The sequence below is a fragment of the Protopterus annectens genome, chromosome 17.part0, assembly GCF_019279795.1.
Source record: "Protopterus annectens isolate FY-2018-M chromosome 17.part0, PAN1.0, whole genome shotgun sequence".
NCBI classification, from domain to species: Eukaryota; Metazoa; Chordata; order Ceratodontiformes; family Protopteridae; genus Protopterus; species Protopterus annectens.
In genome coordinates, this window is record NC_056751.1 from 444,682,077 (window position 1) to 444,754,165 (window position 72,089).

Consider the following 72,089-nt stretch of genomic DNA (forward strand, 5'->3'; position numbering starts at 1 on the left):
TTTTCCAGTAATACATCCAAATAAGCTATTCTATTTCTACTTATTTCACGAGGAAAGGTCAAAAACTAGGTTGTATTATTCATATATTCCAGAAAACCATATAATTCCACTAGGCTCCCTTTCCATAAAATACATACATCGTCTAGGAAATGTGTACAGAATCGTATACTTTGAAAATAATGGGAAGGTTCTAGATATTCTTTTTCCCATTATGCCATCACCATATTTGCCACTGCACCACCACATGGGGACCCCGTGGCTACTCCTTTTTTCTGAAGATAATACTTTCTCCCAACCATTAAATAATTGTTTCTCAAAACCATTTCCAATAGTTCTTCTACTAAATTTATATCATCTCGCGGGGCTCCTTTCCATAATAAAAAAAAATCACAAACCCATTCTGTCCCTAAATGCTGGGGTATTACAATATATACATTTTTTAACATCTATAGTAACTAACAAATCACGTGGCTCAAATACCACTTCTTGGATCTTTGTCAAAAAATCCCAGGAGTCTTTAAAAATTCTTTCTTCCTCTTTCATAAACCTTTTCTGCTTAGAGTCCAAAAATGTAGCTATTGCATATCTAACTGATCTCCTACCATCAACTATCAGCCATAGTGATGGATTTTTGAATGACTTATGAATTTTAGGTACGCCAAACATTATTGGTGTTATGACCGGGTGGTTTACATTAAGGTAGTTAAAAATCTCAATACTCACATTTGTCATACCCCAACACCCCTTTATCCAGTTTTATTACATGGACCTGACTACTTTTTAAAAATTTCATTACCTGCCTCTCATAGTCATCCCAGTTTGCGGATACATATGCCTTCCTATTATTTTTATTCCTATTCATATTGTGTCGATTATACTCTTGTTTCATATCTATTTTGACAGAGTCTCTCATATTTTGCTAAGAATGGGTACAATGGTGGATTAAATGAACTAGAAACATAATGTTCCTTCATGGTATTACTGTTATTTTCAAACATGATATTAAAATTTACTTTCCTTAAAAATAATTTTTAATCCAAGTACAGATTAGCTAGGTTTAGCCCCCTATTGGGCACATAAGTCATACCTCTTGGTAAGGTGTTTGCCATTTTTAAATACACATTCAGCATTGAATAATTGTATACATGAAAATCTCTTTGTTCGTTATCAATTATAAACACACACCCCCGCTAGATTGTCCAATTCATTTATATTATGTATAGTCCTCATTTCCTCCATGCTCAATATCCCCCTCTCCTCTGGCACATGGGTGTGGGCCTGGACCCATATGATGACCTGCTCTGATACGGCCCCTAAGGTATCTGAAAATTTTGGTGCTGCTCCTCAGGCAAATGTCCCACTTGGTTCATATTTGCCTATTACGTATTCTCTCCGAATGCCTTGGTAGGGGGGTGGTAGTTAGGATGATCAGACTGTTGTAGTGGTAATGGGGGGGTGGAATTCCTCCCTCTCATTGTTGAGTTCCCCTTCTGTAGTTACACCAACCACCACCTCATCACATATACTTTTATGCAATTATTTTTTCCATTGGGTTTATGTTTATTGTTTGAACTTTAAAAGTTAGACTGTTTAAACATTTATTGATTGTGATACCCATTTACATTTTATATTGTTATACTTTGATTTTTATAAGGGTATAAAATATTAATTTAAGTAGTAAAGTTTTATTGAAGTAACCTGCTAAAAATGTGTTTTTAATACATGTATTTTAGTATTGTTATAGATTCTATTTATTTTGTGAGCAGATAAAGGTAAAAAAGGTGTTGGGCCACTTTAAATGCTGGTAGAAGGGGTGGGTGTGTACGAAAATATTGATGGGTGTTATTTATTTAAATTCATTAATTTGATTTTATCCATTTGTATCTGATAAAGTCTGCAGAGGCAGATGAAAGAGCTTATATTACAGTTTTATTAATCTTTGCACTTAATAAAGATTTGGATTTGTGACAATCTGTTGCTGTGGAACTGCTTTACCTTGCTTTTGAACAAGTTAAAGTTCTAAATTCTGAAATTAACGTTATGTAGAAAAAAAGGTTATAAAGGTGTGCTTCCAGAGAAATACAAATTTCAGTAGTATGCAAATATTTTTTTGCAGCCATTGATGGCTGAGCCTGAAATTTAAAATATGATTTTTTTCAGTTTCTGTGTGGAATCAATTTTAGACTGTTGAGTCCTCACTTGTTTTTTGTCTTCTGTTACTTTATTTAGTGATTGGGAGCCATTTGAACACCAAGAGATTTTGCTTGTTTGCTGCAAAAATGAATGAACACAAGTAGTTTGTTTGCAAAGTTTTTCCATTTGTTAAGCACTGTCTACTACAGTATGCTGAGGATGTTTTAGGTGACTTCATTCTCACAATGAGCTCCTTCTCTGTGAAATACTGTGCCACAGAACAGGGAGGGATAGTGTAGCATTGAGGGAAGCAAAGCCTATGGTGTCAGTAATAATGCTATGCGACTGAGGAGCAGGCACGTGTAGAAAGACACTTTAGTCCCATGGGATAACAGAAGGGTTCCAGGAAAGTCATGTCCCATCAGGACATGGACCATCATTCAAAGCAGAAGTCCACTCCAAAGTGACTGAGTTGAGACACAGCCCCTGAGTAAGATTGTACACCTTAGGAAGCTGTAAGAGTTTGAGACCGGTAATAGATTAGCACTATGATAAAAGTTATGAACTGAGAATATATCTAAATATTTAAAGGAATTAAAAGCGGTATGAAATAAGATAACTGGATAGAAACTGATGGTAGAACTATGAAAGGAATAGGACAAACCAATTATTTTGAGAGGTTTTTAAGATAAAGTGTCAAGTGAAAACATTTAGGTTGAAATTTATTTGTACAATGTGGCATGATGGGTGTTTTATGTATAAATGCAACATTGTCATGTATGAAAAAGAGTACTGTGTGTATACTTGAGGTTTGGGAACAAACCGATTTGTCCAGGGACATATTCAGGGGAGGGACAGGTAGGAATGTGAGTTAAGATGGCAGTGGAAGAAAGTTAGTGTGGTGGAGTTGGAAGGGTTAAACTAGGAGGTTTGGGAAAAATGAGGTAAGTGAAAGGAGGGGCTTAACTGGTTTTGTGTTTGTGTAACTGGATAAGGGATCAGATGCATGGAGAAGTGTAACAGCTGTGGGGTGACATGGTGGACCGTTAAGATGGAGATTAGTACAGCTTATGTACTTACAGGACTGTTTGAGTACCAACATCATAGTAATCATATCAGATGGTATATTCACTGGTTTTGCATCAGTGGTAGACAGATATTGCATGTTTGTTTGTCATGGAGACTGTTCTTGCTTGAAGGGCAGTGAATGTTTGCCTTTGTGGTGTTTCATGGGTCACAAAGTTGTTTCAGCTGGAGCAAGCTTGTGGATGGTGTGGTTATGCATCTTCAGTAGAAGATGTTGGACTTGCAGTTATTTTGGATGTGGAAGGAAGCTTGTTGTGGGGTCAGTTGCTTGGGTGGAGGGGTATCAATGCACTGAGTTTTTTGGTTGTACAGAGCATTTTCTCTGGAGGAATGAGAGGTGTGTACAGATGAGTGGAGTCACTCGGTGATAGCAGGCATTTGGGTTCAAGCTTCAAGGCCATTGGTGAATCCAGGTTGACACAACTGCCATTGTTCATAGGTGTTTACTAGGCTAATGACCACAAGAGCCTTTTTAAGCCTAGCCATGCATCCCAAATCTCTGACAAGTTCTGATACCCTTGATAAGTGTAAGCATGGGCCTGGGAGATGAACCATTTCCAGGTTACTTGTTTGCATCAGAGACATAGGTTCCAAACCAGGGATGAATTTCTGGTTTACCATCCAGTTGTCCAAGTTGCAGTTGAATTGGATTAGGGAGGAACTCTGCTTCACATGGATGGGGAGCCTGTTCCATAGACGGGGTAGTCTCTTGGATACATACCTATCTCTCCAGCAGGTCCTATTTATATCACAGGCAAGGCTCAAGTCTTTACAATGGGTAAGTCTGGTACTGTTTGTTTTGTTGATATGCAGGAAGCCCATCAGGGCTCTGAGAATGCCCTGTATGCACGGCATAGATCTCCCCTCAAAAGCCTGTAGGAGACAGAATGCAGGGATAGAGCCATGAGGAGGTCTGCATAGGACATTTTATTTACATACTGTATTCTCTTAATGAGGAACCTCTGGACATTCCAACTATTGGATATGCCTGCTTAGATACATGCCAAAGGGGGCATTGTACTCAATGATAGGTCTGATGAATATAGTAGAACAATGACTTCATTGGAATTAGATGCCATATCTTTGTTTATAAGTTGTGCAACATAGAATGATTTCTTCACCACTGTAGACATGTGATGGTCAAAGGCTAGATTATTATCTGTGTGTGCCCTTACGTCCCTGGCTACTGGGTCAACTCTAAGAGGTATGTTGTCAATATGCACCTACCAGGGATGGACGACTTCCCAAAGGATACTATTATGCATTTCTTGGCATTTATTTTTAGTCCATGACTCTGACACCAGTTGTTTGTCTGTGTTAGCCCCTCCAGGAGAAAATTTGTGTCAGTGTGAGATTCAATGACAGCTCCTAATTTGCAATCATCTGCAAATTTAGTCAGCCAGAGACCACTGACATTGGCCTTGACTTCTGAGAAGTAGATGCCAAAAAGGAGCATTCCAAGGACTGATCCCTGAAGGACTCCACTTGTATCTGGCCTCTCTGTAGAGGTGGACTCCCCAATTCTTACTTTCTGGGTCCTGTCTGTGAGCCAGTTGGCTATCCACCAGGTGACATATGGGTTCGTACCTAATCTCTTGAGTTTGTCAACAATGCCCGAGTGGGCTATTGTGTCAAATGCCTTGGCGAGGTCAAGGTAGCCAGTGTAAACTATTTTATCCTCATCCATTGCTTTGATGACCTTTTCAAAAAAGTCCACCAGGTTGAATAGGCATGATCTGCCCTTGATGAAACCAAACAGGGTTGAGCCCAGTGTCTGGAGGTTTAATATAGCTCTGTCGATCATCTCCATGATAATTCTTTCAATGCCTTTACATATAAGACTAGTGAGACTTATAGGTCTGTAGATGGCCCACCTTTGTGTGGAGGGAAGACTGTTGTCTTTCTCCATTCTTGAGGCATGAAACCTGTTTGTAGGCTAAAGTTAAATAGTAATTCCAAAGGCCGTGATAGGTCAAGTTTCATCCTATTTAGAAGGCATCCTGGGATATTGTCTGGGCTAATTGATGCAGTGTTCTTGTTCTTAGGATGTGTTCCCTAGTGATAGTAGCAGGAGCTATATTTAATGATATTTCCTGAAGGAAGTTTGAGGGGGAGAGGGGAGTAAAGTTGGAGATGAATTTATCAGCCAGGATATTTGCCAAATCTGCTGGCTCGGTATAGGTGCCTCCATTTACAATGAACTCTGCACACAATTGCATATTGCCTTAGAGGTTGTGAACATAGCTAAAGTATGTTTTGTGGTTGTTTTTGGCCTGGGTGACCAAACTTACCTCAAATTTGGCTTTTGTAGACTTTATTTGTCCTCTGAGTTGTCTGTTTAGTTTAATGAGAGTGCATTTATCCTGCTGTGTGCTGCACCTCCTAATTTTTACCATGATTTTCTTTCTCCTGTTATACAGCCAATTGATTTTTTTTTTTTTGTTTTTTGTTTTTTTTACTCAAATTATTTTTATTTTGATGAAATAACACAATAATTTAATACATTCATAACATTCAGTAACTATTTACAGTATTTACATTCAGCCTGACACAAAGTTTTCAGATAAAAACATTTGTAGTTAAATAATAAGTTAATATATAAACTATGATAGTTAGGAAGAGTTTGGTTCCATCTGTAGGGTATCAATCAAATTAAAAACTTTCCTCCACGGACTATTAACCAGTGGCTTAAGAAAAGTTCTTAACTCTTTAGTTCTTTTCTCCATTAGTATGCATTTCTTCGTGATGATAGGAATTCCTCCACTGTGGGTGCTACATTAGAGTTCCATCTTCTAGTTATACATTTTCTGGCTATTTCAGCCAAGGCATGGACTGTTTATTAATTGTAAGCGCTTTCGGCCAAGAAATTACCCAGCCTTCTTCAGACAAAAACTACACAGCACACAACAGCCTATTTATATAGGCTGCACCACAAGGCAATTATAAAGCAATTAATTAATCACAAGTTTAAAGGAAAAGTAAAATGGTATAAAAATGCATTTTAAGAGTAACAATATCAATGTAATACAGATTAAAAACAAAACCTACCCAATAAACTCCCAAGTTCTCATAGAAATACTAATATTTTTAAGAAATTTACAACAAGTCTAAACCTTATGAATTTTAAATATTCACAAAAAATAAATAACAAATATATAAATCATGTAAAACTTGTTGAAAAAACATACATATAACATCCTAAAAGCTATTGCTGTATAAAACATTCTTAAAACATTCATCTTTCAACTATTAATGGCTTTGGTGATATAAAAATATCCCAATAAAATACAATTTATCATTTTTATCTAAGCAGTACTTTTAACTTAAGAATGCATTTGATAGAGGCATAATCATTCAAACCTGGGGGCAAATGTGCAGATGTTCTAATTTGCCAAAACACCTCTTGTTCTTCCAAATATAACCGCCATGGTCCATCCCTAATATAATTTTTGACCTGGTGGACAACCATGAGTAAAAAAGAGTGTTCTGGATATTCTACAATGTGCCTAGCAAGTGCATTAGTTAAGTCCTTCCTACCTCTGGCATACAAATGTTCATAAATTATTTTCCTCAATTTCCTCTCAGTTTTACCTATATAGAAGGAAGGACATTTCTCACATAAAGCAATATATACAACCCCCCTGGAGCTGAATTTATCAGTACTATGAATGCATGCACCTTTATAGAGTCTGGGTCATTCCATTCAAACATCAGGGCAGATAGTTGCTAAATCCTTTTCTCTTGGAATGCAGAAGCATGATTCAGAGGAAGAGAACGTTATGGACCATATGACAAGATGAAAGGAACTGACATTTGAACTGTATCTGTGATAGATGCTTTGTTTCTTAATTTCACTTACCTCAATAAACGCTATCTCTACAAACCGTTAAACAAATAATATGATGTAGTGTCATTGATAATCTTTTAAATGTCATTCTGAACCTGCTTACATTTTTTTTATATTTTATATTTTATGACCATTGTAAATTCAACTGCTTAGGCCTTTTCTTAGAATAAAAAATGACACCTTATATCCCTAATTGGTGGCACTGGCATGCAGTTCAGACTTGGCACTCTGCAGAGCATTCATGCTATTGAGAAACCAGTTAGACTGTTGGGGTTGTCAACTGTGCCTGGATGCCTGGAATCATCATTGATCTCAGCCTTCACCCCCATTGTTTCTGGCTTGGCCAGGAGCAGGTGGTTTACAGGTATGCTGACATCATAAAGGGAAGGGAGGAAGACATGAACCAGAGAATACTGTTTTGGCTTGTGGTCCCTTGGGAGGTGCATTTGTGGTGCGGTGCCTTGTGGCTTTTGGCAGTAGGTTGCTTCCAGCACACAGCAGATGACTGGTGGGATGTTTCACGCTCAGCGACGCATCTGTAATTATCAGTTGTTGCTGTGCATACATGTTGTGGTGTTAACCATTAATGGGGAGGGACGAGGATTAATCCTGGTGTGCAGACATTCTGCCAAACCATTCAGTTGTTTATATTTTTGCAGAAATTCTAGATTTTTTGCAAATCAGTGATAAGAAAGTTCTGTAAATAATGACTGGTTTTTGAGTCTCAGGTTTGATATCCTTTACATAAGGAATGACACACAAGGCCATTGTGCAGGCAACCTTTTAGTTTATCAGTAAATTTGTCCCTGTTCTGCAGATCTTGCTCCCCCATTATTTTGACCGTATCCAGTTAGTTTATTGGATTGTGCTTTTTTTTTTTTTTCATGTGTGCATGGTTTTAATGTTTTCTTTCTCTTCACAGATGGTTGGTATGCATTGTATTGCAGGCAGAAGAACCTTTTTGGGAGTTACCAATGAGTGGGTCTTCTGCTGGTATGAGGTTTGGTGGAGGAATACTCTGTGCCCAGATGGAAGAGATGAAAAGACGCACCAAAGAACAGGTCAGTGGCCCAGGGGAAGCAGGCATGACAAGCAGAGGATCGTGCCACAGTGGAGGTTTTGGTTGGTGGAGCATTGCACGTTGAAGTCACAGGTGGTGATACTCTGTTGGGGGTTTAGGTGGACTTGTCTGGTTTGGGGCAGTTGGGATTAGCCCGTAGGGTAGGTGGAGGTTTGGAAAGATTTGAAAGAAGTACCGTTTTGATCCTTTGATTTGAACTTTGAGGTGTATAAGAGGTGGGTTCAAATTGTTCTATCATGGTGTGAATGGGAGGAGAAATGGGATAGGGGTTATCCTGAAGGAACAGCATGCCAAGCGTGTTTTGGAGGTGAAAAAAGTGTCAGACAGAGTAATGTTTATGAAGCTGGAAATTGATGGTGTAATGATGGATGTTGTTAGTGTATTGTTAGGTTGGGTGTGCGATAGATGAGAGAGAAAAATTTTAGAGTGAGTTGGATGAAGTGGTGGTTGTGTACCCAAGGGTGAAAGACTGGTGATTGGAGTGGATTTCAATGGGCATGTTGGTGAAGGGAACAGAGGAAATGAGGAAGTGATTGGCAGGTATGATGTTAAGGAAAGAAATGCAGAAGGTCAGATGGCAGTGGATTTTGCAAAAAGGATGGACATGGCTGTGGTGAATACATATTTTAAGAAGAGGGAGAAGCATAGGGTGACGTACAAGACTGGAGGAAGATGCACACAGGTGGATTATATCCTCTGCAGGAGGGCCAGTCTGAAGGAGATTGGTGACTGTAAAGTGGTGACAGGGGAAAGTGTAGTTAGGCAGCATAGAATGGTGGTCTGTAGGATGATGGTGATCAAGAAGAGGAGGACAAGTGTGAGAAAAGTGCCAAGGATCAAATGGTGGAAGTTGAAAAAGGGCGACTGTGATGTGGAGTTCAGGGAAGAGTTAAAACAGGCACTGGGGGCAGTGAAGAGTTACCAAATAGCTGAGTAACTACAGCAGAGATGGTAAGGGAGACAGCTAGATAGGTGCTTGGTGTGACATTTGGACAGAGGAAGGAGGACAAGGAGACCTGGTGGTGGAATGAGGAAGTACAGGAGAGCGTACAGAGGAGGAGGCTGGTGAAGAAAAAGTGGGATTGTCAAAGAGATGAAAGTAAACAGGAGTATAATGAGATGAGGAGCATGACAAAGAAAGAGGTGGCGAAGGCTAAGGATACCGATTGGCTAGACAGAGGGACCGAGCTGGGAAAGATGTGCAGCATGTAAGGGTGATAAAGGATAGTGAGGGAAACATACAGACAAGTGAGGAGAGTCTTTTGAGCAGATGGAAAGAGTACTTTGAGGGGCTGATAAATGAAGAGAATGAGAGAGAGAGAAGGTTGGATGATGTGGGGATAGTGGATCAGGAAGTGAAACAGATTAGCATGGAGGAAGTAAGGACAGCTATGAAGAGGATGAAGAATGGAAAGTCAGTTGGTCCAGATGACATACCGGTGGAAGCATGGAGGTGCTTAGGAGAAATGGCAGTGGAGTTTTAAACCAGATTGTTTAATGAAATCTTGGAAAGTCACAGGATGCCTGAGGAGTAGAGAAAAAGTGTTTTGGTACCTATTTTTAAAAATAAGAGTGATGTGCAGAGCTGTAGTAACTACAGAGGGATAAAACTGATCAGTCACAGCTTGAAGTTATGGGAAAGAGTGGTAGAAGCTAGGATAAGAAGGGAGGTGATGATTAGTGATCAGCAGTATGGTTTCATGCCAGGAAGGAGCACTACAGATGTGATGTTTGCTCTGAGTGTGTTGATGGAGAAATATAGAGAGGGTCAGAAGGAGTTGCATTGTGTCTTTGTGGACTTGGAGAAAGCATATGATAGGGTGCCTAGAGAGGACTTGTGGTATTGTATGAGGAAGTCAGGATTGGCAGAGAAGTATGTAAGAGTGGTACAGGATATGTACGAGGGTAGTGTGACAGTGGTGAAGTCTGCAGTGGGAGTGACAGTTGCGTTTAAGGTGGAGCTGGGATGACATCAAGGATCAGCTCTGAGCCCTTTCTTATTTGCAATGGTGATGGACAGATTGACAGACAAGATCATTCAGGAGGCCCCATGGACTATGATGTTTGCAGATGACATTGGAGAGGAGGAGGTATGCTCTAGAGAGGAGAGGAATGAAGGTCAGCAGGACTAAGACAGAATATGTGTGTGTGTGAATGAGAGGGAGACTAGAGGAATAGTGAGGATGCAAGGAGTAGAGTTGGAGAAGGTGGATGTGTTTAAGTACTTGGGATCAACAGTTCAGAGTAATGGTGAGTGTGGAAGAGAGGTGAAGAAAAGAGTACATGCAGGGTGGAATGTGTGGAAAAGAGTGTCAGGAGTGATTTGTGAGAGACGGGTACCAGTAAGAGTGAAAGGGAAGGTCTACAAGAAGGTAGTGAGACCAGCTATGTTCTATATGTTGGAGATGGTGGCATTGACAAAAAGGTAGGAGTCAGAGCTGGAAGTGGCAGAGTTAAAGATGTTAAGATTTGCACTGGGTGTGACAAGGATGGGCAGGATTAGGAATCAGTATATTAGATGGTCAGCTCAGGTTGGATGGTTTGGAGACAAAGTCAGAGAGGCAAGATTGCATTGGTTTGAACAAGAGCTGAGGAGGGATGCTGGGTATATTGGGAAAAGGATGCTAAGGATGGAGCTGCCAGATAAGGGGAAAAGAGGAAGGTCTAAGATAAGGTTTATGAATGTGGTGAGAGAGGACATGCAGGTGGTTGGTGTGCAACAGCATTATGCAGAGGACGGGAAGAAATGGAAACAGATGATCCGCTGTGGCAACCCCTAATGGGAACAGCCGAAAGAGAAGAAGACTTGCTGGCTTTGAAGAAAGCAAAGATCGGGAAAGATGAGTGTGGAGATATCATTGACTTTATTGATATTGAAGGGGTGAAATGCTTGTTGGACTTGGAGAAAGTAAATAGGAAGTTCTTCTAGCAGCTTTTGCAGCACTGGGGCAGAAGAGAGTGGGCAAGCTGCAAGCAAGAACATGGGCAGTTTGAGGTTAGGTTGTGGGTACTACAGAGTCATTTGGTTGAAGATGAATGATAGATCCATGGCTTTCTTACATTTGGCTTACATTCTCACAATATGTGGAGCACAATGACTATGGGTGGAGAATGCATGGTTATGATGTGATCAGTGGTTCCATAAGCAAAAGGTGATGGAGCATGCACTGCATTGGGAAGTTAGGCTCCCAGACACTATGATGGATAACATTGGGATAGTTAGCAGATGGAATAAGCTTGGAGGGGAATGGTTTGATATGTGGGGGGCCTTAAATGCGGGACATTGTTTGTGGGTGGTGTGCAAGTTTTCACAAGCTTGTGCAATGTGTGCGGGCATACATCTGGTGTTTCAGTGTGGTCATCAAGAAGGGAATTTGGACAATCTGGGCTATTTTCTGACTGAAAGGGAAGCACTAACTCCTTCGCTCCAGGGATTTTAAGGCTTTTGGGGTGAGTTCTATTTTGAGGGGAGGGGTGTCTTTGAGAGGTCACGGGGAAGAACGAGTGCTGAATTTAGCCATTGAGTTTTGTGCATTACAGCATCTGTTCAAGCAATTTCCAGAGGTGGCAGAAGAATTTAAGGGTTTTCTTTAGATTTACTTTTCACTCGGGTATTAAAAGTATGGATCAGTTATTGAGAATTTATGTTTGGGGTGGGGGAAGGAGGGAATTTTGAGGATTTGGAGAGAAGTGAGTTTCAAGCTTGTACAGTGACCATTTGGTTGTTCTCCTTTTGAAAGTTTTAGGGTGCCCCATTGGGCTTGGTCCCTAAGAGTTTGCCAGGTGAATTCCAGTTGATTCAACATTTATCCTATTTGATAGGGAACTCAGTTAATGATTCTATTTCTGTAGAAAATGCAAAAGTTAGGTATGAGTCATTGGACAACATGGTGTAAATCTTTTGGGGATTTACAGATATGTGGTTAGGATGAGTGGATATTGAGTTTGCTTTTGGTTATTACCGATGGAGGAGGAAGAGCAATCATGGTTGTGCATTAGGTTGAAAACAAGTTTACTTTGACAGCGCCATGCCAGTGGGGTTTTTAGTGGCCTGTGCCATTTGACAAGTTTGGCACCATGCTGTATTGGATTGTGTAATAATGGTTGGAAACTCAAAAGGTGGTGCATAATGTGGATGATTTCATGTTGGTAGGTGGAGGGTTTGAAGGAGTGATGTAGTGTGTGTGGGTGTTTTTGACGATGTGCAAATAGGTGGATGTTCCATTTGGCTATGCAGAAATTACAGGGCCCTGCCAAGGCATTTTGCTTTTTGGGTTACTGGATGCAGGATGAGGCTTGCTTTGATTACTGATTACACAGCTAGAGTACTTGACAGGACAATTATTTGGGTGGTGGGCAGGGAAAAGGTGTGGATTAGGGATGTTATGAAGTTCTTTGGGCTAATGAGTTTTGCTTGCCAGGCAAATCATCCTTTTTATGCATTTTGTAGGTTTGTGATTTTCCTGCTGAAATGAAGGAGTAGTATACTTCAGTGGTGCAAGATAATGCTGTCTAGTTTGTTAAGGTGATTTGACTATTAGTATATTTCCATGGGTATCGTGGTTGCAGGATTTGATGACATAACTCTCAACCTGGAAATATCAAAAATCTAGGCAAAGGCCCATGAAAAGTAGGTACAACTGGACAAAAATAGGGGCACTGATTAGCATAACATTTACATAAACAATCATGTAAGCCCTCACACTTCAGAGGAATTGCGGGATACCAACATGAAGACTGAAGTCACTAAATAATAAATAATGTCTGACATATAAATTTCAGACTTCATATCCCTCAGAAAATAAATGATAATGCAAAACCTGTTATTCTAGCAACTCTCTGAGTTTACAGGAGCAATATTTAAAACATATCCCTAATGTTGAGCCTTTGTCCCACCATTACTTTTGGCTCTGTCCAGATTTCTTGCTCTGAGAGATTGAGAAGTATGACCAAGACATCTGCAAACAAAATAAGTATTTGGAGAGCGAGGACAAAAAAGGGCACTCTCGCCATACACACACATGTAAACAAAGCAAATAAATCATTGTGTTGTGTTTCCTAATGTCATTCACAACTACTGTAATATAGCAGACCAACCTCAATTATAACCAGTGTTTCTGTCAGTCCTGTGACTTATATGGAAGAGATTCTGATAACTGGTAACTACAGTTTAATCCAGTCTTTGAACTCCCGCAGACATTTAAAGTAAAACCTTCTCAAAAGGCACAAAAGATATGTCATTCAACTCCAAAGTAAAAGGAAAACCAAGCTGGGTAACTATACTTTAAAAAGATAATATACAAACTGTGTGCAAATGTAATGCCTACTAACTGTTTGAGACAATTTAATGCAGTTAAGTGCCACTGTACCAAAAGAATGCTTAACAGCAATTCCCACACAACCCTCCCCTGTAAACAAAAATGTCAAAGTACTGTAGCTACCCCGGTTCTGACCAGACTCCAGATAATTTAATCTCTGGCATAGCTTTACCTGATTCCCTCTGCCAGCTACCCTCTTTCCTGTCACCTGGTGTCGGCTGGTTTATTTCTGTTGACCAACCCTCAAGTGCCACCTCCTCTGACTTAGAGTTTGACATCATTAATAGGCATGGGAGTCCTAATAGTAAAGAAACGCTGATACACACATGGCCCAGTAGCTGAAGGGATGATGATGGCTACATCATGGACTGTGCTGAGAACAATTGCTATGGCAACAGACAGCCCCCATGTAAATGGATGAGTTTGGACACCTGCAGCAAATGAGAAACATACTTTATGTATCTTGTTTGTTTGGCTATCAACAGGCATTTGGGCATGTACTCTTGTCAGCAAATAAGTAAAAGTTATTTTCTTTTTGTTAGAGAAAGATTATTAAAAATGATTGTTAGCCATTTAGAAATAACTAACAAAAAGTTTATCAGTCTTTCTCTGGCTCTGAGAAGTGTGTGTGTGTGTGTGTGTGTGTGTGTGTGTGTGTGTGTGTGTGTGTGTGTGTGTGTGTGTGTGTGTGTGTATGTGTGTGTGTGTGTGTGTGTGTGTGTGTGTGTGTGTGTGTTGGAGTCCATATTTATTGTATCTATACAAAATAATGAAGAGTTTTTTTCTTTTCTTTTTAAAAAAATGTACAGTATCTAGCACATTGTTAGGAATGGAGTGCAGATGCTCATGCAACTTTATAAACACACTTGCTAGCAGTGTAATAAACAAACCTACCACATAAACTGTTGACTGAACAATTATTTTACAGTGGAAGAAACACTGAGATGCTTCTTCTGTAAGGATAAAATGAAAAACAGTTGTTACTCAAAGTGGTAAATTGGGAATTGTAGGGACCACTCTGAATTTTTTGGCTCCCCATTATTTTGCCCCCCAAAAACAGTAAATACTGAGGAATTCGGTACATTTGAGAGGTATGTTTGAAGTTTTTGGATAATAGGCATATATTGTAGGGCTGAGGTAGGGTGGCCAGTGGTAGGGTGTATAAGTTCTAGCAGATGGCAAGACAGGCTCTTAATATTTTGTTAGGGTTTATAGTTATTGAATGGTAATTCCATGGATTATAATTTATGGGTGACATCGCTATGGATGTATTATGGACTGTTTAGGATGTCAGGCTGGTTGGGGTCGCTGGTATGGCAGGATGTGAATGTATTTTCTGAATCAGTAAAGCTATGGATGCATAGATATAAAACAGATCAGATGGGTAAGAGTTGGCAGATTCTTCTAGGGACAGAGAGACACGAATTATTGTATCTAGTGAGGTGAGCTAAGATGTTTTGGCAGCTGGGGATAAAGTGATGATAGGAAATCAGTTTGGGAGTGTGATGAGAAGGGTTTTTAGTGTCTTGGCTTTACAGCAGAGAGGTTTTTCAGCTCATTTATTTTGCCTTGGAAGGGTTTCTGGTTTGGTATGAGAAGGGAGGTCAGTAGAGATCATTAAGAGAAGAGGTTGTTGGTCTCAAATGTCTTTTATCTTACAGTAGATAACTGGCTGATTTAGTCTTTCTATAATTTTGAAAAAGTGCTCATCATCTTGAGTCATTCATGAATTCATTTTGGTCATTCTTGTATCCATTGGCCAGCAAATGGGGCTGCAGTTAGGTCAGATGGCATGCAGTTGAGTTTGCATTGTTTTGGGTGACGTAGGACTCATTAGTTTCCTGGTGGTACATTTGGCAGGTAACGATCTGGGAATAATTCCAAAGCTACAGCTGGTAGTTAGGATAAGTAAGGATCTGTTTTTTTAAAGAGGTTATACCCAGGTACGTGTATTGTGCAGTCAGAGGTAGTACCATGGTTATTTGGTTTTGGAGAGGGCTTATCTATTGATTAATTTTAGGCTAGATATGCAACTGGCTGCTTTAGGTATTTATATGATAGGGCATTGGGATGTTGATGACAGGGATCCAGTTTGGTTCAGACAGGATGGAGTACACCTGAATGTTTTTGGTTTGGACCTCTTTAATACACAATTGGGTTTGTTTTGGAGGGTTTGGTAAAGGTTTTGGAATGAATGAGGGGAACGCCCTGTGCCAGGCTGGTTGGCAGAGAAGAGGGGTAGGCATGTCCCTCTTCTGTTCCCCCTCTGTTGTTGGATGTTTAATTCAATGAACTCTGGAATGAAAGTGAGTGATAGGACACTGCTTGAAAAGTAAGTGAGTGGAGGTGAGGACACTGATTACTTTGCTAGGGTGAGCAAGATTACGCAACCCTAGTAAATGGTTATATGGCTGATCATGCTGTGATCAATAAATTGAAATATTGCTCAATAAAGTTATGTTTATAGGAGTCTAATAAAGGTTGTCAAATGTCATTTGGTATGGTATATTTATTGAAGGGACCATGACAAATATGGTTTGGGAACAAACCAACTTGTCCAGGGGTATCCTCGGGGGAGGATTAGTTAGGAATAATAATGGTCATTAAGATGGTGGTGGGGGTTGAATGGTTAAATTGGGAAAGTAGGTGGGTTGGGAGAAAATGAGGTAAGTGAAAGTGGGGCCTAACTGGATTGGAATGAGTATAACTGGGTATGGGATCAGGTTTTTCCTACCTGCCCTCTCTCTTTTAGGAACATTGAGGATTGTGTGGTTATTTTATAGGTTTGGTGTGTAGGCAGAGAAGAGGGGCAGGGCAACACATAATCTTGTGTGTTTACATATTTACACTTATAGTTGTGTTTTTTATATATATATATATATATATATATATATATATATATATATATATATATATATATGAATACTTTATATGTATATGCCTGTATAGAGTTTTATAGTGAGACTAGATTTTTAGTTTTATTTTATCATGTGCTATCCGCGGTAGTGATGCTGCAGTAACGTTGTCACCTCACAGCAAGACGTCTCGTTCGATTCTCAGCTAGAGCATCTTCTGTGTGGAGGCATGCGTGAATGGGTGTGCCTTCGTTGAAGGTTGTGCATCAGAGCTGGTAACTAGGCATGTAAAAATCCACTACCAAACATTAGCGGACCGGAGTTCCGCTGTGGCGAACCCTAACCAGGATAAGCCGAAAGACACAACAACATTTTATCATGTGCTAGGCATTTAATTATATTTAATAGTGAGTTTTAAAGTATTTTCACTTGTTTCCTATATGTACATGCTTTTATATACAATTTCTGTTACTTTGCATATATGTTTTAATTGTCCTATAATAGGATCTGTGATGGGTTTAAACAAACATGTGATTTTTAAATGTCAGCTGACTATTAGTTAGACTATAAATGCTGTTTTTAGTTTCATTCATGTGTCTAATGAAGCGACGAGTTTAGTTGTGAAAGCGCTCACCACTATTTGTATGTATATTTTTATTTTTCATTAAATTCCTGGTGTCAGCTTGGTGCAGTTTTCTTATTCGTTTGGCTTTTAACTGTTATATGCACCTGCTTTGCTTCAAGTCATCTTGTTTTCTGAGTTAGCAATAGAAACATGCCTCTTTTTATGAATTTGAGGACTATATCGCTCATAACTCGCTGCAGGCAGTGATTGTGGATTCCACTACAGGCATTGATGCCATTCATTCTGCAGATGATGTTACCTGTGGCATAAACAGATGGCATTTACTGATTTTGTAAGTTAACCTGGAGTACATGTTGAAGAAACACTGGCCACCACAGTATGTGCACACTTAGTGTCTATCAGTGCTATATCATGCATTGTCCTTTAAGAGAGGCACTATCAACAAATGTGCTCCTCTCAAATGTCCAGATTTTTTCAGAATATCCATATTTTTTCCCATATTTTTGGTCTGTTCCTCATAAAATAATGCTTTTCTGGAAAGTCAATGAGAATTTAAATCTCTAAGCATTGACATACATTTGAGTTTCAGACATCACATCCTTCAGAAGATGCATTTTAATGCAATGCCTGTTATTCTACCAACTTTCTAAGCATATAAGAACAATATTAAAATCTATCTTTTATTTGGGCTATGGTCCCCTCCACCATTATTTTTGGCTTTCTCTAGCTTTCTTGTGCTAACCAGTTGAGATGAATAAACAGATATCACTGCCTTATTCACTGAAACTAATGCTAGGCAAAATAAGGAGCACGCACAACCTCTAATTTGCCTTAGCCAGTGACCCTTAATACAGAAGACCTTCCACTCCTTGTGATCGCTGGTACTGCTGCAGCTGCTGCTAGAGGTACACCTAATGATCATGTGGCCCTTTTGAGGAAGCGTGTGCATGACCAGTAATCTGCAAACCAACTAATGGAATGTTTAGAATGTACTTTGGAAAGATCTGTGTCAATAGAACATAGCTGACAAGCTGATTTGTTTTTCCAGATATGCAGAGAAACTTGCACAGCTCAGTGCATAAATCAGGAATTACATAGTGTCAATTTTCCGTAGTCCCGTTTGCTATTTTTCTACCACAGATACTAAGGATATGGCCACACTGTGCACATGGCAACATGGTACAACCTTGCTGTGTCTGAACCTAAGATTCCAGAAAGCACTTGGTAGAGAAAAAATAACATCTCCTTGTAACATGGATGTTTATTAGGTGATCTGTGTGGCTGTGAGATGTTCACCGATAGAAGCACAGCTATCAGTGATGAAAGGACATTGTGCATAATATCTGTTGTGACAACTTTCAGGTTGGTACTGACCCACTGACAGGTGATTCAACAGAATTGTATCTTATCTCAGTAAATTACACTACATCACACATGTTTCATCAGGGATACAGTTTTTGTATTGAATAACACCAAACTCACGTTTTGACTTCTGATTCCAAGACAGAAAAACCGAAAGATACACTAAACAAGTCAAAGAAGCTTCATTTAAACATAACTTTTATTTCCACATATGAATGAACTATCACCTTGGTTAGAACTCTTCAAGTTTGCTAAATTGTTGTAAGAAACATCACACTTAGAAAACCTAAGGAGAAAAATCCAACAAATCAAAGAAAAGCACACAATTAAAGAGACAACAGTAAACACTGGAAGCTGTTACTAGATGGAATTAAAATAAATATAAAAAAATAAATCAGTGCATTCATATAGACAATATTATAGGATCATAGGGGGTCACTAGGCTTACAGCCCTAAAGTCTTTTTAAGCCTAACTATTCCTACCCGAATTTTCCCAATAATCAATGCCATAGGACTTAAATGGCTTTGGTACATACCTGTGCCTTTGGGATAGTGGCAGCTTATAGATATGTAGTTTATTATTCAGTCCCTCTTAATGTAGTGTTTCATACAACAAATTGTCTAAATATAGTTTAACATCTGGTAGGTAAAACATGAAAATGAATAGAAGGAATGATAGGTCAGAGCAGTATGAGTGCATAAAATGTTGTGCCACTGGACTTACTTGCAGATTTGCTGTTAATGAGTTGTGGGTCTTATAAGATCCTTACTTACCATCAGTTGCCTGGAGGTCTGTCTAGTGTAATACAAAGAACAGGGATGCCCAAGTCCATAAATAACTTACAAAGTGGAAAATGCCTGTTGTTTAATAACCTGTTTGTTACCACTCCTTAGTAAGGGCAGAGTGAGCACCATCTGCATTGCCAAGTGGAGTGGTTCAGGGCTGAGCAGGGGAATATCCTAGAATGAATAAGATGACCCATGAGAGAAGGGGAGTAGCAGTAAGGAACCTGGGGAGAGCTTCTGAATGCATGCATAACAGTGCCAGTGTTTTTTAATAATTCTTGCAGCTCCCTCAATGAAAGGAAGCAAATCTAGTGACAAAGAAGCTGTCTTCTTTGTTATCACTCCAGTTACTAGCATAGGGCTTTACGTCTCTGTTCTCTTGGGCTATAGCACCTATTAAGTGAGTCTTTAAGGTATTCAGAACTATACCTCCTCAACAGTGATCTCTAGGTAAATGTCAGCTGCCTCTGTCTAGGAATCTTTATCCTTAGTACCGATTCTTCAGACTCTTAAAATCTCCTCATAAGGTAAGAAAACCGATAAGGTGAGATGGATGAGCACTGGCTGCTAACACACAGTTGTTGACAGATGTGGGTTTTCTGTACAAGGAAATTACTATCCTAGTATTTTTCTCATAATGTTCATATCTAAATATGCAATGGAATAACACTGTATGCTAAAAGTAAATTTAATTCTAAATCTGTTCAAATTCAGCTTGTGAAAAAAAAATTACAAATGCTCCTATGGGCTTTCTAGTGTACAAATAAATCATACATATTTATACCGTTTATAAGTAGTGTTCTTCTGTGTGCAGAAAGTCTTGAAGCAATCAAAGATCGGGTTAGTATAAGCATTTATTAAATCACATTCCATTGCTTTGCTTTTCAATTGCATAAAATAGCTATCATCAAAGCAGAAAAAATGTGTTGCACCCAAAAGCTAATCAGGTCTTATAAAAATTCTTCCATCACTACATCTTCCAAAAAAAAAAAAAGAAAAAGAGAAGACAGGTTTTAGACCTTAGATATGTTTAGTGGATATTTTCAAGCCGATACAGTTTTAAAATTTTCTGCACAGGAGCCCGCAATAAAGCACACCATCGTCTGTCACTTTACAGGGCAACAGTTTTATAGTTTGATCTCTGTGGGAACAATGGCCATGTCTTCCGCGCATATATGGTGGATAGCAATGATGCGTTCCCTGCTATCCTTGTTTTTTGTCAATGCCTGGGTGAAAATATCTTTACTGCATGTACTACATCCCTGAGGATTCTCAGTTTCATTTACTTTCCTAGGGAGGAAGACAATCATGCACTGTTGTTTAGAATTAATTAATGAATTTCAAATTAATACACATAACACAATACATGCATTAAATAAATAGTGAATACCATGTGATAAGATTTCAAGTTATCATACCAGTTCAAGCTGAAGATTTGCATTAATATGGTTTTAGTATGACAAGTACTACCTGATTTGTTCTGATTATATTCCTATTCTATGTCCATATCTGGTGGATATTCCAATACTACTAAATGCCCTCAGACTTGTTTTTCAGCAAACAACATGCCACAGCTATGCAGAATGCTTCACTTGGTGTATACTGCATTGCATGACAACAGACATCCAGGCAGCAAACTGTGTCAGAGGATGGGCATACACACATAGTATGATGTTCCATGTCTGATGGTGTGCACCCCATGCCTCATCTCAATGTTTTGCTGTCACCTGCACAGAAATAACCAGCAAATTTCACATCTATCACCAGGCATCTGCCATTATTGTTACTAGGACACTGAAATTTGTGCAGTAAAGTAAATCCATAGCACACACATGTTCTGCATGGATGCTGGACATACGTGTTCATGGTATAGCCATGATAATCTTATAATAACTGTATATAGCGAGAATGTTATGCCACATGCTATAGGCTCTAGCATTATCCGAGATGAGTGCCCATATTATATACAGTTGCCATGGGGATAGGCTTCCATGGCAACTGTTACATAATGGAAGCCTATCCCCAGTTCCCCAGTGACCCTTTTAAGTATGTGGACAGGACAAATTCCCCTACATGGAAAACCAGGTATTACAGGATATGATCCAGGATTCCTCTTGCAGAACAGTTGTCTTGCAGACACATGTAATTTGAATGTACTGTCCTCACTATCTGCTGAAAAGTGTCTAAAGCTAGAATATAGACTTCTGTCATGGTGATAGTTTCAGTGCCACTAAAAAAACATACATAGAATGCACATCAGTACCATGGCACCCAGCTGTAAAGCTAGTCAAGTGTTTCTATGTCTATTCATTCAATGTATACCAGAAAATGATATGGCTTCTACTAAAATTGGGAATAAATGTAGTGCATAGTGGCATGCCTGAATGAGTGACATTTATTTTCACATTAAAATACACACCAAAAATAAAGTATTGGTAAGGTCAAGATGGACACACAGTATTTGGATAAAGTTAACTGCCTACATTTTAAGCCGGAAACCACAATCTTACTACAGTAACTAGTGTACTACCCATGTATGATACACTTTATTGTTAATGGTTTGCCAAAATATCTCTGAATCAGTCAAATAGGGACCTATATAGAGATTCTGCAAAATTCTATTATGTGTATTTTATTTGGTGTATGAATGTATGCCACTTTTTGAGTCTAGAATGAAATACATGCCTGAAATATATAAACAAAATCCTAGCATTAAGAAGCAAAAATCATGCATATTATTTTCATAAAATTAAACCTTTTGTTACTGAAAATATACAAAAATTAAATTACCATAAAGGACTAGATCAATCAGAGTCACCCAAATTTACTGTTAATTTCTCTCTTTTCCTCATCTTTCCAAATTGACAAAGACCGAGTGTCAGGTTTCCTCATCCCTTGATGCACTGCTGTCATAAACAGAGAGAGAGTATGCCGCAGAAGAAAAATATTGGAAAACATAAGCTTTTGCTGTCAGTCAGTGCAGTAAGACTCAAGGGATGGCATCTTTAGTCCCATAGATTTATAAAGTAAATGTGCAAATCATGCCACTACACCTCTGAGGAGAATTCAGGAAGGTCTGTGACATGTACACCTTCATATACACATCAAGGTAACCTTTTGGGATTCAGGAGCAGCCTAAGACAGTGCTCTAGCATGTAGATGTGCAGCTCCATGTAGGACTGGCTCCACTTCAGTGCTAAATGCTAATAAGGCAGTGCCATATGCTAATTAGCCACACTGTCTTTCCCCAGAAAATTTTTCCATATGGGCATCCACAGACTGAGCAATTCTAGCAATCCCTCAGCTGCCTAGATCAGAACTGTCCACAAAATATCACAGTAGTGAACATGGCCAAAAGACGAAACTACTGAACAGAGGCGCAGTATGGAGACCTGGGTGGGCGAACCACTAGACACCAAGGATTGCTCCAAATGTAACTGCCATAACAGCATCTACAATAGTATGGAGAGCAGGGGTGGGTGAGAAGAGCCATTATACATCAGCAATTCCTCCAACCTTAAGTGCTAAAACAGCACCTATGACAGTATGGAGATTGGGGGTGGCTGGGAGGACATTATACATCAGGGATTACTCCAAACATAAGTGCTATAATAGCACCAACAGCAGTATGAAGATTTGGGTTAGGAGGTAGGTGTCACTATACATCAGGCATTGCTCCAATCTCAAGTGCCATAAGAGCACCTACACCAAAATGGAGATTGGGGGTGGGTGGGAGGAGCACTATACATCAAGGATTACTCCAAACGTAAGTGCCAGTAACAGCACCTACAATGGTATGGTGATTGGGGTTAGGTGGTACATGTCACTATACATCAGGGACAGATAGTGCTAAGATGCTTTACTAATTTCTAATTAGATGTACTTGACATGATACATGTACACAAATAAGTCTCATGTGTTTCCTTATCAAGTAATTCATCAAACATCAGTGGTGCAGCACAAACTCTCCAGACACTGCCTGGTAACTGTAGATATCGTACATTAAAAAAAAATCATATTTAATGGTCATAGGTCACAATAACTGACATATGTCTTCACAGGGTCAGCACCAGAAACAAATGCATCCTCTGCTGCAATGCAGCAGGCTGATGTCAACAGCAGAATGCCTGTCAACTATAATGCCATAACTCTCATTCTCCCAGCCTCTGGTCAGTGACACACACTCGAAAAGGGTAGTATCTAGACTCCCTCCCAACAAAGTAGATAGTAACTACATAGGCATTGACAGAGGCTGATATCCTCAAGATTATGAAAAGTGAAATTACTATCAAAAGACACCGTGTAGATCAACATATGTTTCTTGTGCATGATCTGAACTCCTTGATAAAGAGAGTACCCTTTGAAAGGTAGCAGTTCTCAGTTCACATCTGTACCAAGGTACGCCAGGTAAATACATATTTTACAGTTAGCTGCAGACACATTTGAATCATTGCCTGCCATCAGCAGATGTGCCATATAATTATTCTTGTAAAGGCTTCTGCTTCTGAAAATCAGTTAGGGATGTTTACTTTGCTTCAGTGTATACGTGAATTTCTCCGGCGCATGGAAATGCAGGCCAGGGACAATACCATGATTGCCTGTGCAGCCATGTACCATGCACAAGCCTGCATAAGGTGTTGCGATGCTACTGCCTTCAGCTGGCCACTGTTTCTATCATCACCGATAGGACAAGCAATACAGGGAGCTGCACTGCCACTATCTGTAATGAGCTGTGGCAGTCATGCACCAGATCAGCTCTTGGACAGGAGCAGAACACAGTGAGCAACAAGCACGCTGCATGTAGTACCAGGTTCATACTGACAGTCCTCAGACTTATCCAGCAATGTAAACGGGCTTTGAGCAGGCCACATGGTAGCTCAATGATTATCCATGTCTGGGACATAATGGTGTTAAAGTAGTCATTTCTCTGGAGTTATTCACCAGTGGTGTTGACCAAGCTTTGAGTGAGAAGCCTGTATAGCAAACAAGGAAGGAACATATAACATAACAGGATGTGATTTCTCAATACTACCTGTGTCACTCTAAAGATACAGAAATGGATATGGTTTGCAACAGTGTAGTAATTTACACTTAGCAAACAGGTGACCAAAAGCAAAACTACCACATAGGAAGGGGCACCACAGTGAGTACGTGTACAAAATATGATAACTGTCAGCACTTCCAGGAATCAGGGCTTACATATGGTGATGTACCTTCATGCATTACATTCCACATTGATACAACTGTAGCCCTTTCTGTTCAGGTACTGCTTCCTCCCATGGTCTAGATGGTACGATTCTAAACATGTGGATGCAGTCTATTGCACCAATCAGCTCAGGAGAGTATGCCATTCTATAGATGGCATGGATGGTGCTGCCTTGGTCCTGTGGTGACATGAGAAACTAAATATACTGATCCACATGTGCAAATAGGTTGTTGAGGAACTGCAGATGTATGCTCAAGGAAGACATTTGTGAGATAGCCATTATGTCCCCATATTGTCTCTGAAAGGTTAGTGCATTACATATAGGGTGAGAGATACCTACCTCAGTATCCGCAGGTATAAGAATGCCCCCAATTCCCATCTCTGGGTTATACAAATGCACAAAGCCCATATTATATCTATATCCACTGTAAATCTGTCTAATATTTCCTGCTCAGCAAAATTGAGATGAATAATCCTGTGCCTAAGCTCTGCTTTTCTAGACTGTTGAGTTCTTCATGTACTTTCTTTTTGTGTGACTGAATCATTCAGCTTAGCTAGGGATACAGCTGGACTAACAGTAAAAGCTAGTATTTTCATGGAATGCAAAGTCAATAGAAAAGGTGCCCGTTCACTTTTTATAACCCACTTACACACAGTGCATACATACACCAAAATTATACTATGAATCGCACAAAGTTAGGAAGGACTTCTTATTTGCAACAGATTGTCAAAAGATTTTCTTTCACAAATTAATGATTTACTTGTAATTATCTCCTCATTTGTGTATGTTTTTATCAAAGTGGCTCTACAGTTGTGCCTAGGTGTAGCTGGTGTCCCTGAATCGCACATAAGATACATTCAGTCATAGCCTGTGCATATATTGACTCCACTTACGTGTAATGCTCATGAATACCATCCTAGGTCACAAGATAATTTCTCTGTAGTGCAGTAGGGACAATGAGAGACTGCAGCATTGTAAGGCATATTGATAATTACTTCATGCCCCAGTAGATAAAGAAGGAGAACAAGGTGAGAAGCAGCTGTCATAAATTCTCCCCTCTTGGGCATGCACACTAATACATACTGGACTGGCTCCCCCTTAATTGTGCAGGCTAACCTTTTCTAAAACTTGGAAAGTTACCTTTTTGCAACGCTCAATATTAAACATGCAAACTTTTCATGCTTCAGATTTCTGGGATGGAATGGCTTTAAATTTATTTTTGAGACAGACCTGCCACTGCCTCAACTATATTTGTAAAACTAGAGGCATTTATTTACTTTTCTTCAGTAAGGTAACAACTGTTCTCACACATCTGTGTTTAAAGCTTTTTATAGTAGTAAGATGTATCTGAAAGTGTACATCATTCTTTATCTGTCATGATTGTATTGTCTAGGTTAATACATGAATTAGTAAACTGAATGTAACCATATCTTGAGAACTTTCACACAAATATTGCAACTTGCATTTAATTAATTAATTTTATATTGGTGAAACTAAAAAAGCATTCAGGGTGAGATTGTTAGAACATGTTAGGGATATTAAAAATCAAAAGAAACAAAAGGAGATGCGTGTTCATTTTAAAGAGAAATACAATAGTGATGCTCCATTACTACAAGGCAGCATTTTGGAGCAAATATGAAGGGTATTTACACAAAAAATATTTGCTTTTTAAGGAATATGTTTTTATTTTAAAATATAATACTTTAACACCTATAGGATTGAATTGTGAAGTTAATTGGAAATATTTAATTTGATTGAATAATGATTTAATTGTTTTATTAGATTGGTGTTGTATATATAAGGGGCTTTTTTAATATGATGTATTACTCCTTGAAGATCTTTGACCGAGGCGCTAGAAACAATAAAGGAAATCTGTAGCTTGTGGTTCATTTTATTTTCCTACAGAGTGTGTGTTTCATGGTTTTCATCATGATTGTATTGTCTCGGTTAATACATGAATTAATAAATTGAATGTAACTATGTCTTGAGAACCTTCACACAAATATTGCAACTTGCATTTAATTAATTGACTAATTCATTAATAAACTCATTGTAAGCCTAAATTCTATATAGGTTCATAGGTAGGTATTAGGCTATAGGACCAAGGGCCTACGTAAGTATAGCCAGCAAGGTTCCATAGCTTACGCCACCCAAGATAGTTATTTTCCTGTACCACTGTCCAGCAGAGTCACAAAAGTGATCCCTGGGGTGTATTTCCTATTTCCCATCCACTCATCAAGACTTTTCTTGAAGAGTGCTAATGAAGAACTTTGCTTGACATAGATGGGTAGCTTGTTCCAGAGTATAGGAAGTCTCTGGGGCAGGAATCTAACCCTCCAGCATGTTGTGTTTATTGTGGTGACAAGGTTTAGGTCCCTAGAGTGTGTAGCTCAGAGGGATTGGGATTTCTTTGTAGCATATCCAACAGCTCTGGGTTTGACATAGCTTTTATATGTTAGGCAGAGATCACCTCAGAGTAGGCGATATGCTATGGAGTAAAGCTGGAGTTTTTTGAGGGGATCAGTGTAGGGCATTTGTATGAGGCCAGTAATTCTCTTTGTGAGGTACTTCTGTGGCCTTTCCAGCTGCTGCAGATGTCTTGTGAGGTACATTCCAAAAGGGGTGTTGTACTCTATAATGGGTCTAATGAGTGACGAGTAGAGGGGAACAATGACCTCTTTTTTCCTGGATGAGAACCCTTTTATGATGAGGTGTGCCATGTAGAAGGACTTCCTGACTACTGTGGCAGTGTGACTATTAAAGAAGAGACTATTGTCCACCTGGGTCCCAAGGTCTCTTATCATGTATTTGGTGTTAAGTAGATTGCTGCCTATGTAGTAGTTCATGGGTACAGAGTTTTTACCAAAGGGGATGACACTGCACTTTTTGGCATTGAGCTTGAGGCCATGGCCCTGACACCAGGCATCTGTCTCAGTGAGGCCCTTCTGTAGGATGTCCACATCATTTGGGGACTTGACTATGGCTCCTAGTTTGTAGTCATCTGCAGACTTCATTAGCCACAGGCCTTCTGTGTTAGCCTGTCCTTCAGAGAAGTAGATACCAAACAGGAGAAGTCCCAGGATGGAACCCTGCGGTACTCCACTTGTCACTGCGTTGAGGTCAGATTTGGAGTCTACAACTTTTACAGTGTGGGTTCTGTCAGTGAGTCAGTTGGCAACCCATCTTGTGACGTAGGGATTTATACCTAGTTTAGTGAGTTTAGCTATAATTCCAGAATGAAGGATGGTCAAAAGCCTTGGCAAGGTGAAGATAGGCTGTGTGATCCACCTTACCCTCATCCACAGCTTTGGTGACTGCCTCAAAGAAGTCGATCAGGTTCAGGAGGCATGATCTGCCTTTCACAAACCCGAACTGGGTGGCATCCAGAGTTTGGAGGTTACCAATGTCTTTGTTTATGAGTTCCAAGATGATATGTTCCATGGCTTTGCAGACCAGGCTCATCAGGCTAATAGGTCGATAGTTCCCGGGATCAGTGGTGGCTCCCCCTTTGTGGAGTGGGATAAATGTTCCTGTGCACTATTCAGTGGGCACAAAGCCTGATGCGAGGCTATTATTGAACATGGTGCTTAAGTGGGGAGCCAGTTCATTCTGAGGTTCATGTAAAACGCAGCCTGGGATGTTGTCCGGTCCCATGGATGCTGTGTTTTTGGCTTTAGAGAGTGCAGATTTTACCTGGGTAGTTGTGATTACAGGGACTCTGCATTCTTCCTGTATAGATATGGGCCCTTTCTGAACCTATCTGCCAGGATGTTGGCAATATCAGTTGGTTCTGTAATTTTCATGCCTTTGTCCTGTAACTCAGAGCAGATCTGGGTGTTGCCATCTAGATTCTTGACATAGCTATAGAATGCTTTGTGGTTGTCTTTGGATTTAGTGGCAATTTTGTTTTCGTAGATAGCTTTGGAGGATCTTATAAGGGATCTCAGCTTTTTACTGAGGCTGACCAGGGAGCTCCTCCACTCATAGGATTTTATTCTCTTTTGCAACGGTTTCTTCCTTCTGTTGTAAAGTTTGTTTATTGCAGGGGATCACCAGATTGGCTTCCTTTTTTTGGAGGATAGCGTCTTGGTTCTGTTTGGGATAGCATGATCCATGCACTTATGTCAGTGCTTATAGAGTGCATTTGTGTAGGATTCAGCAGTTGTGACTGTATTGTCCATCTGCATGGGTGTCATGAAGTTCATCACTTCTGTCGTAAGAAGCATGAAGTTGGCTTTGGAGAAATTTTTAACTGTGGTTTTCTTAATGGGGGGTGGGGGCGGGATGTGGATATCAAGGGTGATAAGCTTATGGTCGGATCGGACTAACGAGGAGTTGACTTCAGGTGTGGAACACCAGTCACTCATGTTGGTAATGACTAGGTCTAGGATAATGTTGCCCCTGGTGGGGGTGTGGATAAGTTGATCTAGGGCATTGGAGTTTATGAATTCCAGAAAGCATTGAGGTAAGGAGTTGGTACACGAGTAGTTTTCCCAGTTAACGGTGGGGTAGTTGAAGTCGCCCATTAATGCTTTTATAACTAATAGCAAAGACTCATTTACCAAAGCATTATGTTATGCCTCAAATGCCTATCAAATACAGCATTATAATTTAAGTCAATAATTGGACCATCCATTTTATCCAGCTATTTGACATATAAAGTTAATTAGGAGGACATTAATGACCAGGTTCTTGACTAAATCTGTAATGCTTTTGACAGAACAACTTAAATTTTATACGCTGTTCTTTTCATAAAAGCACTGTTCCCATGGCCTTGGACAGAAGTATTATGTGGCAAAAAAAAAACTGGTAAAGAAGAACTTTAATTAATTTCCAGGTTTTAGAATTGGGAAGACTCTGTATGTTAAAAAGCATAGCTCTTAATGGATATTGTTGTGTTACTATCATGCTTCATGTTTATATATGAGAGCTATGCTCAACCCTCTCCATTTTATGTAGAAAATCATTATTGTGCATGCAGTAAGAAAAATTAATAACTGCAAACAAGATACATGTAACTAAACAACAAAATAAAACAACACAGAAGTGGCCAACGTAGCCCACCACCAACTTTGTTAAGCTAAACTATTTGCATATCCTACTTGAAAATAATGTGTCCCTAGGATGTTATACTTTGAGCATCTACAGGAAAGATACATTTTCTAACTCTTATCTTCACTATGCTAGTTGTCATCCATCTTATCAATGTAAGGCAAAAGTTAAAGGCCAGATGGTAAGATTATCAAGGTTAATTTCTGATGACAACATGCTTGATAAAGAGAGTCATTTGTTGATTTGCATGTCTATTGAGAGAGAGTATCCTATTAGTTTGCTGAACAATGTTAAAATGAAAATGATGATCTTCTGGGATGACCGTTTGCACCCATTTTAAAAGATTAAAGTATGTTGTGAACAGAACACAGACTTAACTTGCACAGAGATGCATAGTAACAAGACCTTTGACTTGTTTACCTAATATTCGCCATTCTGTACAACATTGATGCATTTAGATGCATAAGTATTGTTAAATTAAATCGGAATTTTATCTGGTGAAATTAAAAAGTGGTGAGTGACACCAATTATTGTATTTAGTAAAGGGAAAAACATAAAAAACATTTTGGAGAGCAAGACTACAAACAGGTATACTAGCATAAGGCAAGGAAAAATTATAAAAATGTAGATTTTACAAATTTTGTAGATTTATACACAAGGGTCCCTATTGTAGTAGTTGAAGGTTTTGATGGGTTCCTTCCCTGCCCAGGGAGGTGTAATTGTAACACCACTCATGTAGTTTACCTGCCAACTGTAATTCCTGTAAAGTGTTTTATGTGGGGAAGACCAATAGGAGACTAAAATACAGAATTAGGGAACATCCTTGATATCAAGAAAAATAAGTCTACAAATGCTCTTTATAGACACAGTTCTATGTGTCTGAATTTCAGAAAGTTCACATTTTTGTAACTGACAAATTTATTGCATCTAATTTTATAGGTCACATTGATGCACTATTAGAGTTTAAGGACTTTATTTGGAAGTTAAGGCTGAATGCTTCCATCAACCCTGGAATCAATGATTCCTTATCACTAATTAGTGTGTTAAAGAGAAGGGCTACCTTAGTGTAGTTTGAATTTACCATTCACATTTTTCTTAATTATTCCTTTTTTAAAACATATATTTTACATTCATCTATTTATTATAGGCATCATTGTGAATTTATTTATTTTTATACTCAATATTTTGTACTTGTTTTTACATTCAACGTTTATTGTCAGTTTTACCTGTTGAATTATTTATGATTATTCATGATATGGTAATGTATACATTTTGATTGGTTGATTTGGTGTATTTAAAAGTATGGAGGTCTTGAGATTACCAGAAAAAAGCAAACTTTTTTTTTTTTGTTATGTTTGACAAAGTATATTAGTTAACAAAGTTTGTGGTAGGGTATGCTGGACAGCTTCCATTTTGTTTTATTTTGTTGTTCAGTAGGAAAAATTATTATGAACTGTCTCTAATGCACATTTTAAGCTTGTGAAAAAGTGTAACATGTTTGACAGCTTTCCCCGTTTCATATTTCAGTTTTATGGAAAAGCACATTGGGTTAATTTCTCAAACTTGCATTTGCATTTTCAGTGATGTTGGTATATACTCAGTGGTTTTAATAAATGTAAAATTCACTTGATTTTTCATTATTTATACCTAAAAATGTATTCTACAAAAATAGCTAACTGTTTAAATTAAACATAATAAGCATCTCCCCCCTTAGACATAAATGCAAGGTCATATTTAAGGTAAAAATAGCCCCACTGGTGAAGAATAACCAGAATGCCTTCTTTAACTTCATTAGAAATCTCACAAACAATACCCAGCACTGTGGGCTAACAGTAAAGGACACCACATACTCAATCCTAGATGATATAGCCAATACATTAGCCAACAAATTTAGTTTAAACTTTTACCCCTTTTCCTGCCTATATTCTTATACCACATACCTGATAACAAGTCTTCAAGCACTATCCAAAGTCAAGAACTACCTTGTTGGGGGTGCCTACTGGTTACCTGTCAGACAACCTACAGCATTTATTCAGTATCATCCTCCAGGCAAGCTTCATACCTGATGTATGGAGGACAGCAGAACAGTAATCATCCCCTTGCACAATGCTTTCCACTCAACAGACCTGGGTAATAATAAACCCAGTGTTACTGAAGCAATGGACAAGAGCAAATCAGAACATTCCATGTACCTAGACCTGGCAAAGACATTCAACACCATCTCCCACTCTGGTATCAGATAAACTCTCACAGCTAAATGTAAATCCATAATTTACTCACTCTATAGCAAACTGGCTCAGAATTAAAACCTATGAAATTATGGAGGGCTGCTCTACCTCCTCCAAAAGTCCTGTCACTAATGGTGTACTCCAGAGTTCTGCCCTAGTTTCACTCCTCTTTAGCATTTACTTCTTAGAATTCAAAGAAATGTTAATTGCATACGCTTGACAAAGTTTGCAGATGACTGTATACTTGGTGCTATCATAACTCCCCAGATGGCACCAGAATCTTCCAAGAGGGCCTTTCCCAAATGAATAGATGGTGTCAAAACATAGAGTAAAACTTACTGCTAAGACATTTGTAGTCATATCCTTTGGCAAGCATATCTTTTGTTGTAACAATCACACATTAACAACACACCCCTAAAAGTTGTTTTCATAGTAAGAGACCTGGGAACCTAGGTCAACAATAAACAGTTTTATCCACTATTGTAAGCAAATCCATTTTCTTCATACAACTTACTTCTAAATGTATTGTGTTCAGGTCACAGAATGTAATATTTCCAGTGTACTCAGCTCACATCAAGTCAGTTTCTGAATATGATACCTCATTTGGCTTGTACCCATCTAATCACTTGTCACAACTGGAGTGATCACAATTCTTCATTTCTAACTTAAAAAAAAATAAACAGGTCTAAATAACAAAAAAATACACAGACCATCAAAGAGGCATGACCCTCTATTTGACTTATTACACGTTTGTGGGGACAATGGTAGCCCATACAAGAGATATCATAGATAGATCAACATAGATGTAACATGTTGGAGGTAGGTATATATCACAGATCATACCACTTCTATAGAACTGTGTTCAGCTGCACATAACCCAAAGTACTTCTCCTGCTCTAGTTAAGCATAATTTGAATGAATGTATGGGAAGCTGCAAATTCACCCTAGTTTAGTACCCATGTCTCTCATGGATAGGGGCAGTAAGTAAATGCCCCAACATTTCCTTGTTTTGCCTACCTGTGAGTTATTTGTATGCAAAATATAATGACTATAACCTGCCATGGGAATGAAAAGCTAAATGTATTAAGTTCCTCACAGATCAGTAGCATAGTAAGTACTTATGAACTATAATATCAACCACTCTGCATTCTTTTTCATACTCCCTCGACTTCTTCTCCAAACCTTATGAACACCAACCAATCTCTACTACTTGATTACTTATTGGAAGTTATTGTCTTGCGTACAAAATATATAGTACATCTGATTCATCTGCTTATCCTGCTAACTCTTTTTCTTTCTTTCTCAATCCCACTTCTTTCTACAACATTTGCAATAAATAGTAAATTTGATCTTCTCTTATCTAGCTCACCTCATTAGTGAAATTATTAGTATCCTTTGGGAAGTCATCCATTCCTGGTAAATATCATATTGACAACACACCCCTTAGAGTTGACCCAGTAGTAGGGAACTTAGGGACATACATAGACAGTAATCTAGCCTTTGACCATCACATGTCTACAGTGGTGAGAAAATCATTCTGTGTTGCACAACTTATAAACAAAGTATGGCATCTAAGTGCAAGGAAGTCACTGTTCCATTGTACTTGGCATTCATCAAACCTATCATTGAATATAATGCCCCTTTGGTACATACCTAACCAGGACTATCCAGCAAATGGAATGTCCTCAGCGGCTCCTCACTAAGTGAATACAGGGCATAAGTAAAATGTCCTATGCGGAATGCCTCAAGGCCATATTCCTGTATTCTGTCTCCTACAGGCTTTTGAGAGGACATCTATGCCAGGTAGACCCCTCTCTGATGGACCTCCTGCATATCCACAAAACAAATAGCACCAGAATTACACATTCTAAAGAGTTAAACCTTGTCTGTGATATAAATAGGACCCGCTGAAGAGAAAGGTATGTATCCCAGAGATTACCCCATCTATGGAACAGGCTCCCCATCCATGTGAAGCAGAGATCGTCCTTACCCAATTCAAGTGCAGCTTGGACAACTGGATGGGAAACCAGAAATGCATCCCTGGTTTAGCACCTATGTCTCTAATGGACACAGGTAACCTGTAAATGATTCATCTCCCAGGCCCATGCTTACACTTATCAAGGGTATCAGAATTTGTTAGAGATTTTGGATGTATGGCTAGGCTTAAAAAGCCCTTGTGGTCGTTAGCCTAGTAAACACCTATGAACCTTTTATCATCTTTCTGTTCAGTTTGTTTTCTTTTTTGCAATCTCAATTTGTATTCAGAATCAATGTATTAATAATAATTCCATTAGCAAATGCATGTAATACTGTTTAACTTTTCTGTGGAAGTATAAACAAAACCTAAGCAAGCTTTTTTCCCAGACCTCTGCTGAAAAGGGGTTTCAATTAAGTTTCTTAGTAAGCAAATGGAAATAAATAACCAACCAACCAAACAAACAAAAGAACCATTGATTATTAAATATTTTCTCTTCCTATTCTTTATCCAGGATATATATTTAGGTTTCCTTATCCACAACTTTAAAACAGATACTGTAGCAGCATAAAAATGTGAAAGTTTTACACTTTTTGACAAGGCAAAAGTAAGAAGGTTAAGAGGCATCTCGACTTGTATTCCCAGCCCTCAGTTAATATATAGATACATGGATTAATTTGGACAACACCCACAGTCTTGATGTCTGACATCTTTCCCATTATGTTAGCTTGTATGTTTCTCTGTCTAATTGATGATAGCTGCAGCACTCAGGTCATTTCAATAACACCACAGTATTGCTCTCTTGTCTCGTACTTTGCCTACCCGAAAGTTATTGAAGCAGTGTAGAGGAAAGCAGCAATTCACTCTTCATGAAGTCACATTTTACATTTTTTTTGTTTGTTTGAAATTCTCATAAACTGCAAGCAGCTGCAGGTAATGGTTGCTGTTTGCTTTGTACTATGTTTCACCACAAGTGATAGACAAGGTTTTCTGCACGTCATTTGTATTTATACTCTCTTAGGAGATGATTCCTGCAATCAAGTCATATTTCCAAGAAACTAGACTGAATAATGACAGGAATTCAAAGTGGAATTCAGTGGACACTTTTGTTATCAGATGATAACATGTAATGGTGTTCATTCCGTGTATTACCTTAAAATCCATCCATCCATCCTCAACCCCTTTTTCCATTTTGTACATGGGGTCAGGATGTCACTTCAGCAGTGACAATTATCTTGTGCAAAGGTTTACACTGCCAGGTGGTTAGCCCTGTCATGGGAGTTCATTCGTACCACTCACTCACACATACACTCTCACCTAAGCCATTTTAGTGTGTCCAATCCACCTACTGCTTGTCTTTGGAATGTGGGAGGAAACCTGAGCCCCTGGAAGAAACCCACATGACCACAGGGAGGACATGCAGACTTTGCACAGAAGGCACTCCAACTGAGAATCGAACCGCTATTACAGTAACATTTTAAAAGCAATAATTTTACAATTTTCAGAAATAATACAAAAACATCTACAGCAGCTCTTTCAGATTGTTTTGTTTATTAATGTTTAGACAACTTAAAACCTATTTTAATTCTGAAATATTGCCCATGTTAATGAAATATAATAATAATAATAATAATAATATTAACAGGAAATAGCACAGTTCATCTCTCCATTCCAACTGATTGTAGAATCTACTGGTGATACAGAACCTGAAGATGCATGATTTAATTACCTTGGGTTATTATATTACTGCCATCACTAAAGTCACATTGCCTCTACATTCAGTTATTCTTAAACTAGGCACCCTACTTTCTGTAGCCTGTAATTCTTCACAAAATTACAATAAAATGAATTTCTGAAATGACCATGTAACATGTTGCCTACTAATTGTAATCCACTTATGTTTCGTTATAATGCATACTAACTAGTAAACACCAACAATGATTTATTACTACTTCTTGAATCTTTTATGCTATGCCCACATAATTCCAGTTAAAAGTACTTAACTAAATGAATTCTAGCAGTATAGCATGTAAAATAATGTGTTAATGACTTCCCTACTCTCGTTCAGGTGTGAAGAATGTGAGGTTCCTACTTGTTGATTTAAAAGCCTCGGTAAACAATTGCACAATTTTTGCATCCCCTGGGGGAGTCACTGCCAGTGTTGTGCATCAGCAGTGATTTAACATTTTGGGACTTATTTTCTTTTTTCTAAATTGTCTGGCTTCTATGTCATATAGCCATATATCTATATATATATATATATATATATATATATATATATATACACACACATAAATGAGTGTGATGTAGACACTTTTATAACAAATGGGTTCAGGGCAATTTGCCCCCTGTAAAAAAAATACTTTTGTTGATCACTTCATCCAATTAAATATTTGACTGGTTTGTTGTAATCATATGGGATCATTTTCTGGTTTCTTCTTGATGAATCACAGGAGAGCCATAGTAATCTCTTGCCCTTCTCCTAATGTCCAAGTTATCTGTGTTTTACTGCATTGTAATCTGTTTTTCACTTCATTCACCTTACCATCACACTCATTGACCTATAACCATTTCATTTTTCCATGAATTCTTAGTCATCTTTCCCATGCCTATTTTACACCTTTTTTCTATCCCCATGATCGTTTTCTCTTTTCTGCATTATCTGCTGTATCCTTTCAATTGTGACACCAATGAGGCAACTGTTTTCCATTTCTTTCTTTAACTGTAAAAAGATTGAGGACTAGTATACTCTAATATTGGGGTGCTTTCTTCTGATCTGGTATGGCTGTCTGAGCTTTCTCCTCTTTGGCATGACTACTTTATGAGGGATGGCATACTCTAACATGCACAGTCTTACTTCATTTTTCTCTATTACCCAGAGTGCCTCTATGTGGTTCTTCACTTGTGCTTAAGTCATATCCTACTTCATCTGAATTATTTTCACTGGTCTTTTTATTGTCCTCCTTTCACATTTCCATCAACAGTGTCCCATACATCATAGTTATTTTTGTATCCCCAGTAGCTGTCTCTGTAATATTGTACTTCATCCTTGTGACATTTTTCAAATTCGGTAACTATCCCTAGAACATCCCCCATTATTCTTGCGATAGCTTTGGCAATGGTTTTCATTTACAAGGAAACAAATAGCAGAACATAAAAAAAAACACATTTGTTTCAAAGCTGAAACTGGCAAAAAATGTATGTAAAAGATTTCAAGTAATTATTGCCACAGAAAAGAAAGCATTATCATTCTGGTTAGACTAAAGAAAATTACAGGTGAAAATTATTTGATGGACTGATTGGGATTCTCTTACTGCATATGTTGCAATCATAACTAGGAATGCCTAGAATGAGCTTGTGTCATCTACCTTTGTCATTTACCCACTAAACATATGGTTCGCACATCCAACTCCTGGGCAATGGCAGAGTCTTTGTCTTGCATTACTGCTTATGGTAATGTGCCAGCACACTTTATCAGAAAAAAAATCCTGTCATTCAACAACAATGCACACTGGTTATTATCAATGGTCTGTAGATATTCAACATAAATTGCCATACTATGTGCAACAAAGCAGAGGAAAAACAAACATTCTTAGATCTCTGCAATAAAGTTTTACCTCTGATAGAAGCTTGTCTGAAACTGCATCCCAAATGTTATATTCTTAACCAATGTACTATTATGATGATAATCTTCATGCAAAAATATGTGGTAATGATATAGGAAGGGGAGCCATCTTGACGTACGATAACTTTAACTATATATTGTTCAAGAAGAAGCCTACATTCCCTCCATACCACCAGGAAAGAACCATAATTCTAACTGGCCCTAGTTTAAGCTCTCATAATCAATAAAGCTAGTAGGACTTTATTTAACTTCAAACCATCCCAGTAATCTGCTGGAAGATTGTTTAGTAGGGCATGCCAAAATAGAAAATGTGAAATAATCTTTCCAGAGGACTAAAACTGCTCTCAAGGCATAATCCTGCTGAAACACTCTCTCTCCCAACACAGACTAACAATAACATAGGCAGGAAAATATTTTTGACTGGAATTTATCATTGTATCCCACAAATATCACTTCAGTGAGCATTCTGGAACCACTGGCACTCATCATGGTACTTATTCCATTCATAATCAAATAAAGATTTTATTTATTCAGAATGCTCTGCATATTAAAGGCTTATAATCACTAGATCAAGATGTGTTGAATTATCTTACAAAAGGAGTCACATGTTTTATACCAGAAAGTCCACTCACCACAGACAAAACAGGGAACTACTTTGTCAGCATTATAAGGGGTACTAGAGAACCTTGCTTATGTTATTTCAAGAGCAACAAATGTCTTACTTTCCAAGATATCAGATGAACTTGGAAGTTTTAATAATCACAATGGTAAAATTACGGGCAAAGTACTTTTAAGGCAAAATCCAAGCCTCCAGTACAAGCATTGTAGAAACATGCAAAAAAAAATCTACCAAAGAACATAAATATTGCTTATTTGAAAATAGAGGAAATCAACAACTGCCTCTCTAAATATTCTAGAATAGGGGTGAATATGCTATACCTTCTAGAAGGCACACAGTGCTTTGCCAGTTCCAAAATTCCTCAATTCCTTGAAACAGACAACAAGTTGAGTATGGGAAACATGACTTTATCAAGTGTATCTCTGGCAACATAGCCTTGTAAATATCACTGACAAAATAAGGAAGCAGCCCTAACAATGGGCAAGTTGTAGCACCCCTGTTTCTCTATCTGTAGGAAGTACTTGGTACAGTTATTCATGGCTGTCAATGATGTCAGCACTGGACATGATCAAAGTTATCCCTTGGAATTGCTTGAACCACAGGAAATGTAGTTATGGAGTGTAGTAGGGAATACTGCCCTAGCTTGTTTGTTGCTAGTAGAATATCTTAAGTATTAGACTTAGGTCCTGCAGGTTCTTTGATTGCAATATGTTAATTTGCTTGTGGTGCAGTATCTTGAAACAGCCTTAATGCATAGCTGTTACTCAGTGAAGCTGAGGTCCAAAACAAACAAGCAAGCAAGCAAACAAACTAACATACAAACAAACCAGTTGGCTCTGCTCTTCTGGAACAGTAGCTTATGAATTTTACTCGATATTGTACTTAGAGCAACATGTGATAGGCTGAGTGAAACAAGTAATAGCCTTTCGGTAAAACAAAGAAAATCTGTAGTAAGGTAAGTTAAATGTATTTTTTGTCATACAGCTGTGGTTACTGTTTTCAGTAAATCTTGTAACAAGTTTCAAGGAATTGAGCAAGCTGCTAATGTGCAATTTTTACTAAAAACAATAATAATGCTTAGTATGGCTATGTGTCTATAATTTCAATCTGTGTTAATTTTCATATCTTCTGTAAAATTAGATTAGGTACTTTGTTCACATGTGCTCGCAATAGGACTTGTTTTAATATTCTGTTTGCAAGCAGTTTAAGCAGTATAACCAAAGAGAATACATCTAACATATATAGGCTTGCTTGCTTTAAATGGAAAGGCCTGTCAGATTTAATGTCATGGCCTATATTGCCTTCAAGTAAATAAAATGGTACCTGGCACTAACAAAACTAACTAAACACATAAATAGCTGTATGGTTTCTTATTGTGAGGCATTTTGGAACTGGCAAAGCACTGTGAGCCTTCTAGAAGGTATAGCATATTCACCCCTATTCTAGAATATTTAGAGAGGCAGTTGTTGATTTCCTCTATTTTCAAATAAGCAATATTTATGTTCTTTGGTAGAGAGATTAGGACGGGGTCCTTGACTGAGCTGCTGCTATGGAGATGTGTGATATGGCTCATGTCCCTTGCATACTCACCATCTGGATAATACCAATAAGCCATAGGGGAGAGAGTATTGAGGGTAGATCATATAGAAAAAACCTGATGGATGTAGATGACCAAGACCCCAAGGATACCCTAGCTTCAACTACAGTAGCCAACAGAAACAAGGTCAGTCATGTTGGGGGGGGGTGGGTGGCCAGAGGATGTTGGTAAGCCCAACATGGACATGAGGCACTGTTTACCAAGGCTGTAGGATGATGTATGGAGGGACAGAAAAAAAAGGCAGAACATATTGCCAGTCCATCACATATAAATTATTGTCAGAGTGTGACATTATACCATAAAATGCATAAAAATATAATCATGGGGTTAGGGGTCAATAATGGTTAAAGTGATTACCTCACAGACAAGAGGTACAGGGATTGATTTTCACCAAAGAGAAATTGGATTGGCTCAAAACAGTCCACATGGGTACCTAGCTTTTTACCTAATCAAAGAAGTCTACACTATTCTAGCCTCTCACTTTCTTGTAATTTCCATCTGTCTACTGTGTAGTTCCTTGATGTGATGCATTATCTTTCCAAGTGTGTCCATTGTTGAGGTCTATCCCTAGCTGACCAAACAAAACAGACTATTCGGATAATATACAGTACTTGGAACTTATAGTAAACAATTGCTACTTAGTAGAAGGGCAGCTTACACTAGGTGTAAAAATATAATCAAATAATAGGAAGCTTGTTCGTAATAAGGGTCCACCTTTGCTTATTTTCTCGATCTAAATGTATCTCCTCATTGCATTCTTTCAGACTATTCTATGGCTTCACCATGTTTGGTGATCTCTGATGATGTAAATTACTTATCAACAGATCCACTACAAATGTGTTGCTTTTGTTATCCAGTCAGCCTACAGCACACATGCCTTCCTTGAGATAACCTATAGTCAAATAAGTAATATACACCTTATTGATTAGCATAGCTTCAAGATGCCCTATCCAAACAGTACCCACACAGGCACCCCATTCCAGAGTAGTACATACTGTCTTGACATCTTGTATATAGTGTCATAAAAATACACAACTAATAACTCCTGATGATTCTCTGTTCAGAAATCATTGGAAAAATATGGAATACATTGTCGAGTGATAATCAGGACTTTGCAGCAAACTTGTATTTAAGAAGGTCTATTTTTGCATAATCCCTAAGATTTACCACTTATGCAGAAATGCCACCACTTTAACTAAATCTACATAGCATAAACTTTGTGTAAAACCTGGAAACCAATTGTACTGTTGGACTATTTGCAGCAAAGGGATATACCAGTGATATTACAACAGTAAATATCTTACTCTCTCATGTGAATTTTTATGCACAACTTTTGCAAGTATTTTGCTCAGTCATGAATGGGTATATATGCACATGTAGTTTTCCTCACAAAATGAGTGGCAGTAATTCATTTATGCTTCAGTTTCTCAATTACTTTGCTATTCATTCTTCATTATCCAATATGTGGTTTATCGTTTTTAGAATAGTAGGTGAACTGGACCCTATCCTCGAAATTAAAGGGTATAAGGCACAGATCAGTTCCTTTATGGGATGCCAGTCCATTATAGAATGTACATGCAAGTGTTTTGCATATGTGTGAGCACATACACAAATACACACACACACGCTGTGCGCGCATACATACAGAGAACAGCATGCAATTTCCTGCAAATTATTTCAGAATAGTGTTTTTATTAATTTCTATACCTTGGTAACTGTATCCTTTCTGTACCTTTCTTATAATATTATATGAAATCAGTGTCAACACAAAGACTTTAACTGAATTATTAATTAAGCCTGATTACAGTAATGTGTGTTATGTGTGCTAGTCTGTCACCAGGTATCGCAAATCTGCATAGGCCATTTATTGTGGTGTTGTGAATCTTTTCTTCCTGTGACTGTACAGAAAACAGATTTCAATGTAGTTGAACAGCCTTATTTAGAAAATATAATAAACAAATGTAAATTTGAGGGATGAATTAATAAAGATACTGCATATTGTACAAGATTATGTAGACATGGCTGTGCCTTTTGGTATTCAGCAAACATCCCTATATGGCACTGCATGGTCATACAACACAAACACAGACCATGCAGCACCATGAAGGGCTGGACCCTCAGCCATGCTGATCGGTAATGAGGCACTTTGTAAGAAAGGCATATGCTCTCTCTCTCCAAAACCTCCCCGAGTGAGCCATCTACATGGATGAACAATTGAAGAGAGTGCTTGGTCATGTAGATTAGCATGGCCACCCTCACCACACTGGGGTACTGAACAAGTCCAAAAGGCAGTGATCAACCACTGAACACAAACATGGTGGGGGGGGGGCACTAGACACCAAAGCTTTCTTTAAAAGTGCCATCATGACATCAATATCAAAACAGGGATCAAGGACTGGGAGAATCACTGGACACCACAAAGAAAGGTTCAAAATGCCATACCAGCATGAGCATTACTTTGGGGACCCGGGGATGGGTAGAACCACCATACACCAGGGAGAAATGTTTTAAGTGCTGTGAAGGCATCGATGTTACTACAGGGATTGAGGGTGGGGTGTGGAGATACATTACACACCAGGGAATGCTTTGACAGCCATGAAGGCACAAACATTGCAAAGGAGACTTGGGGGAGGGACACACTAGATACCATGGTTTACTCCATAAAGTGCTCTAAGACACAGATGAGCATAACAGGGATGCAGGAACACCAGACACACTTTAAAATACCATAATGATAGCAATGGCAGTATGGGGAATGGGGGAACCATTGGACACCAGAGGTAAGTTTCATAGAGGCACACACTTTATAATGGTGATAGGACTGTAACAAATTACTAAACCAGTAGGGATGACTCTATAAGGTACTGTAATGTTATCAACAGTGTAATAGGGATCTGGGGTGAAATGATAAACTAGACACCAAGTTGTAATTCCTACATGCCGTAATGGTACTGAAGTATCATGAGGGAGGGGGGAACCACAGGATGGAATGGGCAGACATAGAGACTTTGATTGTGTGTGTGTGTGTGTGTGTGTGTGTGTGTGTGTGTGTGTGTGTGTGTGTGTGTGTGTGTGTGTGTGTGTGTGTGTGAGTGACTTGAGGGCAAGTTCCAGTGCCTACATAAGCAGCAGGTTACTACCAAGATATGCAGATCAACCATGATCTGCACCTTGTGGTAGTAAATGTAATACAGGAAACAGTAGCTTAGAAATGGTGGGGCTAAACAGGAAATAACCCCAGATGCTGACGTGTATGGGGTATAACTCATGCCTACAAAAACAAAATATTTTTTAAAAATACCCCCCCACACACCTTTATGGGAATCAGGAGAAATAGCAAAAAAAAGTGACCTACACTGATGTCTAAGACATTGCAGAGTACCTCTTGCCCCCTTTTCACATTATCTTGCATAGACATCTGCTCAGCCCTACATTTTACATATGAGATGAGCCTCCAGCACCACCCTAAAGACTTCTGATTGGATGAGCAGGTTCAGGGGATGGTATTGATAAGACAGTTACAAGGCTTTAGTTTTGGTGCCAACAGCAAGTGATTTGCTTATTTGTTTTAGCATTTGATTGATCATTCACTGTAAGCACTAAATAATTCATAACATTAATTTAGAAAGGCTTCCTTCATGCATTGACTAAATACAGTCAGAGGACCTTGCAGTGCATTTTTTTTTCTTTTATTACTGGTCGTGCAGACAGCGTGAATGGAGGACAAATTGATCACCTTGAACTAGGACCTGAAAGCTCATACCTGCTATTTATTTGTACCTAGGGCCTGCCTGGAAGGAGGAAAACTTTTAGTCAAAACACAAAATGGACAACGAAGGGGAAAGTGTGTGTGAGTTTTTGTCTGACACAATGAATGAATAATTAGTTATTTTACATACTGTCTTATTGTCTGACTACATACTTGTCTGACTGTCTAAAGGAAGTGGACAACAAAGGCCTAAAATAGGGACATATTTTGGACAACAGAGGCTTAAATAGGGACATATTTTTAAATATCAATCTTATAAACTTGGAAGAAACTTGCTAGAGTAACAGGTCAGGTTTTGTGAGCATGCACATTTTGAAGCAGGAGGACTGAAATTCAAATGTCTCTCAGCAAATTCAGTCGATAATGATGGACAGATTTTAAATATTGCTGTTATAAACTTAGAAAGTTGCTAGCATAACAGATTGTGTGTTGCCATGCATTTTGTGAATGAAGGACAGTATGGCTAAAACTCAAATGTTTGTCACTATTTAATGATTTTATAATAATGATGGTGATATTACTTAATTGTAAAACTAGATTGTTATCAAAAATTAATACTTTTTTCCATGTAAGTCATAGACAGCTATTTAAAACCCCTGCACACATATTTCTACTTTTAAACAAAAGACTATAGTCTGCAAAACTGCAATATCCTTTTACTTTTATATAACATACAATCATCTGCATAAATCTACCATCTGTTTCAGTGAAGCACAGCAATATTCATCACTAATTTTATTTCTTTATTTATATATTTTCCATTTGTTGACCGGGTTAGTTCGGCTGGACACAAGGTGACCATTTTCAGCGGAGGCCCGGGGAGAAACTCTCCAGATACATAGTAAAAAATTATAAAAAAATAATAAAAGTAATAAAAATGTATATAAACATAGCTATTTTGTACAAAGAGCATAGAACATATAAAAGGAGTAAAATCAGAGTTTTACAAATGATGCAGCATACAGTGGTTAGAATACTGAGAAACAAATTAAACAAGATATTATACAAAAAATATAGAACTGCTTGAACATAAATTCAAAAAGAAGTTTCCATAAATAATCAAATGAAAAACTTCTAATGTTCTGAAAACTTTTAAATCTAAGTCTGAGACAAAAGGGAATCACAGTCTATCCCAGCATTCAGTAGATGTAGGAGAGAAGCTACTAAAATAAATAAACAAACAAAATCTGAAATGAATATGTCTTTCTTGTAATCCCTGAAGACAGACTGAAATAGAGGTCTTTACATTTTCAAAAGAAGTTTTGATTTTTTCCCTGTAACCCAAATTTCTTAAACCTTAGAAGATATAATTACCATTACCAGAATACCTAAAGGCACCTTAACATGCTATCATTTAGAATTATTATTTTAATTTTCCCTTGTAGGTGAACCATTACATAAACTTTCCATAGACAGCTACTCTTATTATTTCAAGAAAAGAAAAAAACTCAATTTACCTAACTTTGAAGCTTTCAGGTGTTAAAATACAATCATAGTCATACGCCATACTTCAGCTATAGCCATTTCTTTTAAGTAATGAAATTCACTGGCATAGAAGGATGAAGCCCTGACTAAGACCAAGGTTATCCGGATGTGATTATCAGACACCTGCTGGCAATGTTGTGAAGGAATTGAGGGAGGAGTTAAGAGTCTGCCTACTTGCTTTTCTTCCAGTGGGTGAGATGAGGGTTCATTCTCAGAACCCACAATAGAATCCCCAGTGTAGACTGGAAATCATTTACACAGCAGTTCTTACCTGCAAAGAGATGGGGATGACTGATCATATTGTATGCAGAGGCATGGATGTATTTTGCTTAAGGCCATTGCAATCCACCTCTTTAGACTATTGTTAACTTCTACAGTAGAGGTTATGGTTTAATGGGCCCTCCTACTAGCCTGTCATAGAGTTTGATGCAGTACGACAACTGCTTCTTTCAGTTCAACTCTTCATCATACCCTATACTCATCTTGTCTACAATATTGTAGCTAGAGCAGGGTGAGATGAGCAATTGCCATGGCTGAAAAGTGTTGGGTGGTGAGACCAGCTGATCTCTTTTTAAAGCAATACCAGCTTTAAAAATCCAGTATTGCATCTCTGGCAAACCTGACTTCTGTAGCACTCTGTGTGTGGTCCAAAGTGTAGTAACTGCTTGCTACATTGTAGCAAACAGTTTGCTATAGCTTACATTTTTATTTTTAACTAAACATGAGAGCTGTAGTGCTTTGTGTGTGCAAGGTATAAATGGTAGCAACTATTTGTTACATGTAGCAAGCAATTTGCTATAGTTTAAGAGAAGAAATTATTATTTTTTTAATAAAATATGTTAACAGAGGGTTAGTGGCAGGTCATAGAAATGGGACATCTGGCCAACTGGCTGGTATGCCAGTAGAAGGAACATCTTTTTTATTCTATGGAAGAGCTGGGGGGAATCTAACTATAATTACTACAATATAACAATGTGCTTAATAGTTTAATACAATTAATTGTTTTTTATTTGCCTTTCATTTGAGCTGAGGGTGGAGCTCTAGTTCATAGTACTGGCACAGGGTGCTGATTGTGCCTGCTGCACTTCTGCTGATCTTCCTGGCAAGTAAAACAGCTGGGTCTACATCACCTAGAACACATCTTCATTGACCTAGTTTTATTTTGTATATTACTAAAAAAATCAAGTGGGGTTGTGATGGGTTCACCCTGTGTTAGTATTTTTGCCAACATGGTTATGGCCCATTGGGAACGACAATTTGTTTTGAACAGTATTTATGAATCTAAATTCAGTCTCTATAAATGATACCTGGACGATAGTTGTATGGTCTGGAAGGATAGTTTGGAAGAATTACTGATTTTTATAGAATATATTAACAACACAACTCAATTCCTGAAATTTACTGTTGAATACAGTGATGTCCAATTAACTTATTTGAATGTATTGGTGAAAAAAGATGTGGAAAACAATAGGTATATTTCAATGATTCACCGGAAATAAACACATTCCAACTCTTTTCTGCACTTTACCAGCTCTCACCATACCACCAAAAGAGATCAGTGGTTAAGGGTCAGCTGGTAAGGACAGCTAGAATGGATTCACAGCATGATGATTTTAGAAGTCAGGACAGTGAGGATTACAGTAAAGGAAGAGCTTATCCAGCTCCACCTAATTCTCAAACATGGGGTAATAGGAGGGGCAGGAGACAAGTCTCACCTCACCAACATGCTAATTTGCAGGATTCTAACCATGGGATTCCACATCACTTCAGCCAAGACCAGGAGGAAGAAACAAATGAAGTAAGTTACAGCGAGGACTGCCCTCTGCTCAGAAGGTCTGAATGTATTAGACATAAATAAAACCAAAATTTTCAAACTAGGCAACATGACTTTCTTGCTCAACAACAGGATTTTCATCAACATCATCAGGGGAATCAACGGAACATGAACAGATGGCCACAACCCCCAGTGAAGAATCCACAGTGACAGAATGGCAGGCAGTGGAATTAATAAATGGAGCACTATGTGATTTTCTATCTTTGGAATGTATTACTACCAAACCTTTGAATGGACAGACATTACATCCTATTGAGGTATGTAATACTCAAAGACTTTAAACTTTACAATTTTTCCAGCATCATGGTTACCACAGATATAGCGGATATTCTAGCAAAGGGTTTAACTTTTGTTCCTGAATGTAGAGCACAATTGCCCAATGTTTTAATTGATATTAAATTGTTTTTAAGAAAAATAAATTTAAGACTAATGTGTTTAAACGAGAACCCATCAAGTTCATTTAAAATTTGTAGTACTTATAATCCCCCACTACACCCTAGTCTATTACTTTTTGAGAAAATGACTTAGATTTAAGAATGGCATATCTACCTGGCATAGAATCCAGTACTGACATGAATGGACCTAATTTATCTAAGAATGAGAGGCAGCCGATTAATTTTTTGAAAAATCAAAAAATCCGGATTATGAAGCCATGCAAAGGGTGAAGGTAAGTCATTATGGACATATGTGACTATAACCAAAAAATTTGGAGATACTGGATATGGAAACTTATAGGGAGATTTCTTTTAATGAACTTAATGTGTCTAAATACAACATTAATATGTTATTTAATGATTTATTGATAGAGGGGAGTTTAACAGTAGATGAATGCAATTTTGTGAGTATGCTTTCACCTAAAATACCCACCATGTTTGGACTTCCTAAATTACATAAGAGTATCTCTAACCTTCCTTTTAGACCAATAGTTGATGGAAGAAATAGTTTAACTTCAGGTTCTGCCAAGTTTCTGGATATTGAATTGAAAACTGTTTTACATGATGAGGTGCAAATATGCAAAGACTCATGGGATTTTCTGCATGCCATCAAAGCTTTAGAATTTCATGGGCAAGATCTATTGGTGGCTATAGATGTGAAAGATCTTTAGTCTGTAATTCCCCATGATGTATGTGTACAGTGGGTTGTGGAATTTTTATTGAATAACAGTGCGTCCCATGGTAAATTACATTTATATGAAACATTATTTTATGTTGTATTTTCTAATAATTATATTTATTTTGAAGGTAAACATTTTGTTCAAACCAGTGGGGTTGCGATGGGCTCACCCTGCGGTAGTATTTTCGCCAACATGGTTTTGACCCATTGGGAATGACAATTTGTTTTGAACAGTATTTATGAACCTAAATTTAGACTCTATAAACAATACCTGGAAATATTTGTATGGTCTGGAAGGATAGTTTGGAAGCATCACTGATTTTTATAGAATATATTAACAACAAAACTCAATTCCTGAAATTTACTGTTGAGTACAACGATGTCCAATTAGCTTATTTGGATGTATTGGTTGAAAAAGATGTAGAAACAATAGGTATATTTCAATGACTCACCAGAAACAAACATATTCCAACTCTTTTTTTGCACTTTACCAGCTCTCAACCCTACCACCAAAAGAGATAAGTGGTTAAGGGTCAGCTGGTAAGGGCAGCAAAAACGGTTTCACAGGATAATGATTTTAAGAAAGAATGTGAACTATTGAGTTCTATGTTTATAAATAGGGGCTATCCATGCAATCTAATTAATGATTTGATTAATGAAATTAGTAATATAAGGGCTCTGGGCCATTTCAGTGCTATTCTGGCAATACAGGTAAACCACATAGATATGGATCAAACTAGCAGTTTTGTGGAGGTTAACAGGGTGGGGGGGGGGGCACCTATCCAATTCACACTGGCCTTGGTTACAACATATAGCGCTGATTATGATTATGTTAGATGGGTGTTTCACAAGAATTGGAACATCTTAATGGGTGAAAAACTTATAAGGCACAATTTACCTTTTAAACCAAAGATAGTATATCGTAAGGGCTTGAGTTTTAAGAATATTTTAGAAGGTATGAATTTTAGGTTATTGCCCTTATTGTGTTAAAATACAAACTGGGAATTCATTTCTGGTTAGAGGGCAGAAATTTTATATTAATAACAAATATAATTGTGACTCCAAGAATGTTATTTATTTGGCCACATATAAAATCTGTGAATGTTTTTATGTGGGCAAAATGGAAAGGAGACACCATGATTGCTTATACGAGCATGAATATAGCATTAAAAGAGGCAAGGAATCTAATGCCCTAGAAAAACATATTTTGGAATATCCTGACCACTCATTTTACTACATGATCATTGACAGCATAAGGATTAATCCTAGGGGTGGTCCAATGGGTCATTACCTGGAGAAAAAAAGAGTTGATTTGGCAATTGAGACTAGATGCTTGTTGATGGCCAGGTTTGAATGACATTAGTTCTATCAATTGCCTACTGATACTGAAAGACCTGGAGCGATGATCATAACATGTTTAACATTTTAATATTTCATTGATTCTAATTTTGTGTATTTTTTTAGGTAATGGCTTTTGCAAAAAAATTTTTTTAGATATGTATATGTAGGTTCATTATTTATATATTCATGAATATTAATATATATATATATATATATATATATATATATATATATATATATATATATATATATATATATATGTTTACAGCCACATGTTTATAATCCGTAACTATTTTTAAATTTCTTTTATATGAGGGATGTTGCAATAAGTGCCTGAATTTTAGTTTATACCGTTATACCATTTGGAACTATTTAGAATGTTTTATAGCTTGCTCAAATTGTTATTTGATCAGAGATCTTTTTTCTTTAAATGTTAATTGAATGAATTTTGGAGGGAATTTCAACTATGGGGTAAGGGTATTTAATCCAACTCTGTTATATAATTTTATCTGATGAAATCTGGCAAATTTTTATGGACAAAAGCGGGCGCTTATCTGGTATTGATTAAATGTGTTTTATGTATTCTATATCCTCCGTTTTTTATTTTTTTATTTTTTTATTAGTGTTTATTTTTTTCATCCATTATTTTGTATAGTAACTTGACTGAAAAAAATGTTGAAAGGACTCAAGTTGCAACTAAACAGCTTCAAAACTGTATTAAAATTGTCAAAAGATTTTAATACTCTTAACATATACTGGAAGAATCACACAGATAAAAATAAGCAAAAAGGTTTGTTTTACATGCATGGAGACATGCTACAAAGTACATGGTATGTCAGCAGTCTAATTTCTGTACACTTCACATGGGTTTTTATACCCTTCTCAGCATGTACACAGTAACTGGTTACCAGACAAGGAATTTCAGTCAAGGCTATAAATTCACATACTGGAGCCTTAGATGGTCAGAGGTCAGTCACAAGATAAGCTTGTGCCTGGACTAAGGTAACATCTGTGCATTCCTCTTTGGTCAGCAAATTCTTTACAAGAAAAACAGCTTATTTTAACTTGCTTCTTTGCTTGCAATGCAATTTCACATTTTAACCCTTACTATACATGATAGAAAGATGTTGAACACAAAGATTCTTACTATATTTCCCCCCTTACAACACTTTGTATCACCAGTAATACATTTTATTCCTACAGGTTTTCGCATGACTCATGTTCTGTATATTCAGAATAATAAGCTTTAGTTGCATTGGCAGACAATACACTTGATATTATCATTCGGATGCAAGGAATGCAACAACAACCCAACAGTAGGAATATAATGGCACCAACACATATAGCAATTAAGACATTCATAAGTACTGTTCCCCAATTTCCAAACCAATTTTGGAAAAAGTCAGTTAATGGATTCTGTCCTGGTCTTGTTGTAGGATCTCCAGATGGCTGTTAATGTCATATTTGTTGTCTGTAATGAATGGACAACACTCGCAAGTACCTCCTTTCGCCGCTAGGGTGAAATTGAGCGCCATACGATTCTGCAACGCTACAGTCCTTATTGCAGTTAACTCATCCGTCACCAATTCTAGCGCAGAAAAAGTTGCATTGCTCAGGGTTTTTAACAGTTTTGACAGTTTTCGGAGCTCCCAAATGGATTTTACTGTCCCATACACTGGAAGAATACCAGCCCAGGAAATAACATCATCGCCCAAGTCCATGTGTGATAGCTCCTTGCTGCTACTATGGGCCAAATCGTGGTGATAGATCCAGGATGCATCAACGTTACCTACGGGATTAACAGGTTTATTAACAGCATGTACATTTTGTATTTTACCTTGGGGAAGAGAAAATGTATGTCTTATAGCTGGTGCTAAATAACCCAAAAAGCAACTGCCTGACCAATTCCTTGGTAACCATTTGTATGCTTTTCTACCACAGATAAAATAACAATCATTTACTTTAAGTGTAATATTGACTGGAACAGAGTGATTTCCTTTATCTTGCAGCCCTTTAAACAAAAGATCATACACAGATAACATTTTTCAAAGAAACTTGTGTCATTAACAAGCCCTGTACTATTAACAAGCACTCTTATAGGCTTGAAACTCGTTGCACAGTGCCCATCTATTGTACAGTTATGAATTATTGTTACATTACACTGACTCCATCCAACCTTATTCTTGCCTAATCTTTGAAAACATACAGTTCCATTCTGGCGACCCATGAGGGGTAATGCTATTTTGTCCTTTAAGGCTACATTTGAAGTTTCAAATAGTAAATTAGTCCATGTATCATTTGCCCCCAAAGGGACTGTACCTAACATTAGACCACCATGTACAGTAGGGATAGCCGTGCACATCCAACAATTTGAAACATTAAAAGATAGAGCATATGCATACTTAATAGCTTGGTACATATTAAAAGGCGGATGCCAAGACGTATTCTCATCTCTCTTTACTTGGCTAGTCTTGTTTGAAAATAAAAATGGCCAAAACAGAAAAGTAACAATCACACTTATTAACAACAAAATTATTTTGGAATGCTTTTGTGGGAAGGGCTGCTCCCTTCCGGTATTTTTCTGCATTGCTACAATAGTCAGATACTCATACAAAACAAGATTACTACTAATCAGTGTTCCTCAGGGGAACTCAAGTTTTGTCCAGTTCAAACTGTTTTACCAGTTTACAGTGTGTCAGATGGATCCATGATGTTCGTTCTTTGATTCGGATTGCTGTAGGTGTTGCGATCAAAACCTGGTATGGACCTTCCCACTTAGGCGAGGCCCAGGTTTTCCTCTTGACAATTTTAATCCAAACCCAGTTCCCGGGTTTCACTTCCAGGATCCTGTTGTTCTTCTGATCTGAAAAGCAATCATTCGTTAAAGAGGTGTTAGTCCTGGTCAGCAATTTCCTCATGTAATCTGCTATCTCTTAACTCCCCTCATGTTCCGCAGGCAAAAGATTTTGCCACTGCAGGACGTAATAAGTTCTCCCATATAATAGTTCAAATGGTGTGACCCCTTTTGAGGTGGGAGTGGTATGCATGGACAGGAGTGCCAGAGGTAAGCAGTTTATCCAAGACTGATGTGTCTCGGCCATGAGTTTACGTAACTTGCCTTTGAGAATGCCATTATGGCATTCAACCAACCCTGCTGACTGTGGGTGGTAGGCACAATGGTGTTTTAACTCGATCTGAAAAATGGCAGTCAGCTTTTGAATAACTTGGTTTACGAAATGTGTGCCATTATCAGAATAGATGCGTGTAGGTAGCCCAAAATGAGGGATAATGTTATTTGTAAGGGCCTTGGCTACCGACAGTGCATCTGGGTGTGCTACCGGAAAAGCTTCAACCCATTTTGTAAAAGCGTCAATAATGACTAACACAAATCACTTCTGTTGAACAGGAGTTAGTTCAATAAAATCCATGCAGATTGTGTGAAATGGATACGGAGGCAGCGGAAAAGCTGCTGGGGTGATCCACACCCCACCACCATGGTATCGTGCACAAAGCAGGCATGATAAACAAAATCATTTAGCGTATGCTATAAAGCCCTTGGTCCAGAAAATTTGCTGGATCATTTGAACCATAGCAGCAGGGCCCAGATGAGATGGGCCATGCGTCACTAATGAGGCATACCTAAAAAGGTTCATTGGCAAGACATACTTATCATTTGGACCTACAAAAACTCCCTGCTTTTGAATAGCCCCATATTTAATCCATTGCTGTTTTTTTCTGAACTGTACTAAGTTCCTGCATTACCTGTAAAGTTTGTACATCAAATTTATCTGTAGGGTGAAGTTCCTTCTGTGTGGTCTCGAGTGCAAAAGTAGAGGTTAAAGCTACACTTTTTGCAGCTTTGTTAGTCAGTGCATTTCCAAGTAGTACTGGATCCTTGGCATTCATGTGTGCTGCGCACTTACAGATGGCCAGTCCCCGTGGCAGTTGGACAGCTTGTAAGAGGCTAAGGATTAAATCCTTGTGGGTTATTTCCTTTCCTGAGGCCGTAACCATTCCCCTATTTTTCCATTGCTGTGCAAAGACATGGACTGTGGAAAAAGCATACTGACTATCTGTGTAGATAGTAACTGCCTTATCCTTTGAGATGGTGCATGCTCTGGACAAAGCAATCAATTTGGCCGCTTGTGCAGACAGGTTCCTGGGGAGGGGGTTTTGCCTCTAGTACCGTAGTCTCAGTTGTGACTGCATACCCCACTTGTGTAATACCTGCCTCATTCTTACGTACTGACCCATCTACAAACAGGGTCCAATCTGAATTTGCCAAAGGTTGGTCCTTAAGGTCTGGTCTTGGTAAGACATTAGAGTGTATTAAATCTAAACACACGTGAGGGGCACCATTGTCAGCTGTAGGTAACAGCGTGGCTAGATTAAGAGTGGTGCATCGCTCAATGGTCATGTGTGGTTGTGATAGTAATGTTGTCATGCAGGATAAGTGTCTGCTAGGAGAGAGAAAGGTAACTTTATCCTGTAGTAGTATTACCGTGACGGAGTGCGGTACTCGTAAGGTAAGGTCATGAAACAAAACTAGGGTTGCAGACACTTGCACAGCCTGTGTGGCTGTGACTACTGCCTGTACACAGTGTGGCAATGATTGTGCCACTGTGTCCAATTTACTAGAATAAAAAGCTAATGGTCTCAACTTATCTCCATAGGTTTGCAACTGAACTGATGTCATAAAGCCCTGCTTACAATCTACTGTCTGAACAAAGGGTTTTGTATAGTCAGGGAAGCTAAGTGTTGCAGATCCTGCTATCAACTGTTTTACCCTAGTAAATGTCTGTATTGCCTTATCCGTCCATTGCAGCGCGTCATGTGCTGCCATGGGAAGTGCAAAAATAAGTTCCGAAAATGGACTTACTTCCTCTGCATAGTTGGGAATCCAACTACGACAAAAATTTGTTATTCCTAAAAATGACATTATTTCTTTTTTTTTGTGCTGGGCATTGGTGCCTGTAAAATGGCTTCTTTTCTACAGTTATCTAGTTCTCTACCAGCAATTGAAATGGTATAGCCTAGATACCGTACTTCAGTTCTACAAAACTGTAATTTAGATTTATTTACCTTATGTCCCTCTTTCGCCAAAAAATGCAATAACTGAATAGTTTTGGACTCACAGACAGCCTCCGTTGGTGCAGCCAGTAAGATGTCATCCACATACAATAGTAGATGACAGCCATGCTCTGGTTGAAACTGTGCCAGGTTTGTCGACATTTCTTGCGAAAAGATTGTAGGGCTTTCACAATATTCCTGCGGCAGTCGTGTGTATGTCTACCGCTTGCTCATAAACGTAAAGGTAAACCAAAACCTACTATCTTCCTGTAGGGGAATAGAAAAGAATGCGTTACTAATGTCAATAACAGAAAAATACTTATCCGTGGGAAGGATATCATTTAACAAAACAGATGGATTTGGGACCACAGGAGCCCTTGGCACTACAGCAGCATTTACAGCCTGCAGATCCTGTACCATTCTCCATGTCCCGTCCGGTTTCCTTACTGGAACAAGGGTGTGTTACACGGTGAATCTGTACATGGAATTAAAACCCCAGCTCTCAGTAGAGCCGTGATCACTGGTAAAATGCATTCTTCTGCCTTTTTACTTAATGGATACTGACGCTTATGAGGTCTAAAATCGGATTTTGGAGTTATTTTAACCTGTCCTGCTGTTTTCATTAGCCCAATGTCGTGCTGTCCTAGGGACCATAAGGATTTTGGTACTGACTGTAGTTTCAATTCTTCTTGAGGGGTCAGAAAGCATAGTCAAGATGGCATGCCTCCTGTCGGTGTTAACCGATCTTCTCGAAGATGTACCGTTGGTCTGGCCTGGGTCACCCAATTTAACTTCTGTACCTGAACCCCCTTACCTGCCAGCTGTTCTGGTGTCATTTTTGACGAATCGATAACTTTCTTCCCAACTATATACCATGCCGTTTGTTCTTCCCTAGTCACAGATACATGTGGGATTGAGGCATTTTGAAAAAGCAGTTGCATGTCTCTTGTGAGACTACAAGTAACTGCGGAGTTCCCTGCCCTGTCCCAATAAAGATTTTGTAATAGGATCCTGGTCACCTTGTGTTTAAAAAATTGTTCCTCATATTTGGGATCAGGTCCCACATTTTTCCTGTAATACATTGTACAGTGCAGTTGTTTGGCAGCCTCTGGTAACTGAATAGCCATACTATATTTGCTCAAAGCTAGGTTAGTTAACTCATTGTCCATGCTTTGTGGTCCTGTTTCAATAAGATCATTACTATACCAGTAATGTAAATCCCCTTGTCCTACCTGCAACATTTCATCCTGGATTTTCATATGCTTAGCCAAGATTCCTGATGCAGTTGGTACTGCTGCTATTCTAAAAAACATGCATCAAATCCCTTCCTAATAAGTTAACAGGGCAAATCCGAGAGACAATCACCCGAAATCTAATGGTTTGATTAGTTTCAGGGTCCGTAAACCATAAAGGTTTAGACAAAGGTTCCTTATAAATGTGGCCGTCGGCCGCTTTGACTAATACATAGTCATCAGTAGTCACATTGGAAGGCACTGCAGTGTGTTTCAATAAGGTCCTAGAAACCCCTGAGTCACATAGAAATTCTACGTCCCTCCCTTCAACCTGTAATATGATTACTGGTTGCACTTCTAACTGCATAGTCGTAGCTAGAGCTGTCGGGCTAACAACCTGATATTCACCTTTTTCTGAAAAATAAGTTATCTCATGTTCCCATCCTGCACATTCCCTTTTACCTTCTTTATTCACATCCTCAAAATCATCCTCATTCTGTATTACTGACTCTTGCCAGTCGACCTCAGCACCTGGGTCCGGTCCGTCCGTGCTGCCATCATATAGTCATGCTGAACTATGATCTGGAGCAGCAGCGGATTTTCCCGGGATTCCGGCAATCTCTTGCAAAATGCCCCTTCTTACTGCATTTAAAACATTCCCCTCTCTTTTGTCTGCCTTTGTAATCTTCAAAATGTCCTACATTCCCTCTCCCTCTGCCCCTACCCCATCCCCTTCCTCTACCTCTGTTGGACGGAACTTACATTAACATAAGTGTTTAATCCACGCTCACCGTAAAGGTTTGAGCCTGTTTTCTTTTCTTTTTCCTCAAGATATTTTTCTGCATGTAAGGGGATATGAGTCTGTGGACAGGGTATGTACTTTAGCTTCTTTTTGTTTTTACTCTGATTTGTCTATACTACGGTTACGTAGTTCCAGAGTCTCCTCTGCTTGTTTTTGTAAAACTACGGAGGGTATTTTTCCCTGCTTCTCTGCCTCCTGTAAAACTACGGAGGACACCTTTTCTTAATTTTCTGCTTCTTTTTCCTGATACTGGGGTGGACCGACCATTTCTTTAGGGACTTCTGGATACAAGGGTGGGGCTGTCGGTTTACGACAGACAACAGATGTCTCGTCATCTTCTTTATGGACAAAAAATGCACCTTTTTGCACTCGAGTCACCACTTTCCTTATTCAAAAATTGTTCCCTATGTCTCTTATTAGCTTCTTTTAACCATTTCTGTGCTTGAGGGAATCCCACCTTTACTTGATTTTTAACTTTGCCTCCTGCGTCCCTACACAGATTTCTCACCAAATTTTGACATTCTGATTTAAGTTACCACTAAATCCATAATTTGTCTTTCATTTTTTATGTATTTTAAGTTTTTTTTTTCTCTGGATGTAATTTAAACATATATTCCTCATCTTCAGTCCTTTTATTTAAGCAGCCCTTACTAGCACAACAACTGCTTCCTATTCCCATTTTTCTTATTTAAAAGAAAAACTGTTTCCCATTTTTCTTATTTAAAAGAAAAACTGTTTCCCATTTTTCTTATTTAAAAGAAAAACTGTTTCCTTTTCCTGAGATCTCTACCGGTCTTTTGTAAAATTTAAACAAAAGAAATTTCTTTATGACTAGTCCCTTTGTTCTTTTAAAAAGAGAACAATACAAAAAGAAAGAAAAAAAATGTTACGCTTGCCTTTCTGCGGTTCTTCCGCCCCATTCATTACTGTCCCACGGATCGAATCTAAGAGTGATTGGCCTCTACTTACGACTTCTTTGTCGGAGGTCTTTCCGTTCAAGGGAGCCCAAGATTCGTTCTCCCCTCCTGTACAGGTTTTTCAGTCCCTCTTATGCGATTCGTACCATGAAGAGGTGGCCCCACATTCTTGGGCACCAGAAATGTCAAAAGATTTTAATACTCTTAACATATACTGGAAGAATCACGCAGATAAAAATAAGCAAAAAGGTTTATTTTACATGCATGGAGAAATGCTGCAAAGTACATGGTATGTCAGCAGTCTAATTTCTGTACACTTCACATGGGTTTTTATACCCTTCTCAGCACGTACACAGTAACTGGTTACCAGACAAGGAATTTCAGTCAAGGCTATAAATTCACATACTGGAGCCTTAGATGGTCAGAGCTCAGTCACAAGATAAGCTTGTGCCTGGACCAAGGTAACATCTGTGCATTCCTCTTTGGTCAGCAAATTCTTTACAAGAAAAACAGCTTATTTTAACTTGCTTCTTTGCTTGCAGTGCAATTTCATTATACATGATACAAAGATGTTGAACACAAAGATTCTTACTACAAAAATATAAAAAGCCAGTAAAATAACGTGAGCGCTTTCGTCTCACCACAGAGACTTCATCAGACAAATAATGCCTTCCATATCTCTACCATAAATACCCTCCTTAATTAAACCCTTGCAGTGCATGTCATATAAAATAGCCTTTCCCATTATAAATATAGAGTTAAAAAAACTGTTTACCAAGCTTTAGTAAAAAGGTTTTTTAACTCTATGGTCCTAGAGGTGTGTGCAATAGGAAAGCACAAAATTTCCACTGTGATATTAATGGAGTTCTAAGAACATATTTCTTAACTATTTTAAGAGTTGATTTCATATGTGCAGAGTCTAAAGACTGGAATGAATTTTCTTCTAAGGTAAATTTTATTAACCACATAAGTTAATATGCATTTTTAAAGAATCCCCTATTATGACTTTACAAACCTGACCATCATCATTCAACAATAAAAAAATTATCAGTTTGCTCTTTAAGGTAACTTTTAAATTCTTTTAATTTCATCATATATACTGGGATTTTATAATTAATCTTAACTTTCCTTATATTCATTAGGATATTAATATGCAGTGTATTGTGTTCAGATAAAGGACAAGAAATAGTTTTAAAATAATTCACTTTAAGTAAATCCATAGAGGCATAAATCCTATCAATTTTAATTGGCATGCCATGCGCATAAGAATAATGAGTGAAGAACAATGACTTTTCTTCTGCTTTACTATTAAATCGGGTTACTATTAGCTTGTCAAACACTCAAAAGAGTGAATGTTCTTTGATTGACAGCTAATATTCAAAACCACAAAAACTCAAATGGCCAGAACAGTGTTTTTTTCCCCAGGAAAAAAAATTGCTGGGCCATTGTTGGGACGTTGCAGTTTCCTCTTCTGTGGTGCAGTCTCAGAGTTGGTATATTTAAGTAGGGGGTATGGATGGGCACAGCCCCAACTTTATTTTGTTTGTGGATTTGTTTGGTTTTTTTGGGGGGGGGCAGCAATGTTTTTTCCCTGGGAAAAAAATCGGTGTTCCGGCCATTTGAGTTTTTATGGTTTTGAATATTAGCTGTCGACCAAAGAGCCTTCACTCTTTTGAGTTTTCAACATGCTAATATGAACCCATTAAATCAACTACATTATTATTACTAATCCCTCTGTTTAGTGCTTTAGCTGATGCCATCATTTTATCTTTGTTCTGTTCACTTACTTTTTTTGTAATCTATTCTAGATATGCATTTAAAATCCCATGCTAAAATTAACTTACCATTTCAATGACTTTGTAGTAAGCTTAAGTGATTTTTAGCACCTATTCCAGGGATCCAGTAAAAATAAGCTACTGTACAGAGTTTGCCATTATACTGAATTATTAAAAAATGTGTACATTCCTTTTGGATCATTAATGGATTCCATGACCTTCGGCATTACAATAAATTTTCTTCAAAGTATAGCATTTCTTCTCCTTTTTTTGTTAAAAGTAGCAGATAATAACAGTGTATTGGAATAATATAATGTCTTCTGTATTTAAATTTAGATATCTAAATAATGATTTCATTTTGCTACCATTATTTAATCCATTTACATTAATAGTTAATAAAATAAACTGTCCACACTGTTTATTTAAAATATTTATTTTACAAGATGACACATTTATCCCCCATATCCATTTAATTGTATATAAGACTCTGATGCATTCTTTCAAAACTATCGTAACATTCCACATTATTTTTTTAATTCTTCTTTTCTACAAACTAAACTACTAAAACTTATAAAACAGAATGACAAGTCTACAACTGTAGCTGTGTATATTACTAATAAAACACCACCTACCATGAATACCAATGTTCCTAGTTTGCCTATCAAATAGACAAACTACTATACTATCTCTCTACATACCAGTACTTATAAATTCATCAAAAAACTAGCAAAAAGCTAGTGTAACTTCCAAATAGTTAATATAATATTGTATGTAAGTTAAAAACAATATGAGACTATTAATTTAGTTGCATTTTGCCATTTAAAAACTATTCCTTCCATTACTACTTAAAAGTTTAATAATCATCTTCTATTAATGACAGGTTTTAAACAGTATTATTAATCCAAAATAGTGTTCTTTATACCTATTTATGTAATAATAGTTTAAATTATCTATTAAATACTCCTAAATTATTATCTCATTCAGCATTATTATCTCTCTCTCTATATATATATATATATCACAAAAAACACACCAAAGCCCAAAGAGTTATATAAAACAAACCCAAGCAGCTTGGAGCTCACAATTAGATGAAATAAATGAAATAACAATCCTGTCAGCGTTGCAGCTTTGCAAGAACGAAATAAACAAACGTAGTAAAAAAGACTTTATTGCAGAACTTAAAAGAAGAGTGTGAGCACTTTCACAGAAGTCAATCCGCTTCTTCAGACATAGTGAAAATAAACTTAGTCCTAGCTTTATATATATTCTATAACATCATGTGACTATTACATTGATTCATCAACAATTCAATTAATCAATTAAATCACTGGTAGAGCAATTAAGAAATTCAGAAATTCACTTAGAAATGCACTCAAGAAATGCACAATACAACTAGCACACAAAAACATTTATAAAAACATTTATAAAAATATTTATAAAAATAAAAATAAAATATATAAAAATATATATATATATAAATATACTAATAATAATAATACACACAACCTCAAGTACTAACGTAACTTTCTATTTTTCAAATGAGGTTTAATAGAGATAGTTTCATTAAGACCCCTTAAATCCCCCTATGGAATCAAAAAATTGCAGTTTATATTGCATTCAAAAGTTACAGTGTGATGTGAAATGAGTTATTTCTGGTATTCTTAATGAATCTGATAATATACAATATGCAAAAAGCCTATCTATCTATATATATATATATATATATATATATATAAACATATTTTTCTTAATGACATTTCAGCATATGCAGTATATAGTTGAAAAATGAAAGCATACGTTCTCAAGTTGAGTAATCTTCTGTGCAGATATATCCCAAAGTAATAGCCCCTTGTGTGTGTTCTCCACATAAACAAGTATTCTCAACTTCAGGTTCCCTAGCTATATGGTTTCCTTTTTATGGTGTAGATTCAGGGCTGTGAGCACTGTGAATATGAAAATCAGGTATGAACTAATCAGAATTGCTGAATCCCATATACTTGACTGTGTGTAGCAGATGTAAATATAGTGCAGGCACTCCTTTAGTGTTTCTTTTTAATGGATTGCATCTCTGAATGATTACTGGTAGGGAGAATGAAAACACAACTGCAATACAGACTGCTCTACATCCAGTGGGTGTGTCAGGTTAGACTTATAAAGTGTAAGAATTAATTAAGTCAAGGTTGGAAATCTAAGTAAGAAGCACATAATTCACAGGTTCTGTTCAATAACATCCAACCTCCCCTTCTTTTGTTGACAACTGTGTATTATATTATTGTAATTTAATATCCTCACACATTTTAAGGACAATGATATATAATGACTTACAGACTGCATGTCTGAAATTACTGGTCAGATAAGATAAGAGCAAGCAAGAAACACAGAGAGGTAATACAGAGCTGCATATTTACAAGCAATACTCATAAATTGTTATGTGATTACTCAGTGCACTACATCCAGAATGAATAAATGTACAAATAACTGTTATATGGTTTCATAATATTGTAGATGATGATGCAATTGGTTGTATGCAGAATGATTTCAATTCCCTGCTGCAATGGTGTTTGTGTGGCAAACAGAGATAAGGTACCCTTGCTATGTTCTGAAGGCTCATTGGAGTGAGAGTTGAAATCCAGACCTGTATACAAATATTAAATGTGTATTAACATTTTGTAGTTTCATAGATTGCTTTTCTTCCATTTCCTTTTTTTATTATTATTATTATTATTTTTTGGTCAGTGTTTAAATGGTGCATGGCTTAGTGGAAATATAAAATGAATGTTAGGTTTGGATGTGCTTATTTCATTTATGTGATGTTGAGCAGTGTGCAAGCCTGGCCTAGTTGCCCACCCAGGAAGCAGACAGAACACTTACAGACAGGGCATCTGTAAACATGCGAAAGCAAAAACAATACATTGTTGCAATTTTTGCTTTCCGTCACTCAACTTTGCTTATTGGTATTGGCTCAGACAGCCAGTAAGTGAAAATGGATGCATTGAATTAATGCTCTTGGCACTGTGCAAGCACACTAAGCAGTGTTTCATGGTAGTTAACACAGAGAACATAAGAATGAGTAGGAAATTATGAACATTTCATGTAACTAGTCTTGCGGAAGCAAGTGTAAGCGTATGGCTGGAGTTAGATGGTTCTGGGTTCAAGTACAGCCAGTGCAGCCTATTTTTACTGTTGTGACAGTGCAGTTTATAGCAGTGAACTGAAGAATAGACAAGTGTTATTTCAACACTCTTGTGGTAACAGGTGTAAGTGTAGGACTGTCATACATCCTGGGTTCTAATACAAAATATTCCATAAATCTTTACTGTTGTTCCAGTTCTCACTATATTCACTTTCACTTATAACCCTTCAGATAGTGGAGCTGATATGAGTCATATGTATGAGAGATAATGCACACACGTATTGTGTTTCAGATGTATGACTGAGGGTATGATGTCTACCATATCTGTGTAATTTTATTTATTTATTTATTTTATTTTACATTTGTTGACCTGGCTAGTCTAACTGGATACATGTCCATTTTCAGTAGATGCCCGTGGAGATAAGCTCCATGAAAGCAAAAACAAAAATCATATATACACAAAGTAATATATACAAAGCATGTTGCAAGTACAGTACAGAGATAATCAAAGAGGGCAGACATTCATAACATAGTGTAAAATAAAATGCAGGTACATTACAAAAATGCATGTTATTACTTAATATAAAAAAGGCAGATTATTATATAATTATGTTAGTAAAAAAAAGTTGTCACAATAACAAGGTAATGTTGTAATTTAAGGAAAATAGAACTTGATTAATGAGAAGAAGAGGGTAGGCAGAAGCAAGATTAGAAGAGCTAGTTGCCTTGTCAGGTTTAGTACAGGGGCACAACCAGTGTGTTCTGAGGAAGAGTTTTAGTTTGCTTTTGAAAAGTGATATAGAGGGAATTGAGGAAAGTTCACTGGGAAAAAGGTTCCAGGATTTTCCAAAAGTATTAGAAAAGAGAGTCTCTTTAGCTCTGTTGTTTGATTTAAAAATATTTACTAGAAGTTTATGTGATGATTGTAAGGTCTTCATATTGATATGGGGATGATGAGGGTAGATAGTACAGGAGTATTGGTAGGTTGGTAAAGGGTCTTATGGGCAATGGTCATTTGGTGGAATTTAAGCTGATTTTGTAGTTCAAGCCATCCTAGCTGCTTTAGATTACAACAGTGGTGGGTTCTGAATGGGTTTGCTGTAGCAAATCTGGCTATGTTATTGTAGCCAGTATAATAAAGTAAGTATAATAAAGCTATCTTGACTTGCATGGCCTTCACAATTATATAACACACTTACACAACTGGATTTGTGTACAAAAACCTTGTCATGTCACAGACAAATGTGTAAGGTTCCTATTATATAATTGAAGACGCAGTCCTTCAAATTCATCTTGATCAAACTTGAAAGCATGAAACAGCAAAATAGGGAAACGGCATATAAGCACCCTCCATTACTTTGCCATTTTCCTCACTGCAGTGGGATCTCAGAGTTGGTATATTTAAGTAGGAGGGTGGGGGGTGAGGCCCCCCACTATATGTAATGTTTTGAAGTTTTTATTTTTTATTTTTTTTTTTTGTGGAACAGCGATTTTTTTTCTCTGGGAAAAAAGAATCGCTGCTCCAAGTGTTCGGGATTGTAACATTTCACTTACATGGGGTCAATAAGCGTTTGCTGTTTTAAGCATTTACTGATTTAAAATAGACCCCATGTGTCACATTGTTACCTGTATGTATGAATGATTCCTATGTCTGAGCAGTACTTTGTTGTGGCAAAGATGGAAGATTAATGCTGTGGAAGAAAGGTTTTGTCCCTTATACTTAAGTTTGAATCCCTCTCTTTAAAAATCAATTTTGTCAGTGTATAAAGCCAAAAATAATGTGCCAGTTCATGACATTGATGCCCCGAGTGCATGTCTGCAAATGAAACTCACCTAACAGTTACCTTCCAATTTTTGTTTCATATTTCCAATCTACATCACCAGACACCCCTCAAGCTAAGGGCAACTATAAGATTAACCTTCCAATTTGAAATATTTATTTTCTCCCTGCTTGGCACTGCTATGGTCTGCTTAACATCACTCAAACATAGTTGTCATCGTTGCTTATGTTTGCGCACTACCAGTAAATGATATAACTGGAATTGGTGGGAAAGCATCAGTTGCCTTTGCTTTAGTTCAGATATTAAAATGTCTGGCATTAGAGGGGAAATATTTATTGGACACCTGGTAAAGCGTCACAGCCAAATGTTTCTGCAGGGGGACTATTCTGGCTCAGAGTAGAACGCTGAGGCATGGAATAGTTGGGCCCAGCCTGTATCCAGTGCTACCAGAATCCCACACACAGAAGAACAGTGTAGGCATCATTTTAATGACTTACACAGGTGGAAAAAGGATACTCTTATCTGTTGGTAGAATGAATTTGAGACTGTGGACATCCCACAGCTGTATAAGTATGATCATAAGAGAGTACTTTTAATAGTTAGAATGCTATATATAGGCAAGACTTGTATGCATAATGCTCTTCTTTTCTTTACTGTTCTTTCCCCTAGCTAATACACAATGTGAATTAAATAGACAAGCTATGTTGCTCAAATGGAGAGACTGAGGGAAGCGAGTGGTATGTATGTAGCACAAGAGAAGTGTTACTGTAGCTCTAAAAGTTAAAGATAGATTTTTGTATTTTTTTTTGTTATACAGTTGTAACAAATTGAGCATTTATATCCTAACTGTAAAAGCAAGTATGCATGCATTAGTCTGTAGCACAAACCAACTATAGGAGTCAAATATTAGGTTGTAGATTCAAATAACATGAATCACAACCTCTCAATACTGCATTCCTTAAATAATATTTACATTAAATTAAACTCTATACAAGTGGCACAAATGCCCTGCTGTTAACTGTAATCTGTATAACTGGAATATGCATATGTACAATATATGCACATTTCAAGGATTACAATCAGCAATCTGTAGTCACAGTGTGTATTTGTAAGGACATATTCTTAAATGTCATACTTCAGATGAAATAGTTGTATAAGTGTATTAATGCATTGCATGTCACATATGATGGTACTAAACTTATTTGTTTTGTTTTTTTTCTCACCCTAGCCCCTATCTCTCTGTTCTTATTTTCTCTTATATGTGGTCAGAATGTCTATATGTCATCTATCTGTACCACATCACTAAATGCTACATAGGACAGCAAGGTAAGCTAGCCCCAGTGGTTCAGCCTTCCCCCAGTCCACTGCCTCTAGCACCAATGTCCAGCACCTCTGGGACCCAACCTTGGCAGTAATGCCTCTACTACCCCTGCACTACCTGCACCCTTAGGTAGTAATGCCCTCATAGCTGGTGCAATGGTAACCTCTGGGAGCAGTGATGGGTGTAGGGATTTCATAACCCACCAGGAGATGCCAGGGTTGGTGCATAGGGTTGTCCACAGCACCACTGGTGTAAGCCCATGCTAGATGGAGAGGCTGCTCTCCATCATGGTCCATAGGAAGAGAAGACGTCAAGCATTCCAGCTGCAAGTGCAGTAATGGGACAGTGATGACAGTCCAGTGGGTGACGACTCAATTCTCACTATCTTCAAATTTGATGGGCATGAGCCTATGTTGTCCCCTCCTTCACCCCAATCATGGTGCCCCCAGCCTTTCATGTCTCTCACCACCCCTGTCTCTTGTATTTTTTGTTTGCATTTGCTTCCTCGCCTTGATTCAGTCCAATTGACCAAACATGCGTACATTGTTGTCACCCCTCTCTCTGGAGGTGACAGTGCAAATTCAGCTAATATTCTGCATATATTATCAGTTTTTACTGTTGAAGAAATGGATAGCTATGCTTCTTTCCTACCTCCCTACTGCACATTCCTGTATTGCTTTCCCTTTTTTTCTTCCCCCTGCTTGATATGCAATTCACCACTTTCCTATTTACCTCATTTTAACACCTATAATCTGGTCAAAAGATGGAATCACACACAATACATATAAGTAGCAGGAAAAAGCAATGGATCCCTTCACTTTTTGACTTCTATGTTTGGACAGAGTTTGACATCACACAGCTCTGATCAACGCCACTTAACCCTACTACTCATGCTGAAAGTACCATAAAGAATACTGTTATTGCATCATCACTGTTTATTTAAACGGGTTAGATACACCTGGATTCGAAACCCAGTATCATCTGGGCTCAAAAAGAAATGTATCAGTGCATTTACACCTGCTGCCACAGAGTCATCTAAGCAGCAATTGTGTTTCATATACTCAGTACTCAGACTTTTAGCAATGTGGCTTGTGTTTGCACATTGCTTAACTATGTGCAAACAGAGAAAATAATGCAACTTTGTATCTTGCATGTGCATTCAGCTTGCCAACCAACATGCAAACCCACTGATCACTGCTGCCCTAAGCAAAGCCAAATTTAGCACAAAGTGATGTTTACTGCCCATTTTATTCTTTATGCCATAAGACTACATGAAGAAACTTAAACTGAACAAAATGTTGCATATTTACAATGCAGCCATATGTTGCTTTCCCCAGAGCACTGCAACCCTGGTGTCTCCAGTACTTTTCAAAAATATATCAACTACATAGTACATATCAAATGTTGTGTGATATGCAATGCACATCAATCTGGTTGAACATGCCCACACATCCAACAACTGGCCCTGGGAACTATTGACCCATACACCTAACCAGCCTTCTCTACAAGGCTATTGAAAGATTCTTCATGGACATTATCTACAGGGACATAAGTGACCTTCAACAATCGGGACCCAATGCATATGGGTTTTGTCAGTGATAGATATTGCTTATTAAACCTAGTATACTTCTTTGATAGGGTTCTCAAAGTCATGGATGAGGGAAAACAGGACATACTGCCTGTCTTGATTTAGCCAAGCCCTTTACCACAATCGCACATTCAGGTATCATAAATAAACTCTCCAATCTGGAGACTAACCCATACATTACTATTTGGGTAGCTAACTGGCTCACCAACAGAAAGCGCACCATCAGATTTGGCGAATCCAACTCCATCAGTAGACCAATTACCAGTGGAGTGCTGTAAGTATCTGTGCTGGACCCTCTACTGTTTCAAAACTATTTCTCGGAAGTCCAGGCAAATGTAGATGGCCTATAGCTTACCAAGTTTTCAGATGACTGTCAACTGGTTGCAACAATATAATCTCTCAAAGATGTTAACATATTGCAGAAAGGCCTGTCACAGACAAATGACTGGTGCCAAACTCACAGATTTAAACTAAATGCAAGAAAATGCCTCATTGGCCCCTTAGGCAAAAAAGTAGCCCTGCTAATAATATTATACATAGCACCCCTGTAAGTTCAAGCTCAGTGGTGTGAGACTTGGGAACCCAGTTTGATAGCAATCTAAACTTCAATCCCTATGTTTCCATAGTGGTAAGACACACATCCTACAATGCCCAATTCATTACTAAGGCCATTGCATCCAAGACCAGGAAGGTCATAGCTCTGCTGTACTTGACCCTTATCAGACCACTAATTTAGTACAATGTTCCCTTCTTTATGTACCTCACCGGACAACTGCAGCAACTGGCGAGACCACAGAGGTTTCTGACCAAGAGAAACCAGGGCCTCCAAAACATGAAATACATGGAAAGACTGAAATCCTGTCACTATATCCAATATAATACAGGCTGCTGAGATGTGACCTAGACCTGGCCTACAGAGCAGTCTTGGACCCTGTACAAATGTAAATGCTGGACAAACCCACAAATCAAATGAGACAATAATAACTTGTTCCAGGGATCTCAACATAGCCTGTGACATGAACTGAATATGCTGGATTGACAGATTTATCTCTCAAACATTACCAATCTTCTGTATTAGCCTCCCACTGCTTGTGAAGCAATGTTCCTCAGTGACACTATTCAAGTGCAAATTTAACAACTAGATGGGTGATTATAAATTCATCCCAGGGATGACACCTATGTCCCTCATGGACAGGGCCACTGGGTGCTGATCACAAAATTGCTCTGCTAACAATGAACATCTAACTATGCTCAATAATTATACTTGGGGTTCTACACTGCTAGGCTTGTAAAGGCCCTACAGCCATTAGCCTAGTAACCTCCTAAAAACCTATGAAGCTGGGAACGTATGCAGGCCTCACATCATCTTCTCTCTTACATCCAGTGTTGATGTCCTGCATTATAAGTTGTCCTGCAGCCTTGTAAAATTAGACTTGTGCCATGGAAATTGCGTAAATTACTGAGTTCTGTAGTCAATGTAGTTACTTAAGTAGGGGTTCTCTCACTGTAGTCAAGTGTGTGTGTATGTGTGTGTGTGTGTGTGTGTGTGTGTGTGTGTGTGTGTGTGTGTGTGTGTGTGTGTGTGTGTGTGTGTGTGTGTGTGTGTGTGTGTCTAGGCAGAAGGGCAGAAATGTGTAGCCTACAGTTACCATTCCAATCTCTTTGGTTGACAATATTTTGATCCTTGCACGTGCCTACACATCCATTTCATGCAGCCCTCACAACATAATATATCATACATTCAGTGCTAATGTCATCAACTTTAAATTGGCCTGCAGCCTTGTAAAAGTCAGACTTGAGCTGTTGCACTTGTGAAAATGACTGAGCTCTGTAGTCTGTGTACTTAAATAGGTAGGGGTTCTGTTTTCACCACAGTCATCTGGGGTGTGTGTGCGTGCGGGTGTCTGTGGATGCATGTGTGTGTGCACATGTATGTGTGTGCATGTGTGTGTGTGTGTGTGTGTGTGTGTGTGTGTGTGTGTGTGTGTGTGCGCGCGCGTGCGTGCACATCTGCTTGACATTACAGAGAGTGTTTTACACCAGCATGTGGGATACTGCTATTACCATATTCTCCTCACCAGACACTGCTGATGTCATCACCTATACCTTATTTATGAATGTGCACTATTCCTAGCAGTGCATGGTCAGAGACTTGCTGGAGGCTAGGCAGAAGTCACCTTATCCTATGCTATACAGATTGCTGTGACATGGCTTTCAGTATATGTGCATACATCATGGCTTGGTTTGTAGACCCTGTATTTTCTTGTTGAGAAACCCCTATTGTCTCTACAGCTGCTGCATTTGTCTGGTGTGGTGCATGCAGAAGAGAGCATTATACTCTATATTAGTATTTTGATGAGGTTCAAGTACGGTGCTGTAATATAATCCTCAGATCTGAATATGATGATATGACTTATAATGTGCACAACTTGGGCTTTCAGTAGCAATGTAGACACTTGGGGGTCGAATTTCAGATTTTTATGTATGTGTGTTCCCAGTGCTTGCATCGTGGTTTCAGCATAGCAGGCTGTTGTCAATGCTATAATTAGCATAGAATTCCACTTTGCAGAAGGACAAAATAAAGACACATTTTTGCATTTATTTGTAGATCATATTGCTTTGTCACCCATCATTTGTCTGTGACATCCCCTACTGTAGTATGTTATCATTATAGGTGAACTCAATGATTGCACCCGGTATGTCAGAATCAGCAAACATGATAAGCTAAAGGCAGTATACTTTAGTGTGAACTGTCAAGAAATAGATTCCAAATAGTACAGAGCCAAGCACAGATCCTTGAGGTATGCCAGTGGTGACAGCTCTACTGGTTCAGATTGATCCATTAACTTTTACAGTATGTATTCTGTCAGTGAGCCAAATAGTTACCCGTCTATTAATGTAAGGTTCAGTCCCCAGCTGAAAGAGTTTCTCAGTGATAATTGCACTGGGGATTGGGTTCAAACCCTAGGCCAGTTCAGGATAGCCAGTATGCACTATCTTACATTCATCCATGTCTATTACACAGAATCTATGGTTGTGACAACATCATAGATCACCTATCACATGACACATCACATGCACCTTCCTGACAGTTGAATACACTCTCAACACACCCTTCTACACAGACTATGTTCATATAGAAAGGTGTACGTCAACATGTATCCTGTCAAATCAGGGGGGACAGTACCCAATTTATGCATGCATGTGTGGACACATCCTGACTCTCCTCATCTGTGAGGTAGACTGACATGTCATCATGGACCTTTTCTAAATGGACACAAGTAATATCCCAGCTGTGTGCAACAGACCTATGTGAGTTGTTAAATCTAAATAATGTCAGCTACATATATTAGATGTCCTAAAAGAGGTTATCGAGGGCATGCATGATGACAGCACTATCATCTTTTTGAAACTGACAAGCCCAAAGCATTTCAGACAATTCCACACTGAGGTATTCACTCAACATTGTCAGATGTGGGCATAAACACATATATCAAGTGGGTAGACCATTGTATCACATACATGGCATCTAAATATATGGAAATGTGTGAAGTGACCTATCACTCAGGTCCACTGATCAGGTCTCCATATCAGGGCTGTCTGCTAGACCCTTTCCTGTCCATTATTTAAGTGATAGACATCACAAATGACATACACATCCTGTGACCAAACAGGTGTCTGAAAGACTACAGACTGTGGGCAATCATTCACTCCAACTTACAGATTGTGGGCAATCATTTACTCCAACTGTGATATTAGTTTAATACAGACAGTTTCAACACACACCAAAGAATGCTACCACAGACATGACAACACCTCCAATGGCACAAAGACATGGCGGGAATTTGTTACATCAGGAAAACAAACACACAACCCAAGTATAATGTAGACATCACACCCTATAATCAAACAAGGAGGTATGTGACCTGTGTCCTGAGGTAGGTGGTAAGTGGAATATCCACCAGCTTGTAGTCACAGTGCTGACTACTTCCTTGTATGTAACACAACTACTGAGTATGCTTCACCAGATGCTTGTGTGCTACCTGTTTCAATGATATATACAGTATATACATAGCTGTCTGACAACTTTACTGGCATGGGTAACATTCATGACAGTGAGGATTGTGCCATATATATCTGCCATGCACTCTAGTCAACTAGCCTGTATTGATCATAATGTTCCAAACAGGTATAGTGGTGTCCCTCCTAACACCTCCAGCAGATGTTACAGTGCCTGGACAGTGTGCATGATTACTCTCATAAGGCATGGACATGACATAATAGTTGTACAAGTGTGTATGTGCAGAATCATCTCTGATCACTGTAAATCACGCATGTTTTATCAGAGACATGGGATTAATGGTGGTATTATTCTAATATTATATATCTATAGTTGGAACTGCATTTTCATATATAATTATATTATCATATATTTTATATATTTTACATATTCATTTTATTTTTATGTCGCATTTGAATGAATGAAATTGCATTACTTTTTATATGGTGCTTTAAATGAATTAAATTGTATTGTCTATTAATGCTGGTCCTGTGTAATATGCCTTACATATGTTTTTGCTTAAAGCTTTGTACATCATATATACTTTTTGCTTAAAGCTTTGTACATCATAAGGTATGCAACTTTAAGAATTAATTGAGCCTTAATTTAACAAATTATTTATTTATTTATTTATTGCATTTGTTGACCGGCAAAGTCCACTGGGGCTGGAGGAGCCCATTATCAGTGGAGGCCTGGGGAGAAAAGCTCCCCATTATTACATACAATTAACAAAATAGAACATTGTAGATACATGAATGAAACAAATGTAGTACCATATACAATTAGTTAGATCAGTTGTTGATATATAAAAATGTACAAACAGTAGAAAGGATAAGACAATTTGCTGAGATGACATTCCAATTATACATAAAAAATACATAATCTTGTTTTAGTGACAGTATAAATGGAAACAGAAGTATGAAGGTCAGAGTAGAAGAAGAAAGTCTCTTAGCAGTATGTAGGAGTATAGAAAGACAATAATCTCTACATGTGAGTGAGTAGGATTCAAAGTAGAGGGGTTTAGATTACAGGGAGAAGCCGGTGAGCAAATTGTATCTGGATGAAGAGCTTGAGAGAGAATGGGTGAGAAGATACAGAGAAAAGAGTGGGAGAGATTAGAGAATAGAAATAGGGGAGGTTCCATAGTGAGAAGTTAGATGGTGTGATTTTTTAGTGGGGTACAGGAGCATCACCAGTTAGACACTAAATGTAATTTTAGGGATTTTTTAAAAGAAGCAGTCTTACAGGTTGATCAGAGAGGAGGAGGAAGATTATTCAATAACTTTGAAACAGCATGGGGGTACAGCATTTGGCCAGCTGACAGTTTGGGTTTCTCTGTAGACAGCAACATTTTGTTTTCTGACCTGAGGTGGCGATTGGGCTGGTACTTAGTAAGGCTGAAAGTGAAGGGCAATGTTCAGGTTGGTAGATTATTTTGTGGGCTAAGGTTAGTTGAAGGTAAGTAAGATAATGGTGGGATTCTAGCCAGTTTAGTTTATGCAGTGAGGAGC